This window comes from Tenrec ecaudatus, chromosome 11, assembly GCF_050624435.1.
Source record: "Tenrec ecaudatus isolate mTenEca1 chromosome 11, mTenEca1.hap1, whole genome shotgun sequence".
Lineage (NCBI taxonomy): Eukaryota > Metazoa > Chordata > Mammalia > Afrosoricida > Tenrecidae > Tenrec > Tenrec ecaudatus.
Window position 1 is genome coordinate 42975058 of NC_134540.1, and position 72089 is coordinate 43047146.

Sequence of the window (72089 nt, forward strand, 5' to 3'; positions counted from 1 at the left end):
AGTAATTTTTAATCACTGGCCATGTGAAAGTTCTTTATTTTCCATGGTAAAATATAAGATAATAATTGGGATTCTGACTTTACAAACATGTTGTAAATCACTAAGCATGTAATAAGGGAAGGTTAGACATAAAATGCTACAATATTTCTGTGGGTTTTTTCCTCATGCAAGAATTATCTTTCTTTATATGTTATTGTTTTATTTAGGGAGTGCAATGAAACCCTTTTACAGAAATAGTTGGTCAACTAAGGAAGTTGGTATTAGATATAATGACTATTATATGGTTCAATATTCCTGCACCTGATTATGGTATTAATGAGTCAGAAAACACATCCCATTGGAAGCTTAGTGGTTGGCTAGTGTTTTGCCTGCACTTCAGAAAGTGAGGGGTTAGCATTATTCACACTTTTGCAAAGAAATTCATCACATAACACATCAAGGTGTGGGTAGTTGTGTTGATAGTTGAATATTTTTATTTGAAAGCAATAGAAAAAAATAGGATAGTCTTTGGCGTTTCTCAGTTGGTTTGCTCAATCTTCCATCAGCCAGCTACTGAACAGACTGGAAAAGGAAGTCACTCTATTCCAAGAGATCCCCAAACTCCCACAATAAAATTGAATTTTGTTCCATATATCTTTTACAGAAATGTTCTGGAGAAAGTTTTGTGAATTTATTTGAAACCCCTCATTTTGTGGAATAGGACTTTGGGTACAAATAAATGAGGTTATTTACATAGAGTGGGCTGTTATTTATTAATTCAGTATTAAAATCTAGAACCTTTGTTTTTTGTTGGTTATTTTCTAGGTACATAGTTTATTTTATATTTGTATAATTTTCTTTGCCATTTAAATATTTTCCCATACAATCCATTTTCTCTCGTGTGATTTTCTTAACTGCCTGTTAATCAGAGAGAATTTTTCTGTACTTCTACTACATGCAGGCTGATGTGGTATATTAAAAAAAGCATTCTCAGAATCTCCAAATTTAGTTAATAATTCATAAAGTTTCCCCAGTTGTCCAATTCACCTAGACTGTACAACTCAGACGCTAAACTGAATTCAGAGGAAACATTAAGCTTTTTATTTGTGGAAAGCTTTAACCTTGCCAATAACAATACAAGAAATGTCATTTTTCATCTGGCTACAGTCAGCTTCTTATGGATCTCCAAAGAACTGCTCCAATTCTCTTCGTCATGGAACTGAGAAAATTGAAACTATTCATCAATCCCCAAGAAGGGAGCACTAGACTCTGAGACTTTCAGTGACTTTGCATTGACCTTGTTTCTTTGGTGAGTTTACCTAGGTGAAATAGAGCTGTATAGTAAAAGCTCTGAGGTCACTCAGGTTTTGAGTTCAGTCTTAACTACATTTGAGGAAGCATAAACCTAATAGTGAATTAATGGTCTTTAGTAGCCCAGTCGATTGTGAATAATTGTGTTTGGGGTGGCAAAAAACAACAATGATTCATTTAATTACTTGTAGTTACTAAGCCTATGTCTTTTGCTTTATTTAATGGATTTAATTAAATAAACTTGCAAGCAATACTTTTTTAACAAAATGCACTAATACTAATGGAAATGAATACCTTCTGAAAATGGCTGAGTAGATGCACCTCTGTCTGTGACATTAACATGTATTGCAAAATCCACCCTTCATCATCATCTTTCAGCACAGTGACACACGTAAATAAAGTATCTTAAATTCTACAATCCTATAAGTAGACCTTCTAAGAGATGTGTGTGTTTAGAAAAAAAATTATACTAGATTTTTATGTACCAAATAGTGTAGTTAAATTATCCAAAATGATGAGCATACTAAATAAGTGAGTTCGTTAATTATATTTGTTGAATTGCAATCTCGACTATCAAAGGGAGGTGTTAGTCTTTTCTTGATCAGGTATTGAGCAAATGTTCAAAAGGCTTTCTGCAGGAAAAACGCCTCTCACTATGTAAGCTTTCACTGCGGTTCTTTAAACAGAGTGACTTTCATTAGTACACCATGACAGAAGTGTTTTAATAACCGATTTACGTCATTTTCTCAATGATCTTCAAATGTATGTTTCTCCTTTTGTTGTTTATATTTTACAAAATATACAAATAATCACTCTGAGTAATGCAGTAATTTTAAGTGGTAAGCTTCACATTGTTGCATATTCAGAACTATATTTATTTATTGCATCAAATTTAATCTACTTGCAGCCCAGGTATAAGATTGTTAAGAGAAAACAAAAGGCACGCATCAGGGGCTCCTCCAGATTAAACCCTGAATTCCCTTGACCTTCCTCAGGGGTGTGAGTAACTGTGTTATCAGACAGAGCGCATTGTAAAGATAATTATGGCAGACACAGTTAGCTTAAAATGTAATATATTATTTGGTCCATTTAAAATTTGTTTCAATTCATTTTGAAAACAGGAGGGATTGGAGGGGAAATATCTTTGGATGAAGCCCCCCTCTGACCATAGTCTAGCATGTGAATAGCCTTGTCATCAAGCACAGTGCATTAGGAAGTGGGTTATGGCAGATTTAATTAGGTTAAAATTTAACATCTTTTTATTTGATCCGTTTTGACCCATTTTTAAAGTGTTCCAGTTTTTGTTATTTTCTACTTTCCTTCCATTGAGGTTTTTCTCTATTTTATTTTGTTAATGTTGCTAGCTTTTATTTATTTCTTTTGGGGGTAGGATTTTCTATTTATGAAATCTAGAAGAGGTAAATCTGTAAAGACAATAACTGATTTCTTGGGGTTGTGGCAGGGAGAATGGGGGGAAATGAGGAGCTAATAACAATCAATACAAGGAAGAACAGGCTCTAAAATGGATGGTAATCATGATTACACAGCTCTTCTGCATATGATTGAACTATTGAATTGTATAATACATGGATTGCATGTCAGTAAACATTTTTAAATGATGCATGGTTTCTGGTGTAGATATCATAAACAATTTTTCATGAAAGATTACCACTGAGAAGGGATTTTTAAGGTTCTACTTATTTGTTCTGAATTAAAAACAAATAAACAAACAAACAGACAAAAAAGTAGTGGCAATCAGTGACCACAAGTTCTGAATAAGCTTCTCCACAAGAAATAAAATTTTCATATGGGTTAGCTTCACTAGTTCATACAAAACCTAATCAGCACATTGGCTCCATGAATGAGTGGAAGTGACATTTATTTTTAATTTTTATATTTTTCATTTGGCTGTAAAATTCCTCATTTTAACAATGTATAATTTTCAAGTATTCATATAGTCTCGATATTTATTTGAAGATGGCTTAAATGTTAATGAACCATCACAAAATGAGTCCAATCTCCTAATTAGAAGAGTTAACGCATAATAGACTCGAACTCTGCTATAGTGTGAAAGCCACTGAAATGAAATACACACAAACATGACTGAAATGAAATGCTCCCTAAGATGCAATAAGCCATTTCCTATAAAGAGCTTTTGGTATTACTCTGGTTAAGAATTCAGCTTCTAATTAACAAAAACAAAGACCACTGGAATTCACCAGACCACTCTGGGGACAAATGATGTGGCAGTTGGTTTCGAGCAAAGTAGACTGAACCCTGTAGGGCAGCTGGAACCCACTCAGCAGTTCCACTGGCAGTATCACAGCCTAGAAAACCAGAAGGAAAAACAGTTCTAGGAAGTCATATTGGGTTTCACTGAGTCGGAACCACCCCACAAAATAACTCTCCCAAACAGTCTCTCAGGGAAAGCTTGGCACCTTTATTCTACTTCGTAACAAGTTCATCCCTTTTATTCATTTTAGAAATCATTTTACTGGGGGTGTTAACAGCTCTTATAACTATCCGTCCATCCATTGTATCCAGCGCAATTGTACATATGTTGCCATCATCATTTTCAAAACATTTTCTTTCTACTTGAGCCCTTGGTATCATCTCCTCTTTTTTCCCTCCCTCCCCTCCCCTCCCACACTCAGGAACCTTGACAAATTTCAAATGATTATTATTTTCATATCTCACACTGTTGTCTCCCTTCACTCACGTTTCTGTTGTTCATGGCCAGGGGTGGGTGGGGGGAGGGTTGCCACCCCTTTTAAATGGTTAGAGCTTGGAAGTAAACGAGCTGAATCTAAAGAAGCGCCTCCATGCAACTAGATAGGAATTGGCAAGTTAGTTAAGATAATTCCATAGCAGAGAAAGGGTATTAGATTTTGTGTTTTTTTTCTTTTCCAATACACTATAATATGTTCAATGCACAACAGATAGTTTAAAATAAATGGACTATTTCTCCACCTTATCAGAGTTAGGGAAATATTTTAAGAAAGGGAATGGATTGTAAACAGCATCAACAGCAGGCAGAGGTCTGCTGCAGACAGGAAAGGGCTGGGCTTGCTGGGAGAGCAGAGGGAGCGGCTCACACCACAGGCCACACACACTGTGCATCATAACATCATAAAGAGCCTGGGTCAGGCTGTGAAAGGTTTTGAATGATGGGCCAAAGAGTTTAGTTTTTATTTTTCTGGCAATGGAATAGGAGCTAATGGAGGATTTTAAGCTCTGGAGTGACAAGGATCGGCCTGAGTTATAAAAGGTAAGTGTGGCAGGATGGTGACTGGAAATGAGTGAGAAGCAGGAGGATGAGCTAGACTGTGGAGGGCAGTGTCACAAGGACTCCAGGAAATGGACGAGCAGAACACATTTGACACAAAGTGCTAAATTGAGTACGGGAAATTCAAATCTCCCACATCAATTATTTACTAAAATTCTGAGTGTAAATGATAAGGCTTAAGTTTTAAATTCTTGTCGCATTTTTAGTAGTTGATTCATTTTTTTATTTCTCTTAGCCTAAGCATAAAAACAGATTTTAGCAAATGGTTAATATTATGTTTAGTTTAAATGTTATGCACATGTATCTATTATATATCTGTATATATATTTAAGACTAGGTGCAACTATGAGTAAAGTGTAGAAGCTTAAGAAGTTTAAAAGAATTGACTTGTCTCCATTTTTTCATTATCTGTAATATAATGGGTTTCTTAATTAAGAAATAAAACTTTTAAATTATGCACTTTCATCCTTATATATTTCCTGCTGTCTATATGTCTGTTTTTTTAGACAGGTAGCTAGGTATACAGATAATGAGTTATCCAAATATCTGTATCTCTATCCATCAATCAATCTATTGTTTCTTTTTTACCTTTTCATGTTTTAGGAGGTACTATCAGGTTTACTTGAAAAACTAAAGACAAGTTGTTTGAAAAATGAAAAACTTTAAAATTGAAATAGAGATATTTCAATAAAGAGTTGTTGCTGAGGTTACAAAGAGTTAACTGAAAAAATACAATTACATAGCTATATTATGCACAGAATTTTCAAAGCTATATATTTTGCTTCATAAATTAATGTTTAGAAGAGAGTATAGATGCAGTTTTCAAACCATTATTAAAGGTAGTTTTGCTATTAAAATTACTTTTATTAATAAGTTAATAAGGAATTAAAGAGTGATATTAATTGTTATTATATGTATTTATTTAAATGCAATATTATAGTGTAGGAAGAGCACAAACTTGGATGAAAGTTCATTTTGAATTAGTACAAGAAATAAGACATGTAAATTGGATCATCAAATATCTATGTGTGTGTGTGAACGTGTGTTTAGTGTTTACTAAGTGATAAATATTATAATGGATGAGAGTATAAAGCAATGGGTAGAACACAGTTGATTCCTTCAACAATCTTTCTCTCTAGTTAATAAGAATTCTGTATAAGAATATGATTTGCAATATGTTTTGCACTAATATAGCAAACCCACTGTCACCATATTGGTGACATAAGCTACATATTGCAGTGGTCTTCAACCTTCTTAATGCTGCAGCCCTTTAATAAAGTTCCTCATGTTGTTACCCCACAACAATACAATTATTTTCTTTGCTGCTTCATAACTGTAATGTTGCTACTATTATGAACCAGATGACCCCTGTGAAAGGGTCATTAGAACCCAATGGGGTCACAGCCCACAGGTTGGGAACCACTGCTCTATAGGGTCAACAGCTGCAACCATTGTTCTATAAAGGAGTCAACAGCTTCCTCTTCTCTGGAGCATCAAGCAGTGGGATTGAACGGCTGAAATTCCTATCAGCAGCACAACACCTTGACCAAGTGCCACCAGTGGCCATTATTAGTTTAGCTAATTGTTGAAATACTGACATATTTTCACAGATTTTTACTTAATAGCTACTTTTGTTTAAGTTCTCTGTGTGTCGCATTGGCATTCCTGTTAACCATCAACTCTGGAAAGGGCAGCACTGCTTGGATCAGCGTAGGAAAAAAATGAGTCATGACTTTAGTTCTGAAAACCATCTTCTTCATAGTTTGAAAGGATCATTCTCACTTGGTCTTTATCACCTCACCTTAGAGTCAAAGCTTATCTGAATCCAGGTTTGTTTTCATTAAGTTGTGGAAGCTATCTGCCAGTTGGTCCTGTGGCTCCTTATAACCTCTCGCATAACAGTAGGAAGCATTGTCTATTACTACATTATTCCCTCTATTAAATGGGGATCAGACACTTGTAATCTACAATTTTCTCATTGGCTAATTTTCTAAATTCTTTGCTTGATTTTTCTTCCTAATCCATCTTTGTCTAAAAGCTCTGCTGTAACCCATTTGACATCATCTCAAGGCAATAAGTAAGCCTCCTTAACAAAGAGGGGTGTTTTCACCAAGAATGGAACTCACGTCTCCCCAATAAGAGAGAAAAATTCTATCTTTGAACAAACGATGCCTTACTCATCTTTTGCAGTCTTTCTTCGACACTTGGTAGAGTGAACAGTACTCAACCTTTTAAAAAATAGATCCCCATGGTTTCAAAGATAATGTATCTGTTGATTTTGTTTTACATTGGTGATTAGTTTTTAGTTTTTTATAGTATATTTATCAAAACTTTATATTCTTCAGATTTTGTCCTAGGATGCAGTTTATTTATTTTCTCATTTGTAGAAAACTGAGAAAAATGTGTTAGGCATCAATCATCTGAAAGATTCTTAATGTGATATATTCCCCACAATAATTCTCTTATTATCCTTGTTTTATAGAAGAAATTAAACAGTGCATGGTTTCAATATAAGCTTTCTTGCTCAAATGCATATGTAATATTCTTTTACTTATCTTCCTTATTCTCAAAGCTGTCCACAGTTGTCCACCCAGTTGAATCTTTTTGCAGAGTCAATAAAACACAAGTAAACATCTTCTTTGTGTTCCCTGCTTCCACTGAAGGTCCATCTGACATCAGCAGTGATATACTTTATTTCATGTCTTCATGAAACATCAGTTTCCAGTCAATGTACTTTAAAAATATTTTAAAATAATCTTCAGTAAAATTTACGTGCATGTGACATTGATGACACTGTTTCATAATTGGAGTATTCAGTTGGGTCACCTTTCTTTGGAATGTGTATAAATATGGATCTCTTCCTCTCAGGTGGCCAGCCAGTTGTCTTCCAAGTTTCTTGACATTGGTGCTTGAGTGCTTTCAGGGCTTCATCAGCATGTTGAAATATTTCAATTATCATTCTGTCCATTTCTGGAGGTCATTAATGCCAAGGATATCAAACTTTATGCTTTTCATTTCATTTTTGAAAATTGCCAATTTTCCTCGATTCATACCTTATACATTACATTTTCTGGTTAATAATAGATATTTGGAACTGCTTCTTCTCATGTTGAGCCATGCCCCAGTAGCAAATGAAGATCCCAAAGTGTTCCTCCATCCAGTGTCATTGTGCTCAACCCTAACTTCCAAGAAGCGGCTCCCTCATTTATCATTTGAGCTGCTTTATAAGCTCAGAGACTAATCTTCGGAATCATAGCTGAACATATTCAGCTATTAGTCATGATTTTTCCAGTATCTTCAAATGTTCCAGAGCTATTCATAGGGCATTTAGTAGCTAATTCCTCAGAAGTATCCTGTTTATTCCTTCTTTGTAGTCTGCTTTTAAACTGGAAGTTCTGCTGAAACCTGTTCACCTTGGGTCACCTTGCTGGAATTTCAAATACCAGTAGCATAGCTTCCAGAATCACAGCAACAATCAAGCAACCACAGTATGACAGACAAACAGACAAAGGGAGCACACGTATAGAGTGCTTCATATGTATCAGGATTTTTAAATATCCAAATAAATAAATATTTAATCCTTAAAAATATTCTGAAGTGGATTCAATTTTTAGCTATGAATTGCAGATAAAGAATTATATAATTGTCCAAGACAACACAATGTGTGGCAGAAATGATACTGAATCTAAGTTTTCTTGTTCCAGAGTACATATATTTATAATTATCCATCATGGCCAGAGAAGAGCTATAGCACATATCCAATAGATAGTTTAAATTCAGTATTATAAAAGCTCATGGAAACAGAAGTAGAGAGAAAAACAAAACAAAATATTGTATTGGATCAATGTGCTGCACAAGGCCTCTTTAGCATATTGACAAGCAAGGAGGTTACTTTGAGGACGAATGTGCATCTGACTCAGCCATGGTGTTTTCAATGACCTGAAGAACATCTGAAAGTTAGACACTGAGTAAGGAAGTCAGATGAAGAATCCATTTATTTGAATGATGGTCCTGGAGAATAATATTGAAGTATCCATGGATTGCTAAGAAGACAAGCCAATTTGTATTGGAAGAAGTACAGCCAGACTGCTCCTTGGAGGCAAGAATGGCAAGACTTTTACCTTACACACTTTGGGCAGGTTGTCTGAGAGACCAGTATCTGGAGAAAAAACTGCTGTGTAGTAGAGGGGCACTGAAGAAGAGATGGTCTTCAAGGAGATGGGTTGGCACAGTGGCTGCTACAGTGGGCTCGGGCTTGGGGACAATTTTGAGGATGTAGCAGGAGCAGGCAGTGTTTCATTTGATGTGTATAAGTCACAATGGGGGAGAACTGACTGGCTGGCACCGAACAGCAATAATAACAAAACTAACAGCAAAACATTTTGCTTTGAACCCATGCTCATCTGTTCCCATAGAACTTCTTCTCTTTCTTACGTCTCTGTATCAGGAACAATAACACAAGACACAACCAAAAACCCAGACTCCATCTACTTAAATCTCAAATAGACACTTAAATCAGTAACGACCACATTGTTCTGTAAAATTGTTCCTAGCTTTCGTTTTATTGGCACAGGCATGCTCTGCGACCCGAGACATTTCCCTCCATCCTCCTTTCCTTCTTTCTTCACTTAGCTCAAATTCATGCTGTAGGTATCACAGGTATGTAGGCATCTACATTATACCTTTGACTTCCTTGTTCTAAATATATATTATATTTTATAAAAATATATTTAAATTCTAAATATATATCATATTATATATTTAGAAAGAGGGAGTAGAAACAAAGGGACAAGGACTTAGCACAAAAATAAAACTCCGGTGATACTTTTCACATGCTACTTTAGCCATCTCAACATTGATTTATTGAATTGAAGTTGTGATATAAAACAGAAAAGAAGAGAATTAGCAGGCCACTGTTATTAGTCAGAAAGGCTAGAAATATTTTCCTGAACTCGCTGGGAAAACCAAAAAGTACAGTTTCTCTTTTTTTGTTTTACATTTAAAAAGTGTTTTTTCTATATCAATATTTTCTTTTTGTATGATGGTAGTTTATTTAATCCTTAAACACACAGCAATTTGAGTCACATGACTTCAATTTTTATAAACTGAATAAACACAGTAGCCATAATTTCAAAATATCTTCAGCTATGTATAAAGTTTAACCTTCTTCCTCATTTTTATTTATTTTATTATCTTACTAAACATTTCCATCCTTCAATTGAAATAATTGAAAATAACATTAGCAAAAATTTTGGAATTTATAAAATCTAATTTGGGCATATTCAAAAGTCAAAGCCTCCTGCCCTTGGTTAATAGTGGAGTGAAATTTATTAATGTGACTTTTCTACCCAAGTTTCTGTAACTCTTACCAAGTGATTCATGGGACCCTGTGTGACACTAAGAGAGGAGATGAGATTGGTCCATTTTCATTACCGGTCCTTTGGTTATGAGGTTAGGCATCTTTGAGGCAGCAGAGGGAGAACCTTAGAAGCGTACATTCAAGATTTTCGCCTATGGTGGTAGAGGCTGTTCTAACAAGGCTGCATCGGAGACTGTGGCACTGTCACTCAGAGAAACAGCCCTGAGACTATGGGATAACCCCCTTTTATCTGGCCTGAGATGACAGAATTGTAGAACCAAGTGATTTGGAGGCTTATTTCCTGCCTCATGGAATATAAGGCCAAGAGACCATATGGCTGAGAGATGAAATCCTGGAGAGACTTGGCTACCATGTGATTGAGATGCTGGTTGAGAAGGTCAATGAAGGTATCCTTACTGTTTGCTTGTCCTGAGTGTGGACAGGTCAATCAATACCCTAAACCCTAAAAAAAAACCTTACTTATGAGTATTGCCTTGAGTTCTTTGTGGCCATTACAAGGAATGATCGAACCTAGCCTAGATGGAGAGTGGTGTGGGGGGAATCGGTAAACAAGGATGCACCATGTAGACTTGCCGGACTCCTACCTTGTGGCAATAGAGAAGCCAAGGGAAGTCACCCGCTGTTGTTTATTGCATTGGTGAGACAAGTCCACTGACCCAGTGCAAACAGGACCCAGAATAAAATAAAATAAAATAAATAAAATAATAAAATATGGTTGATCTCATCAAAGGAATATGCACTTAAGTAAAAAGGATGATATTTTAGAAAATGATTCTAAGCTATAGTCACCACTTCCATTTGGAATTACTGCATCAAAATAGCAGCATTCATTAAGATATCACAGGTGAGAATAGGTTGAGATTTTTAGATTTTGTCTTATCCATATGTTACCTAAAACTAATGCTCATTTTTGTATTGCAGAATTTTATATTTAAATTAAAAGAAAATCCAATGTAATCAAAAGTAAAACTTCTGTCAATTAAATATAAATTTGATCTAATTCTCAGCCCTACTAGGTCACCTCATGGGCAATGGAAGAAAGTATTGCAAAGCCCTGGACATCCCTATGATCAGTTGAAGCTAGGAATATTTTGAAGCATGTAGGATTCATTGATTGATTTAGAGAAGTAAGTCATGTGACTGTCCTTGCAATATATAAATATAGATAGAGAGACATTTTGGACAGGAAATAAAGTTCAAACATAAATTTTAATACATCATCAAATAAGTTCATCGATGACCAGAATATAGATATCATTGACATTGAACTTCTATCCTAAGTTTTTATCAAAATGGGAAGACTGATATGATTAAATCAAATGTATTTTAAATCATTATACTTTAATGTCCAGATGACTTATGTATAATATTAAATACATAATTCTGGATATTATTTTATTCTTCCCTATAAAGGCTCTTAGCTATGGTTGGCTTAAAGACCTTATTTTTTATTAATATCACCAGTTTTTCCTGTTCCTCTATTTCATGGATTCCACTTGTAACTGTTCTGATGTGTCCTGGGGTTCTTGGTCTTGCAAACCAAAGAAAGACCCCCTAACCACAAGAGAGCAGGCAGAGAGCACAGTTTATTTGGAAAAGAAAGAAAAGAAAGGTACCTGACCCAGCATGTAGGGACTAAAGGCAGTTGCTGCTGAATGAACTGTGTCTAAAAAGGTTTTATCAGGTGTGGAGTACATGGCCAGTCTCCATCTCCACATTATGAATGGACCAATCCCAGGACTGGTCTATTTCTCAAGTCCAATCATAAATTTGGCCATGCTCTCCCCTCAGCTGGGTCTCATCTGCACATGGACTAGGAAGTACAGGAGTACAAGTTTGTAAAAAGAATCTTGGATTTGATGACCTTGGAGTTTAGAATTGGCCTAGGCGTCTCATGACTGCCGGTAAGATGATCCTACCTAGGTTGCTGCGATCACCCTCAGATCTCCTGCCTCTCCTAGTGCTTCCCGCCAAGAGGTCTCTGTTTCACTCTGTTTTCGGTATTTTCATCTCCTATCTCTCAAGCTGATTTTCATTGAACATTTTTACTATAACCACGACTATTTTGGGTGTGTCATCGGAGCTTTAGGAATTAATATTATTCATAAAAATGTTTCCTTGATGAATTTTATTTTTTTAAATCCCGACAACTATCAATTGTGTTACTCAATAAAACTTTGCTTCCCACTAATGGAAAAATAGTTTGGAAAAAAATAAGTAAAAGGAACATGGCTTCAAGTAATTTGTTACTGGGGAAAATATCTTATTTATGCAAATGTTTAAATTCCCTTGTGTCTTGTGGTTGCAAGCTGCCCTCAAATCTGACAGGGTAAAACTGATCTATTAGGCTTTATTGGCTATAAATTTTATGAGAATAGATCACCATGTCTATCTCCTTTGGACTGTCTGGGTGGATTAAAACACCAATCTTTCATTTTGTAGCTAAACAAATTTTGTTTATTAGCTAACTGATTTTTGTTTAGCTTTACTAAATGTTATATAAATAATTGTTTACAATAATAAAAACATGTGTATAATAAATAAGCTATTTATACATTTTATGGTCTAGCATTTCAACTGCACATCCATATTCATGGAACAGCAGTGAGGAAATCAACAAAAATTATCGCACTAGTCAAAACTGCTGCGTACGACTTTTTAAAAGTGTTGATCAGTAAGGATGTCCCTTTGAGGGCCTGCCTACTCCTTATCTGACAATTAAAAGGATGACCAAAGAGGAACGGATATATTTCAATTAGGGTGTTGTCAGAGAATTTTGAATAGGTCATGGACAACCAGATAAATATACAAATCTGACTTACGTATAATATTGAATGAAGAATCATGGTGACTCTAAAGATTGTATAGAATGCTGTACTTCTTAGAAGCTAGGACATCGAGACTTTGTCACGCATGCTTTTATACATCATCAGAAGAGACCAGTTCCTGAAGAAGGACATCCTGCTTGGCTGAAGTAGAAGGTCCGTGACAAGGAGGATGAGCCTTGGTGAGATGAACGACTGCAACAGTGGGCTCAAGCATAGGAAGGATTGTGAGGGGGCGTGACCAGACAGTGTCTTCTTCTGTGTGTACAGGGTCACTCTAGGTCTGAAATGGCTCAAAGACACCTAACAAAGATAGCACAGAAAAATTAATGGTAACAGAGCCCTGGTGGTGTTGGATTGCCTGCTTTATAGGAAAAGGGTGAGATTTTCTACTCTCATGAAGAGTTACAATCTTGTCAATCCACAGAGGCAGTTCTACCCTATCAAATGAAAATTATTACTCAAGTTGAAATTTAACAATATTTATCAATTCATTGGGTGGAAAAATAGAGTTTCCTTTTAAACAAACAAAATATCTTCTCTCTCTCTGTGTCTCTCTCTCTCTCTCTCTCTCTCTCTCTCTCTCTCTCTCTCTCTCTCTCTCTCTCTCTCTCTCTCTCTCTCTCTCTCTCTGTGTGTGTCTTCCCCTTCATTGTGTGCTGGATATCTATAAGATCTGTGAGGTCCTGTTCTACTTTTCAGGGGGCACTGACACCACTTTTTATTGATCCCTGTTTCATAGGCATGGCTTCTACTAGGTTTAAAAAGTAGACTAGGGGTTGACAACTCCGAGCCTTGTTTAGTAACAAAGGGCTATCAATTATCCTTAAGAATGGTAAGCAAGGAGTGAGAGAAAGAATGATACCAAAAACCATGGAAAGGCAGGGAGAAAGGAAGTGTGGGGTCTGATTTCATGATGCCACTTTATACACCTGGACTCAATGAAAGGGAGTAATAGTGGGCTTTGTAAAGTTTCATTTGTGTTTCTGCCTGCTTTTCTGAGATTTCACCACATCCTTATAATAAAGTATCTTGCATTCATTAAGCTAGGGTTAGTGTTTTTTATTTAATATCCAAAGTTTTTGTCACATCAAATAAAAAAATCCTGATGAAGAACAATTAAGCCAGATTAGTTATAATTAATCACATTTCATATTTCCACTTTTGAATATATCTGACAGCCAGTTAAAAATGTTTCACTGGTTAACATTTTGTTATTAAAAATAGCATAAAGAAAAAAGCAAACAACTCATTAAAATGTACTCAAGCCTTAACAAAAAATATCTCTTCTTTATTAAAGGTGAAGCTATTTTCCTTCACATATATGAATATTGAAATATTTTGGATGACATTTGAATCCTTTGGCTAAGTAAAAATTACTGACCAAATGAAACTTGCAATGTCTTTCAGGATACTTGAATATCATTATCTTTAACCTAGTGACAAACAGTAGCTTAACTTCTGTACTGTTACGATTGCTGTTCGGTGCTGTCAGCTCCATTCCAACTCATAAGAACTCTGTGTACTGCACCGTGAAACACTGCTCTATCCTGCACCAGCTTGACGATCCTTCCTACATTTGAGCTCATTTTTGTAGATATTGTGCCAATCTATCTTCTTGAAAATCCTTCTCTTTAATGTTGTTTCCAGGTGCCATTGAGTCGGTTACTACCCATGGACACCTTAGGCACAACTGAACAAAACAATGCCCTGTCCTGCATCTTCTTTCCCATTGTTCCTATGCCTAAGCCCATTGTTGCAGACACAGCATCAGTCTCTCACCTTGTGGACCTTCCTCTTTGTCTCTGCCTTACCACTTTAATGAGCATGGAGCATGGTGGCCTTCAGCAACTGGCCGCTCCTGACAGTACGTCCAAAGTACGTCAGATGAAGTCTTGTTATTGATCCTTGCTTTTGAGGAGCAATCTGGCTGCACTTCTTCCAAGACAGACCGGTCTGTCCTATTAGCAGTCCTTGTCAATTACAATATTCTTCTCTGAGCCACAATTCAAATGAATTGATTATTTATGATCTTCCTCATTCAATGTCTAACTCTCACATGCATGTGAGGCATTTGAAAATAGGAAGGCTTTTGTCAGGCCCATTTTGGTCCTCAAAGTAACTTCCTTGTTTTCAATACTCTAAAAGGTCTTCTGTAGCAGATTTACATCCGGGAACAAGTCTTTTGCTCTCTTGAGTGCTGCTTCCATAATCATTTGCTCTGGATCCCATCTTTCCTCTCTTTAATGTGTTACGGATGGATCTAGTTTGTGTGGATTTTGATCTTCTACATTGATTCATAATCCATAATTAAGGCTTCAATCCTTGATCTTCATCAGGAAGTACTTCAGATACTCCTCACTTTTAGTAAGCAAGGCTGTGTCATCTTCAAGCCACAGCTTATTAATGAATCTTCCTCCAATCCTGATGCCACACAGGTTTTGTTTTGTTTTTTGTCTTATTTGGATTATGTTTGGTTTTTTTTAATTAAAAGAACATTTTATCGGGGGCTCTTACAACCCTTATTACAACCCATGCATCAATTGTATCAGGCATGTTTGTACATGTGCTGCCATTCTTCTTTTCTAGACATTTACTTTCGATTGAGCCCCTGCTATCAGCTCCTCTTTTGTTCCCCTCCCTCTCCCTACCCTTGTGAGCCCTTGATACTTTATACATTATTATTATTTTCATATCTCATATCGACTGCTGTCTCCATTCTCCCATGGTTTCTGTTGTTCTTCCCCCTGAAGGAGTATGTGTGTGTGTGTGTGTGTGTGTTTATGTGTCGATCACTGTGATCAATTCCCTCTCCTCCCCATATCTCCCTGACTTACCCCTACCCTTCTGATTTTGCTATTCCCATTCTTGTTCTTGGATTCCAGGCCACATTGCTGATGTAAGCCAATCTATGTGGTAATGTATTCAGCATCCAGTTTGAACAAGTACAATAAGGGGATGCAACTAAATACATTAGCCAAATACAGGGATTCAGAAATTGATGGAAACCAATAGAAATGTTTTAGCAAGCTGGTGAAACATTGAAAATATTCATCTATGCCATGAAATTTGTAAGACAGCCACTTAGCCAACTCCGTGCCCATTCCAAAGAAAGCCAAAACCACGGATTTCTCAAACAATAGAACAGTATCACTGGTACCAAATACAAATAAAACTTTGCTAAAGATCATCCAATAATTATCACAGCAGTACATTGCCAGGGAACTGTCAGAAGTTCAGGCTGGATTCCAAAGAGGACTTTATGTTAGGCTGGGTTGACTAGAAAAGCAAATCCAGTGACCTTCGTATATGTATAAGAGAGAGCTTTATATCAAGAGTTAATTATGTATCAATAAAACATCCCAGCCCAGTACAACTCAAGTCCATAAGTCCAGTACTAAACCATAAGTCCCTCTTCAGACTCATTTAGTCACAAGTAATGATGCAAGAATATCACAAGCTGGTGTGTGCAAAGTCTTGTGGATCCAATGGCGGTGGATACATCTCCAGGGCTCTGATAGGTCTCAGAATGCCTCACCAGCAGCAAGGTGAAGACAGAGAGTGGGGGAGTTTCTTTATGAGAAGACGACACCCAAAAGGAGGCAGCATCAGACTATAATCTGATTGACAGGTTCAATACCCCCTCACTTTTATTTATCTTCATGTTGACATGAATTTATGTAACTGCCACATATATGGAACAAGGGGTATCAGTGTTGATGCAGCTGGATCTTGGATCAAAGCAGAGAATCTCAGGAAATGTTTACTTGCATTTATGGACTATGCAAAGGCATTGCACTGTGAGTCACAATAAACTATGGATAACCTTGAGAAGAATGAGAATTTCAGAACACTCCATTGTGTTTATGAGGAAGTTGTTCATAGATCACGATGTAGCTGTGGAACAGAACAAGGGAATGCTACAAGGTTTACAATCAGAAAAATTATGAGTCAGGTTAATGGCCATATTTATAGTTAAAATGAAAGGCCATTGGCATATTGTTACTTAGTAATAAAAACACACAAAAACAAAAGGAGCAAAAAACAGTTTAGTTGTTACATAAATGTAGATTTTATGAACTACATGAGTTTACCTTTTTGTTTATTTAATTTTATCTTGTGATTGAAGCATGCCATTGCCAGCAATGTTGTACGTTTCCTATGACATTAACCTAATAAAGGCTTCTTAATATTTGACTAAACTTCATATTGTCTTTCACAACAGACATAAGCAACTGGTGTCAATATAACTTCTATGTGTGCTTTACAAAACATTGTAGTTTCATTAGTTTAGTTTCTTTTATTGGTTTGCCTTAGATGATCCCTTTTCTTTATTTCTAGAAAATGAATTACTTCATTCACATCTCTTGACAAATGCATTCTTTGCATTTTGCTTTATCTAAAATTTACACCAAACAAAACTTCTTGTTTTTCTTTTCCTTTTCTTTTTTTGTTGGCCAAGTAAATACATAAACACTAATTGTGACACTTAATTAGTAAACTTTTTGAAGATGAACCAGCCTTACTGCTTAATGTTATCTATTGCACACAGATAATTGTCCTCAAGGATAAGGCAGTGGTCGCCAATCTGTTTCATGTACACTCAGGCAAATAACGCCAGCCTTCAGTAGACTTTCAGCAGCATCTGGAGTTTAATATAGCATAGATGTCAGATTGTTGGCCTTCCAAAGGACATGCTGAGATTTTTGATTCACTCCTCTAGTTCTTGTCTATTAATAAATTCCCTGACAGCATCCTGCTGCGAAGCAAATTTCAGTGACAACTTTCAGATAGGTGTTGCCAGCAAAGATTTTGAGTGCATGTAGCTTTCATCTTGTCCAATTTAAGGCACAACCTTTGTCTTCTTTTTACTATTACCCCACAACACTGCTGGCCGGGAAGAATAACCCATAATGTTTGATATAGCTCCTTGGATATGATTACACACAAGTAAAACTACATCTGTAGCCTTTAGTGATTTACAAAGATTCTCTTAAAGCTTTACCATGATGTTGAGGAGACAATATTTTGGGGCAGTTAAGATGCATATCAAACACTGTTTGCTAATTCTTTGTGATATTTTGTTATGTGATAACATAACAAACAGACATTTATTTCTTTTGTTCTTTGTTACCAGTAATCTAGGAAGAATATTACTAAACTTGTCTCATGTGACTTTATTTCCACAGAATCAAAATATTGGAAACTTGAGGAGAAAAAAAATCAAGACATTTTACTTTTGTTTATTATTTTTCACTTTGATTTGATAAAATCACATTAGATTTTTAAAAAATCATTTTATTGTGAGTCTTACAGCTCTAATAAAAATCCATGCATCCCTTGTGCCAAGCACATGTGTACACACATTGCCGTTATCCTTTTCGAAACCTTTTCTTTCTTCTTGAGCCCTTGGTATCAGCCTTCATCTATTCCTCCTTCCCGCATCCTCCCACCTTTATAAACCCTTGATAAATTATACATTATTATTATTTTTCATATCTTACACAATCTGCTGCCTCCCTTTACCCATGTTTCTGCTGTTTGCTACTCTGGGTGGGATGTCGGGGGGTGGAGTTATATTGCGATCATGTCCTCCTTCTCCCTGCCCTCATGGTGTTGCTATTCCCATTACTATTCTGAGAGGTTTGTCTGTCCTGGATTCCATGGGTCAAGAGTTCTTCTCTGTACCCGTGTACATGCTTTAATCCAGATGGATTTGTAAGGTAGAACTGGGGTCATGATATTTGGGCAGAGTGAGCATTAAAGAACGAGAGGAAAGTTGTATGTTTTATCCATGCTATACTGCACCCTGGATGGCTCATCCCTTCTTGTGACCGTGCTGTAAGAGGGTGTCCAATGTCTGCAGATGGGCTTTGGGTCTTCAATGCCCCCACCCTACCCCCACATTGCCCCCCTTGTTCACATTGATATGATTTTTTGTTTTGGGTCTTCTGATGTCTGATACCTGATCCTGTCAACCCTTTATAATCACACAGGCTGGTGTACTTCTTCCATGTGGGCTTTGCTGCTTCCCAGCTAGATGTCTGCTTGTTTATCTTCAAATTTTTAAGACCCCAGACACTGTATCTATTGAAAGCTAGGCACCATCAGCTTTTCTAACCACATTTGTTTATGCATTTTGTCTTCAGCAATTGTGTCGGGAAGCTGAGCATCTTGAAATTCCAGGTCATTAGAACAAAAATGTTCTTGTGTTGAGGGAGTACTTGAGTAGAGGCCCAAAATTTGCTTGCTACCTTAATACTTAATATATAAATATTTGTAGGGATTGTGATAAGAAATGTAACAGCCCTCAATTAAAGTATTATATATATATGTATATATGTACAGATCCATGTCCCTATCATTATATATAAATATATTTACATATGTGAATGCCTATATTTATACCTCTATAAATGTTCTTTGCCTCCTAGTTCTTTCCTCTATTTCCTTTTACTTTCTTCTTGTCTCACTATTGTGTTCAATCTTTATTCAGTTTTTGGTAATTTCTCTTGGCTACATTGCACTTGATCAAATGCCACCAGGCATTCTATTTTTTCTTTGCCATCGATTAGATCAGTTGTTCTTCCCTTGTCTCTGTTACATTAAATCTTTTAATGAACATTTACAAATTAAATTAGGCTTCCAATTTCTACATGTTATTTGGCTACTTTACTTTTTTTTCCTTCAAAATATGCATGTTTTCTAATTGCATTCTTGTTTCCCTGTTTCCAGGACTCTAATTTATCTGTGCACGGGCATATTCTCAATATTACTTTATAGTGAATGTAAACTCTTTGGTCTCATACAGAAGGCTTTGTAGCTTTGAGTTTATTATTTTTTAATGACCATTGAAAAAAGCATAGAATTTAATAATAAAGAATTAAATTAAGGAAGGAATATAGAAGAACAATATGAAAAAAGAAAATTAAGGAATATATGAATTTGATTGACTAATGAATTTTTACCTTTCAGTTTTTTGTTCTTTATATGAATATTATAAATGTTCATAATAACACAACTAGATTATGACTTCTGAAATAGCTCCCCGTATATACAGAGGGATGACAAAACTGGCCAATTTCCTCTTTAGCATCTTCTATCTCTTATTTGTAGAGAAAAACCAGGGATTCTACTCTGGTAAAGTGTTACAGTCTTGGAAACCCACAGGGACAGTTCTACCCTATCCTGTAGGGTTTCTATGGGCTGTAATCCACTTGATTGCTGTCAAATCACTTTATTTGCTTACTCCTACCCAATCATTTAGGAGGTGCAAAGATTATGGTTAGAAGACCCATACTAAGTATTTTCGCTTCATTGCAACCAGTGAAAGAAATAGTTCAATTATGAGTCACTGCATGGAAATTTGAAGGGTCCTCTCTGAATTTGTCATAGGAAAAAAAGGGGATGGTCTGTGGGGACATCTGTAAATTTCATCTAAGTTATATGGAGAATTTACATTATTTGAAATAAGTTACATTTCCCCGAACACAAAAGAGGGAGAGAATTTCTTAATCATGTAAGTTGTACTTTCCCTGGTGGTGCTAATATACCATATATACTTGAGTATAAGCCAAGTTTTTCAGCACATTTTTAAAGCAGTTTTGGGGTAAAATTAGGTGCCTTAGCAGATATTCGGGTTGGCTTCTACTCGAGTTTATACGGTACTCAATATCTGCTGATCAAAATGTTGTGGGTTTGAACCACTCAGCGGAAGCAGAAGCGCAGCAGAACACGTGGTGCTCTGATACCGAAAGAACAGTCACAGGACAGACATCCTCTGAAACCCAGTTCTACTGACACTCACAGGGTTGCCATGGATACCAGTTTCTAGAAAGCATTCTTAAAAATCATCACAATTAGCTGGATTGTGAAAGCAGACAATTTCAAAGCTTACTTTATTTTTTAAATGTTACCATGGAGCCAACTATATAGTATTAGCACTAAGAGGGGTGACTGGAACAATTTGTCGATTCCCCTTCTTACCTAGTCTTAGATTGAAAGCTACTGAGCTGTCTTCCTGCTCAAAAGCAGGGGGGCCTGTCTGGTCTCCTTTGACCACACAGGGAAAAAGAGACTCCAACTTCACAGACAGGCAGACTGCGCTGAGGCTAAGTCAGATAAATGTCCATACTCCATCTTTCTTTCTTATTGTATTATTTTTGCTTTAATTTTAACAGTTTTTCTATCATTTTATTCAGGCTCATACAACTCTTATCACAATTCATACATATATCAATTGAGTAAAGCACCCTTATACATTCGTTGCCCTCATCATTCTCAAATTTCGCCTTCCGCTTGGGTTCCTGGAATCAGCTCATTTTCCTTTCTCCCCTCCACTGCCCTCCCTGCTCACCCCCTCCCTCATGAACCCTTAATAATTTATAAATTATTGTTTTATCTTATCTTACACTGCCTGGTGTCTCCCTTCAACCACTTTCCTGTTGCCCATCTCCCAGGGAAGAGATTATATGTAGATTCCTGAGATCGGTTCCCCCTTTCTAGCCCCCCCTTCCCTCCCGGTGTTGCCACTCTCACCGCTGGTTCTGAGGGGTTTATCTGTCCTAGATTGCCTGTGTTTCCAGATCCCAACTGTACCGTTGTGCATCCCCTGGTCTAACCAGGTTTGCAAGGTAGAATTGGGATCATGATAGTTCGGGGCGGTGGTGGGCGGGGGGAGAATCATTTCAGAACTAGAGGAAGGTTGTGAGTTTCATTATTGCTACACTGAACCCTGAGTGACTCATCTCTTCCCCACTACCCCTCTGCATGGGATATCTAGTCATCTACAGATGGGCTTTGGGTCCCCATCATGCGCTCCCCTCATTCACGATGATAAGATTTTATTTCCCCTGCCTTTGTTGCTTAAAACCTGGTCCCCTCAGCCCTTCATGATCACACATCTTGGTGTGCTGCTTCAATGTGAGCTGGTTGCTTCTGGGCTAGATGTCCACTTGTTTACTTTCAAGTCTTTTAAGTCCCCAGACGCTATGTCTCTCAAGAGCCAGGTGCCATCAACCTCTTCACCACACTTACTTATGCACACATTTGTCTTCAGCATTTATGTGGGGAAGGTGATCACACAATAATGTTTTTTGTTCTTTGGTGTCTGCTAGCTGATCCCTTCAACACCTCGAGGTCACTTAGGCTTGTGTGTGTCTTCTCTGTGGGCGTTGTTGCTTCCAAGTTAGATGGCCACTTGTTTGCCTTCAAGCCTTTAAGACACCATCAGCTTTCTTCACCATGTTTGCTTATGCACACGTCTGCCTTCAGTGATCAAATTGGGAAGGTGGGTATCATGAAATGACCGTTTAGCTGAGCAAGGTGCTATTGTATTGAGGGAGGGAGTGCGAGGAGGCCCAATGCCCACCTGCTACCCTACTACTGTACCTATAAATATATACATATAGGTCTATTTACCCGATAATCAGAAATACATTTACATATGTACATGTCAATATTTAGGCTTCTATTTATGCCCTTTGCCTCCTACTCCTTTCCTCCTGTCCCATTACCATGTTCAGCCTTCATTCTGGTTTCAGTAATTCCTCTCAGTTACCTTGTCCTTGTTGACTCCCTACCAGTCCTCCCATCCCCTCCCTCCACTGGTTTTGAACCACTCCTTGTTCCCTTGTCCCTGGGTTGGCCAACACCTCCTCCCTACCTCCCACACTCCCCTACATCCCACACTCTCATGTCCCTCCAGCACCGTTGGTTCTGTTATTTTCTTCTCACATTGTTTCTTCAGCCTATCTTATCTAGGTGGACCTGCAGATATAGTAATATGTGCATAAAATGCAGATGGCTTTGACAGCACCAAAGTGACACATAAGAACATGGGGTCGACAGCAGCAACTCTGACATGCTAATAAACAAAAAAGCCACTGACATACAAAATTTAGAAGAAGAGAAAAAAAAGAAAAAACAAAAAGACAGAAAGAAAACACCTGTTAGTAGTTTGAGGTCTGTTTGTTGACCTTTAGAAGTGTTTTCCTGATGGGTCTGATGGGGCACCAAGTCCTGGCCCCAACATCCATCCTTTATACTCCCTCGGGACCTCCTTGCTCTGCTTCCCCAGCTGCTCCATTGCACGCCCCCAGTGCTTTGCTTCAGTGTGGTGGGGTCAGCTTAGTTGCACATCCCCCCACTGTGTCTCAGGTGCTGTCCCATGTAGGGCCATGGGTCAGTGTAGGATGTTGCATCTCACCCGGGGGCCGGCTCTATGATCCTCTCTGTACATTGGGCCCTTTGAGCAGGGCTATCATCCTCTGATCTTGGTAGGCCCAGGTGTGCTCCACTCCGTTCTTCCTCCTTCCTTTGCTTCAGTTTCCTTCTGGGTGTGATGTGGTAGGTCAGTTCCTTTCCACACAAGACAATCTATTTTCATTTTCTGTGGTACTCCCTTCGATGGTGGGGGTCAGGCTACTTCTGTTTGGGGCCGGCGTATGTTCCAGTCTCTTTGTGGATTCCTCCGCGCTTTATGTTGCCCTCCTGGTTTGGCATGTCATGGTGGCTTTCGTTTACTTGTTTCAGTTCTGTGAGGACACAACCAATAACTCCCCTGGGTGGATTAGTGCCCTGTTCCATGCCATCCACTCAGATTTCCCCACCCTGCTTCTCCCTCCACCTGCCCCACTTCCCCTTCTTTATGTTGGACTCTCGTCTACCTCCCTGGGTGTGGCCTGCCCTCCGTCCAACCTTATATGCTTCCCCCCGTTTATTGTGAGAGAGATGGTTATTCTTCTATTCCTGGCATGCTGATTGTACTTCCCCAGAGTACTCATGTCATACCTGTTCTTTTGAGTTTGGCTTACTCACTTAACATGATTCCTTCCAGCTTTCCCCACGAAACAATGTGTTTCATGTGATTGTCCGTGTATTTCCGTGCTGCATAGTACTCCATTGTGTGTATGTGGCAAAGTTTACTAGTCCACTCATCTATCGATGGAAACTTAGGCTGTTTCAAGTCTTTGCGATTGTGAATTGTGCCGCGATAAAAACTGGAGCACAGATGACTGATCGTTTTTTATTTGCTGCTTCCACTGGGTATATGCCCAGTAGAGGGATGGCTGGGTCATAAGGTAGATCAATTTCCATTTTCTTTAAGTATCGCCAGATTGCTTTCCACAGTGGCTGTACAAATCTACACGACCACCAGCAGTGGAGGAGGGTTCCTACTTCACCACAGCCCCTCCAACACTTGCTGCTTTCTGATTTGCTGATTTGGGTTAGCCTCAGGGGTGTTAGGTGATATCTCATGGTTGTTTTGATTTGCATTTCTCTTATGACTAATGACCTGGAATCTCATATGCTTATTGGCTGTATGGGTCTCCTCCCAAGTGAAAGTTCTATTCATTTCTTTTGCCCATCTCCTTAGGGGGTTAACTGCTTTCCTCTTTTTGCAGGTCGTGATGGTGTTGTGGATTTTAGTAATGAGCCCTTTGTCCAATATGTCATTACTAAAAATCCTCTCCCAGTCTGTGGGTTGTCTTGTCACCCTCTTGCTGAAGTCTTTCGAGGTACACAGGTAATTTATTCCTATTAAATCCCATTTGTCGATTTCCAGTTCACCTGTGTGTGTACCCTTCCTTATTTCAGTCAGACTATGAGTTCCCTGGGCCAATGCTCTGAGGTTAGTCCCAATTCCCTTCTTGATGGTCCTGATGGTTTGGGCTTTAACTTCTAGGTCTGTGATCCACCTTGAGTGTATTCTTGTGCATGGGGTGAGGAAAATGTATTTTTTTCTTCTTTCTATATGTGGACAGCCATTGTTTCTAGAACCACTTCTTAAAAAGGTCATCTGCTTCACACTTGATGGTTTTGGTACCCTTGTTGAAGATCAGTTGTCTATATGCTGATGATTTTACTCCGGCGCTTTCTATTCTTTTTCAGTGGTCTGAGTGTCTGTCTTTGTGCCAGTACCACACTGTTTTGACCACTGTAGCTGTGTAATAGGCATTAAAATTGGGTAAGGCGAGTGCTCCAATGTGTCCTTCTTCTTGAGGCATTCTCTGCTAATTCTGGGTTTCTTCTCTCTCCATATGAAATTGGTGGTCAGTTTTTCCATTTCATTGGAGAAGGTGAATGGTGTTTGAATTGGTATAGCATTGAACTTGTAAAGTGCTTTAGGTAGGACTCTCATCTTTACTATGTTGAGTCTTCCAATGGATGAGCAGAGCATGTTCTTCCATTTGTGAAGGTCACTTTTGGTTTCCTGTAGTAGGGTTTATCATTTTTCTTATATAGGTCTTTAGTAATTTTTGTTAAATATATTCCTAGGTATTTCAGTTTGATCTTAGCTAATGTGAAGGGTGCTTCCTTCTTAATCCCCTCATCCATGGTCCTGCCCGATGTGTATAGAAAACCTTCTGACTTCTGTTTATTGATCTAGTATCCTGCAACTCTTCCATATTCCTCTATCGCTGTAAGTACTTCAGCTGTGGAGCTTTTGGGGTTTTCAATGTACAGGATCATGTCGTCTGAAACACCTCCTTTTCTCACATTTGGATCCCTTTGATGTCCTTCCGCTCTCTTATGTTGTTAGCCAGAACCTCCAAAACAATATTGAATAGAAGTGGGAATAGGGGGCACGCTTGTCTTGTACACTTTTTCAGTGGGATTGTTCTTGTCTTTTCTCCATTGACTATGATGTTGGTGGTTGGTCTTTCATAGATAGCTTGCGTAAGCTTGAGGAACTTATCTTCCAGTTCTATCTCCATGAGTGTCTGGATTAGGAATGGGTGCTGGACATTGTCAAAGCTTTTTCTGCATCTGTGGATATTATCATATGGTTTTATCCTTTTCTTCTCGATGTGATGTATAATATTGATAAATTTTCAGATGTTAAACCATCTTTCTTTTACCCTGCTCTTACACCAGCCATCTTTCCCCTTGCATGCTTGATCATTCATGGCAATGGGCACAGAGCTCATTAACAACACTCAAAAATAGGGGTGTATCAGAAAATGTAAGAGGTTGTCAAATCCAGCATCAGAAAACATCAAGGATACAGTAGGAGGGTTAAGGCAATACCTTTCCTCAGCCACCAATCAAGGATCCTTAGCCTCTGAGCCACATGGTCCCTTAGCCTTTGCCTTCATAGGCAAAGGAAGCCCACCTGTCGCTCTGCTTCACACTTGCCTTGTCTTGGTGTTTCCTGCTCCTCTGCTGTGTCTAATGGTGTCCTTGCATTAGCCACTGGTTTGGGCCTCCACCATGTTAGACAGCAATGTCAAATGTGCTCTCTTGGTGCCTTTTTTTCCTTTAATGGTCCCCCAAATACTCTATGCTTTGGCAAAGCTCTTTTACACCTAGGAGAATGGCAGCTAAAACTGACCAGTCCCTCTATTTGTGTTTCACGTGTCCTTTGTGCATGGTTTTCACCAATTCTTTCATAGGAATTACAAACACAGGGATCAAATAGCCATATCAAGAAATTTCACTTCACTGCAGTTTCCTTCACCAAGAGCTATGGGCCGGAAAATTTGCTAGGGGTTGTAAACATTTTTGTTTCTAATTTGCCCCAGATGTATAATCAAATCATAGATGTTAAGCATAATTCATCTGATGTAGAAAGTCACTCGTGTTGACGGATTTTCTTTTCTTCCAATCAGATGCCAAGTCTCTTCCAACACATCAAGAGAGAGACAATTGAAATCCAGTCATGGTCTTTTAAAAATCAATGTTAAAAATGGATAGAATTGGCATTTTCTTATAAAAAACTGTTTGTCTTTGTTTCCTATTTATATATCTATGCAAAATAATAAATGATGGGAAAATGGGTATGAGCCTCCTTTGGCTATTATTCCAGAAATAGACCTGCTTAGTTCTACATTTCTTGAGAAATCCTGGTTTGCTTTTGGGTTTTCTTTATATTTAAAATAAAACTACAATATACTTCTCACTTTGAGAAGTAGCTTCTTTATAAGTAAACCTGAAAGAAGTGTGTCTTTTTAAATGTACCTCAAGGTATTTCATCTGCAAGCCTTTAATTTCCCTACAGAGCAAGATGCTTTATAAATGTTCCCATTATAAGAAAGTAATTTGTATCCTGAAATGATGTGCACTTTCACTATTCCACATTAAAATCCTCTCCTTCTTGGTCAAAGTCCATATTCTCCATAATAAGTAGTAAGTGACTTTGTAAGTGAGCAAAGAACTTTCTTTCAAAATCACTAGGTAGATAGATATAGTATTAAGTAAATTACTCTATATTACAAAATAGTAACTGTATTTAAATCTTTGTTATTAGCAGTTTGAGCTTAAGTGCTATATATAGAGAGAAACATGACATGTTTTGTTCTGTAGGACTATCTAATTAAATTCACTGATATCTTTATCTTTAATAGTAGTCTTTAGGTGGTTTTGATGGCAACACTTGCGACTACTAATTGAAAAGCTAGAGATCTCAGTGGACCTAGAGGAGTGTAGGAAAAATCTACTCCTGAAGAGTCAGCAATGGGAAACCCTACGGAGCACAGTTCCAGCCTGACACCAGGGGTATCCAGGAGTAGGAAGTGACCCCATAGAAACTTAAAAAAAAATCCAATTACACAAGAAATAAAATAAAGCAAACCTCCAGAGAATCTGAACCAAATCTAATACCTGCCACTTACACTTATTTACTGTGTTGTTAGGTACTGTCCTGTCCATTCCAAAACATAGCAAAACACTGCCCAGTCCTGTGCCATCCTCATAGACAGCTTTAAATTTCTCTCCTTGGGGCACACACTTTGTAAATCCATCTGATTTACCAAGTGTGTTAGTCTGGGTAGACTAGAGAAATAAATCCATGGACACACATATGTGCATAGGAAAGAGATTTACATACAAGAGCAACTGGACATTGAGAAAACATCCCAACCCAGTCCAGATCAAGTCCATAAGTCTGATATTAGCTCATATTTCTAATATCAATCTATAAAGTCCTCTTCAGACTTACAAAACACTGAATGTAGAAGACCACAGGCCAGTGGGTAGAAAGTCTTTGTACCCAGTATCATTGGAAACATCTCAGCACTGGCAGGGGTCTCTCTGTGGCTTCTCCAACCTCTCAAGGTCTGGTTGTATCCATGTGGCTTGTCTTCTGCAATGTCTCCCAGAGAGTAGCAGAGAGAGAGAAAAAGTGTCTTCTGTCCAGATTTCCCAGAATTCTCAGAAGGCCATCGCCACACAGAAGTCTCACTGGCTATCTCCAGATTGACAGCCTAGAGTCCACCCCTACACGCTTAATCCTTAAACTGATACCAGAGCAGGTGACTGCCACAGCAAGCATGCTATCCTTTTCTAGGGACACTCACTCATTCACTCATTCACTGCCATGAGTCAATGCTGGCTCTGGGTCACCCAGTGGGTTGGGAGACTACAGGTTTGGTTTAATATAGTAGAGAGCCCAGTATTTTTCCTACAAGTTGCTGGTGGTTTTTAACTGCAGCCCAATGCCTAACCACTGCATTACAGGGCTCCATGTTTTCCAGGGAGAAATCTCTCTTAATAGTATGTCCAAAATATGTGAGAACAAATCTCATTCTTGTTTCTAAGGCGCATTCTGGCCGTACTTTTCCCAAGACACATTTGATTGTTGTTTAGGTAGTCCATAGCACGATAATTCAAATTCTCCCATTCTTCAGTATTCTTTATTCACCATCCCACTTCAACAACCACAGGGCAGTGGGACCACACAGAAGGAAATGAGAGAGAAAATGAAACAGTCTAACCAATGTTTTGGTCGTGATTCCTAAACCAGTGTTGGTTTTGGTGTGCACATGGCTGTTGGCATGGAATAGGGAGGGTGTGCATAGAGGCAGGTGAGTGTTCTGAGCATGGCTTGGGGGACGATACGATGAAAAAGTGGAGAGCATGCTGTTTAGAGGGTCACCCACACCAAGTCGTGAGGACTTCTGCACCAGGATGCCGGGGGTCGGCTATTCACAGTGTCCCTAGGGGCAAGAGAGGTAAGAGGTACAGAGGAGTGCGTTCAGCCGGACCAGGGTAGGAGGGCCTCTGCAGTGGAGGTAAGTGGCTGCCCACTAGTGCCTTCTTGCAAGGGAAGATGCAATGCCCTGAAGCAGCTTAGGCCACTGCTTAGTGGGGAAGAACAGGGTGACTGCACCACTTCCTCCCTTTGCCCGCTTAGTTACCACACGCTACAACTTTAAGATGCTTCACTGTACTTAGTTTTGTGTTGTTCTTCTGGCTTCCAGAGCACAGAATTTCATTCTTGTTGGGATTTTTCTGGTAGTTTTTGAGAAGATCTTTCTGTGATTGATACTGTATATACTTGAGTATCAGCTGACCCATATATAAGCCAAGGCACCTAATTTTACCACAAAAATCTGGGAAACTTATTGACTCAAGTATAAGCCTAGGGTGGGAAATACAGCACCTACTGGTAGATGTCAAAATAAAAATAGATACCCATTAAATTACATTAATCGAGGCATCAGTGGGTTAAATATTTTGAAATATTTATTTCAAAGAAAAACAGTAAACTCACTTGTAAGTGGAAAATAGTGTCAATAAAAATAATATTCTATCAAAAATAAATATACACAGCGTGGTACTGCATGCTCTGCATTACTACGTATGCTGTCTGACCACATGTACATAACATAGCTTGTAGAGTTTGATGCATAATGCAGGCTGATGATATTCCAGAATGTGATGAGGTGACTGCATACAGCAGCCTGTGCTAGGGCTCATCATATACACTCCGCGTTGTGAATGCACTGTGTTACTGCGTGCACTGCATTACTGCAGACTCAGCATTGCCGCATATGTATGGGAAATGCCAACGAAACGCGCTCCGTATCACAGAGCATACACAATGCAGCGTGTACAGTATGAGCCCTAACATAGGCTGCTGTATGCAAACCTAGTCAACACTGGGTCCACATAGGGGTTACTAAGAAAATAAAAAATAAAATTTAGCAGACAAAGTACTGTAAATAAATGTACAGTATATCCAAGACCAGAGATATACCACTACTTGTATTTAGCAATGCTTGGGTGGAGCAAGGGGGCATGACCAAGCACGAGTAAGACTAAATGCTACGTCATTGGTCACGGCCCTGGAGAAGTGCGAGAGAAGAGGAGCAGTCACATCAGACATTCATCTGACAAGGATGCGGTGCGCCCCAGGCACCAACACACAGAAGCGGGCAGGTTCTTGCCTAGTACCGCACAGACAACACAGTGGCTGTCAGCGAGCAGGGGAAAAGGAGAGTGGTGATATCACCAGTCTTCGCACCACCCACAGAGGCTGCAGGTGCCCTCAGATGAGTGGGAGAGAACAGAGAACACACGCACTGCACCGGAGAGCAGGAAAGTGGGACCCTCACTCGAGTATAAGCCGGAGAAGGGCTTTTTCAGCATAAACATGGGATGAAAACCTCAGCATATACAGGAGTATATACAGTACCTGGTGGCCATATTCCCAGAAACGCCCATTTGATTTCTTGACTGCTGTTTCCTTGAGCATTGATTGTGTATTCAAGCAAAATTGAAATCCTTGACGACTTCAATCTTTTCACTCATGATGTTACCTACTGGTCCAGGATTTTGGTTTGTGAAGATTTGGGTTTTGTTTGCAATGAGTATAATTATTTCATCTTTCCTTCTTTCTTCCCCTTTTCTCTCTTTATCCCTTATCAAGTTAATGTGTATTCTATCTATCTCCAAAATTCAGGAAGAAAATAATAAAATTAAGTTTAATATAGGTAGCACTTTGATAACTTTTAGGTAAAATAGCTACATAAATGGTTATAAACTTTGTTTTATGAAGAAAATATGTTTTTCTGAAAACAAAAGTACTAAGGTCTTTGACTAGGATTAGTATTGCTCTGTTTCATATGTTTACTCCCTTTATTTTGGTTGTACACCCTTGGACAGATACAATTTACTGCTATGCAATTTAGATAGATAGATAGATAGATAGATAGATAGATAGATAGATAGATACAAGGAAAACATTTCCTCCCCAGTTTCTTCATTATTTTTCAAATCTAATGTCCCACATGAGTCCTAACAGTCATATGCATGATCTTCATTACGAGCTGGAGTGTATGTGGTGGAGAGAGTCATTCAAATGTAAAGATATGCGTATGTTAGAGAAGCGCTGGTGGTGCTGAACTGCGAACCCCCAGACACTGTGCAGCAGAAAGATAAAGCTACCTGCTTCCATCAGAAAATGGCAGCCTTGGATTCTCATCATTTCCACGGCGCTGATTTTGATTTTTGTTTTGGTGTGTATATTATGTGACATGTCTATGATATATCTAAAATATACAGACACAAAAGGGTTTGTATATTTTCATGGCAACTAACATTCATGGCAACATGGGTTTAAATAATGAAACATATTTTTCTTGGGCATTTCGAAACCCCATGTGCATGATTTTTATGGTAACATTTTAAATTGGAATAAGATAAATCACAATTTCATCTGTGTCTACATTACTAGTTTAGGATAAATATTGATACACACATTGTAAAAATACAGTTGTAAAAATCCATTTATTAAAATTGAGAAATTAAGAATCTATTGTCTGAGGATATCTAATGCCCCTTCCTTCTTCTTTAAGCTGTATTTTAAATTGTGCCTTTGTTACTTTCTAAAGTTAGATAATATTTTACAGTTTTAGGAACTTAAAAGCTTACGATAATCATATAATTTATTCAGCACATGAGCATAAGAAATTCATTAATTCCTTTGATTATATACTTCTCTAAAGTATTTTCTGTAATTATTATTTATTATATCAGAGAGTTATGAAAAGTTACAAAGGGAAAAGTAGCAAGAATATTTTTGCCCTCTTGTGTAAATACACCAAATCCAAAGATTATCATTAGAATATGAGAATGAAATGAATATGAGACATTAGATAATAATTCAAATAAAATAAAATTAAATGCCTGGGATGAAGTTGCTGCACTGGTTTGTGGGAGAATACACAGTGTCATGGCGGGTCTTCCATGTGCTTTCAGGTCCCAAGCTGGGGAGATCTGCCTTCTGAAAGAGGACAGCCTTGGAATGCCTCACTCCCACTTCCACGCTGTCCTAGGAGGCCACCAGGAGTGAGAATGGTCTCTGTGCTGAAAGTTGACTGCATGGTGTGGTTGAGGTGATGTTCTTTGCTGCAGAATTGGCTCAACATCACTGTGACATTAGGTACAGCAGAACAAAAAAACGTTGCCTGGTTCTGTACCATTCAGGATTCCCACCTTGAGGACATTTTCCCAGCTATTTTTGTAGTGCTTCCCAAACTATAGTTCTTTTTGCCCAGTACCATATCAGATAATGTGGCATTGTGATCCACAAAATCTTTATGAGTTAATTTTTTGAAAATATACCAGAAGGTCTTTCTTTCTGGTCTGCCTTTGTTATGTGATCCAGTGGTTTTTCTTTTCTTCTCTTTCTTCACTTTAAGAAACAATCATCTAGAAATGTGTGCTATACTTTTTTAGAGGGGTTATATTTTTGTTTCAGCCTCTTTTCCCATTCACTGAAGTTCAAAGAAGTATCTGTAAAGATGTTGACATCATTCAAACTGCACCACACACTTATATGCCCAAGAAATTTTTTATCAGTTTGGCAAATATCTGCATGAATCACATTTATTTCATGATCGTTGGGTGTATAATGGAATTATGCACAGTATTTTATCTTATGCTAACTGTAGCTAAAAATATGTAAAGGCAATAACTGGATTGTTAACAGTAAATACAACGGCAGCTGGAATATATATATGAAAGCAGGCAACATCTGCTTAGGAAAAGTTGATCTTTAATTTTATTACTTTTTAAGGGGGAGCTAAAATATCTGTTTGGCACATGGCATTTTCGAAGAAACATATATTGATTTTAGGAATTATTATGTCACAATCAGTATAGATGGAAAATTAAAATATTGATATAATTGAATTGATGACCAACACTTTGAAAAATGCTTTGTCCTGCTTCTCAGGTTAGCACAGTGATAGTAATCCAGGTCATAGAACTCTGTTGGAAGTATTCTAAGCACTCCTCCCGAAAGTCATTACAGACTGACCTGCTGCTTCATATAATTTCTGTGATAAGCTACTGAAAATTTAATTGACTTTAGCTCTAAAATATTTCTTCATAAACTAGTACAACAGATGAATAAATCTCTTTGATTCACTTATTTATAGCAACTTAAGGATGCTCATTAACACATTTCCTTTGCAGATATTTGTATTAAGTAGGAATGTGCAGTGAAATATTGCAAGCATCTTTAAGAAGCTATCTTCCCTACCATAAAATCATGTTTGCGGATGAAAAATTTGATTAAGTGAATTAAGTATCCACTTAGTTTGCTGCCTGAAATAGCAAGTGCTATCTTTCTCTCTTATTGAGATATAATAGAGCCTGTTACTGAAAATCATATTTTATTGAATCATATTTTTCTAATATCTTAATAAATACTATCTACTTAGTATTCTTTATATAGAGCTTTTTAATAATCCTTTTAATTTGAGAGTAAACTTCATGTCCATATTTTGTTACAATTTCATTCACTCTGTCCCCTGCTATAAATTTCCTTTTTCATTGAAAGTGGCTGTTTTACAGGAGTCTTGATTTATAAGAAAGTTAAAAAAGCTCTGAGATTGCCCCAAATTTTCATAGAACTTACACTCTATTTCTACTCAGTCAATTGGTTATACTCAATTGAATTTTTGCTAGTAACTTGAATGTAGATATTTCAAAGACTCAGTTTATCCATGAATATTATTAACATCTTTCTTTCCAATATATCTTTATCCTAAATTCCACATTAGTGTTAACAGAACTATAATGTATTCATCCAGCCCTTGCCGTTCTTCCCTGTAATTATTTATCTTTGTAGATTAGTTATTCGATTACCTGTAAAGTAACACAGGTTTTTTTCCTTTCAGTGATGACCCTGTGTTAGTCTGGGTAGACTAGAGAAACAAATCCATGGATACACATGTGTATAAGAAACAGATATATATACAAGAGTAATTGAACACTGAGAGAACATCCCAGTCCAGTCCAGATCAAATCCATAAGACCGATATTAGCCCATATGTTCAATACCAATGTATAAAGTTCTCGAAATATATGCAATGATGCCAAAGGTAGAAGATCACAGGCCAGAGGGTAGAAAGTCTTTGGGTCCAGGGGTGCTGTAAGCATCTCAGTGCTGGCAGGGGTTTCTCTGTGGCTTCTCCAGCTTCAGTGGTCTGGTTGCTTCTGTGTCTTGTCCGACTCAGGGCACTAGGACAGTTCCATGTGTTTTGTCAGCTACAATGTCTCCCAGGGAGTGGAGTAGATAGAGAAGTGTCTCCCGCCGCCAAGGAGAAAGTACCAGATTTCCCAGAATTCTCAGGAGGTCATGCCCACACAGAGGCCTCATTGGTTATGATCTGTTTGACAAGCTAGACTCCAACCTGCATTCTTAATCCTCAAATTGACAAATGATTATATATCTATGACAACCCTTACTTTCCAACTAATGTCTGTTGTAGTCTCCCACAGCTTTTCCCATCTGCAATCACAACAAATGCTGAATGATACAATAATAAGGATAAGTAATATGCATAGATATGAGTGATAGGACAAGTTATAGGATATATATGAGTAATATGCATAGATATGAGTGAATGATACAATAATAAGGATAAGTAATATGCATAGATATGAGTGATAGGACAAGGCAAATGCTTAAAGATGTTATCAGAAGCAGTGTGTTCTGTTAAACTAATACATAGTTTTTATTTTTCATTTTGAGGCCCTGGTGACATCATGGTGAAGTGCTCACAGCTATCCACAAGTGTGGCTTTTCAATCCTACCAATTATTTGTAGAAAAAAAAGGCTAATGATTTGTTCTTATAAATATTCTAGCCTAGTAAACCCTGCGTTGGCAGTTCTACTCTGTTTCATAGAGTTGTTATAACTCAGAATTTCTTAGCAATAAACAAAAACAATGACTTTGTTTTCAAATCTCTAATCCTATCTTTTAGTTCATCATCTTGGGCCAGACTCTCATTTCTACTGCTACATTCATTCCCATTAATGGATTGGGTACATGTGTAAATCTCTCTATTGCTCTTCTATTATGTGTTCTGTTAGCTTTTGTAGTAAGATATTCCAAATCACCTTAACTTTAATTGCAAGAATAGGAGATCCTTTCAATATACATTTATACTTTATTTCTAAATATCAAAATAATTAAGAGGACATGTGTAGTATAATGGTCTTTATTTCTCTATACCATAGGCTTAGCTACCATCATGTATTCTAATGAAATATAATTAATTTAATATGATTATTTGGAAACTATTTCCTTCCCTGATGAAGATTAGTTGTCATTTTTAAACTTGTATTTCTTGTGGCACATGTACCTAGCTCAAAATTTAACAGATCATCTTTTTGACTCCTTTTTAACTCATTTTAATGTTATTCTAGTTTTTAAATATTTCCTGCTTCTCTTAGCTTGAGATTTTTTTCTACTTTATTATTGTTGTTAGCTTTTGTGTTTTTATTTTTTTGTTTTTGTATGACTTTTGGTATTTGAAATCCACCATGGATGAATCTATAGAGACAGAAACTGGATTTATGGTTTCTTTGGGGTGTGATTGGGGAGGTGGGAGGAAATGGAGAGCTAATAAAAAGGAGTTTAAGAAGGAAGAAAATGTTCAAAAATTGATGGTGGTAATGATTGTCTAATTCTTCTTCATATGATTGAAGTTTTGAATTGTAAGATATATGGATATATATCTCAAAAAGATTTCTCTAAATGCGGACCCAATTGCAGTGATTGATGTATAAAACTCCCCACCCACAACCCCCACTGCCAGGAAGAACCATTGAAACATGGGTGAAGGGAGACACCAGACGGTGTAAGATATTAAAATAATAGTAATTTATAATTTATTAATGGTTTATGAAGGTGGGATGGTGGGGAAGGAAGGGAAACAAGAGGTTCTGATATCAAGGGCTCAAGTAGAAAGAAAATGCTGATGGCAACATATATACACATGTGTTTGGTACAATTCATGTATGGATTGTTATGACAGTTATAAGAGCCCCCAGTAAGATGATCTATCACACACACAAACGCAAATTCTCTAAAGAAACTTCGCATTCCTCAAACTATTAAATAATTTTATACTGTCTAATAAATAATCCATATATTAAATAAACAATGAAAATCAGAACATCATATGATATTATATGACTATACATGGAATATAATTAAATTGAATGAGAAATTTTTCTCTGATATTTGTACTGAAGCTTGAAATGGAATGATTTGACAATCTAACAGTGAAAATAAAATTTCAAACCAAGAAACAAAATGATAGTTATATAAACTGTTTTCATTTTCTTGTTACCTAGAACCAAAAGAGTTGAAATTTTAAAAAATTATAATAAGTCTGAAGATGGTTTGTAGCTTTTATCTCCACCTTTCCTATGATATTTGAAATAAATATGAAATAGTATTAAATATTAAAGTAGTCTTGTTAAAGATTTATATTAATGTATAATGCGGCTTATTTAGAGGGAAAAGGTGATATTAATATTGCAGAAAATGTTTCTGTTTTCATACTCTTTGACTACATTATACAATGTAGGCAATGTTATATAATTATGCATATTATATTCCAATATTTTTAAAAATTAGAATAATTTTAGCAGGAAAATTTCACATGTGACAATCCATTACTTGTAAGATGGAGTATTTCTTTTTGCTTAATTTTCATTCTACTGACCAATGCCCAATTATATACTTCCAGAAATAATATTTTATTTATTGTTGGCCTACAATTCCAACTTAGTATCACATAAATAAAGAAAAACAGTGATCCATGTAGCAAGTTTTGCATGTTTAAACATATAATGGTTAGAATTTTCTCTTCAAGTCTTTATTAATATTGTGCATATTCTTATTCCTTTTATTCAGTTAACTCCTAATTATGAAAAATAACATGACCATCGTTTTAGAAACTACTAATAGTTAATGAAATATGTTGGGTAAGGTATTACTATTAATAAGACGATATGGAATCCAGGACAGATGATCCCTCGGGACCAGTGGTGAGAAGAGATACTGGGAGGGTGGAGCGAAAGTGGGGTAAAAAGGAGGAACCGATTACAAGGATCGTTATATAACCTCCTCCCTAGGAGATGGACAACAGAAAAGTGTGTGAAGGGAGACGTTGGACAGTGTAAGATATTACAAAGAATAATAATCTATAAATTACCAAGGGTTCATGGGGCGGGGAGCAGGGAAAAAAGGCATGAAATGAGGATCTGATATCAAGGGCTGAAGTAGACAGCAAATATTTTGAGAACGATGTGATGATGACAACAAATGTACCTATGTTCTTGACACAATGGATGGATGTATGGATTGTGATAAGAATTGTATGAGCCCCTAATAAAATTATTCAAAAAAATAAATAATTGTTTGAGGTGCACACTCAAAAATATTATGAACCTGCATCTCACTAAGCCTGGCCCAATTTAATTCTGAATGATATGGATAGAAATTACCAAGCAACCAATAGCATTTAGACAATGAAATGTTCATTTTTTAATCTTTTAATACCTCATGTCAAAACATATAAATATTATATGATTTCATTAATGTTGTTTGGGTTAAGATTCAACTTTGCTTATAAATAATAAGTAAATGAAGATTGAGATAAGATAAATTCACTGTAAAATATACACTATAAAGCTCTGATACCAGATGTATATTTTTAAAATATTTATTGTAAAAAAGGTTGGCAATTATCAGATTTGAATCTTAAATTTCTTAAATATGTATAAATTTATATAAGCTTTCAGTGTTAAGGCTTTTAAAATTTTTCCTGAAGTTTAAAATTAAAATTCACTGAAGATAGATGATTAAATCATGATTGTGACAAGAGATCTACTTTAAGTCTAGAACTTACCCCAGAATGTCAATAAATAATCCTGAGTGCTGGATAGCAGGTGCATAATAGCAGACAGCACAATCACTCAGAGACATATTTTAAACCAAAGAAACGAGAGATTTTTGACAGTAAATTTTTTCTTAACACTCTGTAAAAAAATGGAATTAAAAAGATTGTTTCCAGGCATGCCAATTTAATTTTTTACAAACATTTTCAATGTAACGCCAATATTATGACATACTTAGTGTAGCTAAGTAAGTGATTCATGGCAAAAAGTGGGTTGTTTCATGAATTATGCTAGACTGATGCTTTATTCTTAAAAGTCCATCATTAGTAACATGCCAAAAATATTACTCTAAAGCTTAATTTATTGTACTAACTCCAAGATAAATATCCATTAAGAACAGGCAAAGCTATTTTAAAATATAGAGACAATGCCAACCCAAGTGTCTTGTAATTTTTAACAGTTTACATTTAGAATATATATTAATCAAAATATGGATATTATAAGTTACACAGTAGATGAATCAACGCTATGAACACCAAATGTCTAAAGGATTGGAATCTAGAAATAAAAAGAAAGCTCAGGACATTTCAAAGATAACATTGAAAGACTGGAATTAACGCCAGTGGAAACACAGAAATAATTTATGACACATTGTGCATTTAAATTAGGAAAACATTAATAAGTTGTGAAAACAATTCAGAGGCCTTAATTTTATCACATAAATGCCAACTCTGTGCGCTTCTTGGTTTGGGAAAATGAGGGTAAGCTGTTTTTGTAGTGGATGATGGATTGGCTTTGAAATGTTGGTGGAAAAAATCCATAGTCTATTGATACCAATTTTCTACAAATTACTCGAAGAACCTTTGTATCTGTTAAACTACTGAGTAATGAGTAGCTAACAATTTAAATGGACTTATTTGAGGCCCAAAATCACAAAAAATGCATCATGTTTTTCTACATTTTAGTTAATTTTTTTCGCCATCATTTGAAAAACCAAGGGATGCATTTCGGGCCACATTCTGAGTGAGCTAAATGATGATCTTATTCTTAATTATGTTGCATTTTACTCAGTAAATTGTCCCTGCTAATGTCTTCTAGAAAAGGTGAGTATGCATGTATGAACAGGTTATTGATACTATTAGAGTCTTAAATAAGGAAGACATTTTGTTTTATTGAAAGGTACAAATAGTCTCTCTCTTCTTTAAGAAATTATTTAAGAGAATTACTAGTGTGCTTACATTTGCAAATAAATCAGTATTTCAAATTGATGCTTATTATGTATAATTGAATTTCATTTTAACCTCAGAAAGTAATAAAAACTGTTTTAGTCTGACTCAATACATATTTTATTCCAGAATATGATAAAATTGTGTCAAGTTGAATAAAAAGTCAAACAAATGGAACAACCCATAAACTCATAGTCTCATTATATGCAGAGAAGAGCTGGACCAAGCTGATGGCGTAAGCAGAGCACACCTCAAATGCCCAGAAAGATTGCAGAAGGAAACACAAAGCCGAGTGTCAGAAAGCCAATGATCAGACTGCTAATGGTTAGAGGAGAGAGGGAAGCAAAACAACTGGAGCATGGTAAAACACCGATTGAAGCAGAACGGAGATTTGTAGAGAATGTTACCCCAAACTGCTCATTGTGGGACTATTCTGGGGAAGCATCAACCTTCCCAGAGTATAATGAGGTTCAAAGTTTGCACACACAAAAGCCTGAGAATGCAAGCCTAAGGATGGACTTCGTGGTGCTATGTAGGATGTAGGTGAAATGTGGGACATGCAGTGAGACCTGGACTGTTTCAACATCCGGGAACTAGTGAAGGTGCAGTCCACAAAGGAGCCTGAAAACGCAAGCCGGGAAAAGGTGCTGTCACAGCACAGATCTTGAAAAACATGGGAATTTGAGGGGCTCCAAATATTTTCAAAACAGGAAGCTTGGTTAGTTTCAAAGAGGTTAGCCTCCAATGAGGACTTCTTCAAAACACATTGCAATGAAACACCCGAAAATCGAAGGACTGAACTAGCATGAGAAAACATCAAATAATACATAAGTGATCCTCAATTAAATTAAGTTACTGTGTTTCCACAGAAACTATGGAGACCAGAAAGCAGTGATTGATATATATATATATATATGATGGGTCTTCAACTAGCTTATGGACAATGGAGTTAAAATATAATTATTCTAGAATTTTTAAAACATACATATATTTGCCAAAGACAAAGCAACGAAAACAATCAACCAAGAATTCTTCAACTGACAAGATTGTTCCTCAAGAACTAGGGAAAAACCAAGTTCTGAGGATACTTTAATACTTGTCTTATGTTTCAAGACCACTGTGCATCGGACCTCCTGGATCCAGGTGGCAGTTTTACTACCAGCGGAGCAGCAGCAGCACCAGGAGCCAGAGCATGGAGAAACGTGATGAATTTACCAACCATGGAGCACCTTAGGCTGAGTGCTCTTGTTCAGGCGGATGGCTTGCAGATCTGCGCCCTGCCATTGAATTCAGGAAGTTGCATCTTGCTGACTCCTGCAAGTAGAGCTTGGTTTCCTGGAGTGTGATGCCTCAGGGTTCCCATTGGGTTTATGGAATTGAGTTGGATCAGGCTGGGCTGCCTTCTTGATATATAATAACTTCTTGGTAATAAAACCCTTTCTTATACAAAGATTAGTGTCCCTGGCTTTGTTTCTCCAAACCACCCACCCTAACACAGACAATAAATGATTTCTTAGGGGTATAGCAGGAGAGGTGGGGGCTGGGCGAGTGGGAATCTAATAATCATAGCTACAAGAAAGAAAAAAAAAGTTCAAAATCTATTGTGGTGATGATTGTACAACTCTTTTGAATATGATTGAACTATTGGAGTGTATGATATGTGATTTACATATCAATAAAACTGTTAAATAAATAATACATAAAAAGCTGGGAGGGGGGCGGAATGAACTACATCCTTTACCATAAGACCACAACTGAATGGTTTCCTGCTAACAGATTGAACATTTTTATCAGTCTATAGAAGAATTATTAATAAAAAGAGGAAAATATGAATTTAAATTCTCAACAAGGTCCACATGTTCTGGAACTATTGAAATTGATAAGCCCTCTAATGATTTGCCTCAGATAATCTTGAAATTTTAACCTTTAAGCCAAAACTATCTCTTGATGTCTCCTATGATTCAAATGTAGGTTATATTCATTAAGAAATCATAACTGCTTTTAGCATTGTGAATTTTAAAATTATTACATGAAAACAAATTGACAATGGCAACTTGAAAGATTGAATGAGTCGGGCTGTGATTTTTAGATAATGGTGTTGGAGAAATTTGAGAAAAGGTAACTAGAATCTCAACACAATTTGAAAAATGCGATCATCTATCAGTGGTTGTGTAGATTTGTGTCAAAATATTCTTTGAAAGAACAGGAAACTAGACCCAGGGATAAATAAATAAAATAATAAAGATCAAAGCAGTAGAGCAGGGGTGTCAAACTGGGAGTCCGCGGGCCGCAGGCAGCATCACAGGCCACAAAAATGGTAATTATTTTTGTGGCCTGTGATGCTCTAAGATAAAATGAAAATAGAAAAAAATGTTATGAAGAAAATAGCCCTAGGGGAGGGAATGCCATACACACAAATGCCTAATTAACCCTTTAACTACTGAAGACAGACGAGTCTACACGGGGCCCAGTGCCTTTCCTGGGGGGGCTGTGGACATGCATAAACTCTCTGACTCAGTTCCGTCGACGTTTGGACGCAATACATCTGCCACTGTCCGTGTCATCTACTCTAAACAGATCCCCAGAGTGAAAAGGCTAAAAGGAGCACTCTGGGCTGTGCTGTTATGACTCACACCTAGTGGCAGCGCTGGTTCTCATTTTTAGTGGGAAGCCATAAGGATGGTGCATCACGTTTGTCAGCTGTCCAACATTTTGTAATTTTGTATTAGTTACTTTGTTATATTTTCGGGTCACAACATAAGAGGTAAGCGAAAACTAGTAGGAGGAAGTGCTGGCAAGTTTTGCGTAAAAAAAGATCATTTTAGTTTTATAAATACATTCACTCAAATAAATGTTAAATAAAAGCAATTTATAGTGTTTTAATGATCCTATCCATATTCCTGAATCCTCACTTCAAAATATAAATTTAACAAAATTTGTAAATGTGATGTGGCCCGCGAGAATCTTGCCTCTTGCGCCAAATGGCCTGCGTTTTAATTGAGTTTGACGCCCCTGCAGTGGAGCGACTCAATAAAAATGTTTTTCTGTAAAAATATCAATAAAATTCACAAACGTTTAGATCAACTCACAAAAGAAAAAGTAAGAGAAATAAACTAAAATAATGAAGTGGGATTCATGACAACAGATCCAACAGAAATAAAAATGATCAAACTACAATGAAAAGTTGCACACCGACAGCTTGTCACACGGCTGAAATTGACAAATTATTCGTGTTATATACTTACTGAAACTAGTACAAAAAGAGGTTGTATATACAAGTGAACGTAAAAATGTTTGTTGAAAAATGGAATTAAATGATAAGGGATATTTTCAAGAGTTTTATGAAATGATATTTTCCCCATAAACCCATAGCACAAAAAGGGATTAAGTCAAGAATCAAAATTCTCCCATTAGGAAAGAAAGAAATTTCAATAAGTCCAGATCTAACCAAAATTATGGAATTCAACATAAATATTACTCAAAAGCCTTCTGAAACACAGAAATTCTCTCTAACACATTCCACAAAGCAATTATTGCCTTGATACACAAGCCAGACAAAGATTTATAAAATTCCAGACTTACATACCTCACGAATGTAAATGCAAAATATTCTCAACAAATTACTCACTACCAGAATCCAACAACCTATTAATTTAAGTTGACATTATAATTATGTGTCATTTATGCCCAGAATGAAAATAAGTTTTTTATATTAGAAAATCTATTAATGCAATATACCACATTAATAGAAAGGAAAAACATATAATCAATTTAATAGATGGAAGAAAACTATTTCATAGAACATAGCATTTATTTTTGCAAAAACTCTGAAAAAGAAATAGAAGGGAAGTTAATATAATTATGAATATGTACACATGCCAACAGCTAACTCTGTAACCAATGAAAAAAGGAGAGGTTTCCATGTAGACAAATTGGGCAGTCCCTCAAAGAAGGGCCACAGGGAAGGGATGGGGATGCAATGTAGCTCTGATGAAACCCATAAATGGCCTCCAGTTCTTTAATATCGCCTCCCCTGACTAATATGGTCTTAGTGTCACCTCATTAATCTCGTGAGAACTGCATGTGTTTATTTGTGTAACTGAGCAATCTCAGTTTGATGCATGAAATCCAAGATAGATCAAACCTTAAGAAACAGTCATTGGAGTAACGACGCCCTGATGGTATGAAGAGAGGCTGGTGGCGGGGCAATCAATCACAACGGTGACTGCACAGCCCCACTAGAGGGAACGAATAACAGAATTGTAGGTGAATGGACATATTGGATGGTGTGAGATACGATATACATATAAAGCTCTAACTATATATGCATGTGTGTGTATATATATATATATATATATATATATATATATATATATATATATATAGAGAGAGAGAGAGAGAGAGAGAGAGAGAGAGAGAGAGAGAGAGAGAAAGAGAGAGAGAGTTATAAAGTTATACATACGTTCCCTTGGGGGCAGTGTGGGTGAGGAAGGGGATAAAGGACAGCTGACATGAAAGAGTTCAAGAAGAAAGAAAATGTTTTGAAAATGATGGTAGCAACAACTGCACAATTATGCTTGATCCAATTGAATTATGGATTGTTACAATTTCTGTAAAGAACTCCAATTTTTTTTAATGCCCGAGATAGTCAATATCCCGCTGAAGTTCTATCTAGTGCAATTGCTCACTCTTATCATTGTCATAGTGTAATCACTCACTCATATCATCATCCAGGCAATTCTGACTCATAATGACCCTATAGGGCAGGGTATTACTAATTGCTCCTTTGGGTTTCCATGATTATTACTCTTTATGGGAGTAGAAAGCCCAGTGGTTTTGAACTACTGACCTTGCAGTTGGTAGCCCAACACATAATCAATGATGCCAGTAGAGCAATAAAGTAACAAATAGAAATGATGGTGCCTGGCTACCAAAAGATATAGCTTCTGAAGTGTTAAAGGCCTGAAGATAAACAAGTGGCCATCTAGCTGAGAAACAACAAAACCCACATGAATGAAGCACACCAGCCTACCACGACATGATTACTGAAGAAAAAGTGGGTACATAAGCAAATGTGGTGAAGACAAAGTAGATGCATAAGCAAATGTGGTGAAGAAAGAAGTGGTGCCCAGATGTCAAAAGATATAGAATCTGGGGTCCTTTACGCTGGAAGATAAACAAGGAGCCATCTAACTGAGAAAAAAAAAACCCATATGGAAGAAGCAAAGCAGCCTGTGAGATCACAAGGCGTTGAAAAAAAAAACAGCATTATGGATGAGGAGGCGTGTGGAGTGGGGACCCAGGGCCCATCTGTGGGAAATTGGACATCCCTTTGCAGAAGGGTTGTGGGGAGGAGATGAGCCAGTCAGGGTGCAGCATAACAGTGATGAAACGTACAATTTTACTCTAGTTCTTGAATGCTTCCCCCCCTGTGCCCTCCCCCGCCCACTATCATGATCCCAGTTCTACCTTACAAATCCTGCTGGACCTGAGGATGTTCACTGGCACAGATAGGAACCGGAAACACAGGGAATCTAGGACAGATGAACCCCTCAGGACCACTGATAAGTGTGGAGATGGAGAAACGGGTGAAACAGATTACAAGGATCTACATATAACTTCCTCCCTGGGGGACAGACAGCAGAGAAGTGGGTGAAGGGAGATGTCGGATGGTGTAAGATATGACAAATTCATGGGGGAGGGGGATTGTGGGTAGGAGGGGAAAAATAAGGAGCTGATACTAAGGGCTCAAATAGAAAGCAAATGTTTTGGGAATGATGAGGGCAACAAATGTACAAATGTCCTTGACACAATGGATGGATGTGTGGATTGTGATAAGAGTTGTATGAGCCCCCAATAAAATGATTTTCAAAAATATTAATAATTTAGAATTATTAAGGATTCATTAGGGAGGTGGGGGCAGGGAGGGAGGGAGAAAAATAAGAAGCTGATACCTAGGGCTCAAGTATAAAGAAAATGTTTTGAGAATGATGATGACAACAAATGTATAAATGTGCTTGACACAATTGATGTAAGTATGGATTGTGATAAGTGTTTTTAAATAAAAAAATGAAATATATCCAAAAATGAAAAAATGCACAAAATTATATTTATTCACAAGAAAAACTCACTCACTGTCATCTAGTGAATTCTGACTTATAGCAACCTTATAGGACAGGGTAGAACTGCCCCTATGGCTTCCCAAAACTCTATCTCTTTATGTGAGTAGAAAATCATGTCTCTGTTCCACAGAGTGGCTGACAACTTTGACCTTCCATCCTTGGAATTAGGCACCCAATATGTAACCAGGGATCCTATCCCCAGTAAAGCAGTGGTACTGAGGTGAAGACTTCAAGCAAAGTTGCAACATCCAATGTCAACACGCAAAAAGAAGGTGAGTTTCTATACAAACAAGGAGACACCTGCAAAAAAAAAACAGCAAATAAAAGAGTTCTATTTACAATAGTGCATAAAATAATAACTTATCTAGAAGGAAGTTTAAGCAGGTGTGTAATAGTTATGCAGTAAACCCAATAAACCATTGTTTGAAAACTCTAAAACAGATCAAAATGAATGGGAAAATTTCTTATGTTTATGGATTAGAAGACAATATTATGATACTGTCTACGTATATTCATATATGTGTGTGTGTTGGACTCAATGTTAATCTCATAGCATAATCTTTTACTAAAAGAGGGAGGAAATGCAAAACAAATACTGATCCTTAATTTATATGGAATCGTAAGAAATCTGATAATGCCAGAGTTATTTTGAAGAACAAAGTTGAAAGCCTCTTAATTCCTGATTTCAAAACAACTATAATAATGAAAACTGCTTAGTCCTGATTTTATGACAGGTATGCAGAATTGAAAACTGAGAAATGGAACTCTATTCCTCAGTTAAATGATTTTCAATAAAGATGCAATGTCATTTTAAAGAAACCAACACATGGTCCTCCCTGGCCAACTGGATTCATACATGTAGTAAACTAAGTAAAATACACACAATCCGCACAAATATTTTAAAAATAGATCAAATGGCCAAATATTAAGTACAAAAATTGTTGGAATAATATCTAGATGTGAACTTATGTGACCTAATTTGATTCCATAATCAATATGCTAATACAACAATAAATTCACAAGCAACAAGAATGATAATTGGTATATCAAATAAATTGAAATTTATGTTCATCAAATGATTTTATAGAAAGAGATAACTTACAGGCTTGTGAATAAACAATATTTGGGAAGCATGTATCTGACAAGGGTCAAATATCCATGTATCTGACATAAGTCTGCTATAAAAAGAAAAAGAAAATGGGAAATAATCTAATTACAAATGGACAAAGTACATTGAGACGTTCACCAAAGATGATTTTCAAGTGTCTAACAAACACATGAATATGTGCTCAGTGTTAGTAGTCACAAAAATACAATGAGATACAATACAATGAGATACAATACAATGAGATACAATACAATGAGATACTCCCATACCCATGTTGGAATGACGCTGATCAAACACAGAGTACTTAATGATACACTTGGCAAAGATACCGGGAGTTGGAAATCTTTGTCCTTTGCTGGCAAGAATTTAAAGTGGCACAAACCATTGTGGAAAACAGAGTGGCAAACTTCAAAAATTGAAAACCTAAGGAAGTAAAAGCATTGACACAAAGACAATAGGCAAAGAAAAAAATACCAGCAACTATACACATATATTATATATATACAGTTATATATAAAACCTAAGACTAAATTAATAGGTTATTAAAATGTAGGGCAGAAAATAATTTCTGGAGCATGCTAAAATATGGATGGACCTTATCAAATATGCTGAGTAAAATATATAGGCCACAAAAATTCAAAGTATGGCCTTACTTCAATGAAATGTTAAGGATAGGTAAAAACGAAGTGACCGATGTTTATGAGTGGTTAACAGACATGGGAGCAAGGAGCCGAAGAAGCACAGTGGTTAAGCAGCCAGCAAATAACAAAAATAAGTCTAATTTGTAAGTATCGCTCTGGGAGAAAGATGTGGCAGTCAGCTTCCATAATAATTTATAAATTATCAAGGATTTGTAAGGGAGGGAGATTGGGGGAGGGAGGAGAAAATGAGGAGCTGATACCAAAGGCTCAAGTAGAAAGCAAATCCTCAAGTTGAGGATGATGATGGCAACAAATGGACAAATGTTTTTGACACAATGGATGGATGTATGGATTGTGATAAGAGTTGTACGAGACCCTGATAAAATGATTTATTTGTTAAATTACAACTTTGGAAACTACTGGATAGTTTTACTCTGTCTTACAGAGTTGCTGTGAGTCAGGTTCTCCCTGCAGGAATAGAGTGGGCTGCAGGTGCAGAAGGCTGGAGAGGAAACGTTTGTCTCTGATGCAGAGAACATGCTTACAGACATTTTTCTTTTTTTGCCAACTCTACCCTTTCCCTTCCAGGTATTTATGTAAGCTCATTGTGCTAACATCAGCAATATGTAAAAAAAAAGTAAAACCTAAAATTACCTCATTTGTAGTAGGCAAAACCCCCCAAAACGTATGTACATGATTTGCATAACATAGGGCAATTTTCCAAGTTATCAGAAAATTGGCATGGCTTGATGATAACTGATACAAATCTTAACCGATATAACTAATGTTTTTTATTTGTACACGAGAATGAGAATGAAATGATAATGCTGTAGCAAAATTATGCATTTGCCAATGCTATTAAAGATTTAGGGGTGTGGTTTCATGAAACTATCTATCCAATGGACATAACACTGTTCTTAGAAATATTGTTCTACATAAGCAGCAGCCAACATGCAATAGCTAGTCTCTTAGTTTCTTAAAGCAGCAGCAGAAGATGGCAATGCAGGAATCTGCTAACCCTATGTACTAATAATTTATACTAATAACATGTACTAAAAATATGTACTCTACATCTAACTGTCTTCTTGACACTAGAATTAGAAAGGGTCCATCAATCATTAGAGAAAATTTTGATGGAGGACTCAATGAATAAATGCTGATGAAACGAGAAAAAATGGGAAATAAAGCCTCAATATTCTTTTAAAATCCAGATTTACTGGACTCATTGAGGCTGAAAGAACTGCTGAATCTGTTTCCCTGAAAATATTTTTGAACCAATTCCTAAAACTATCCCCTGAAGTCATCGTCACACTAGACAGTATTTTAGATGAATTAATAAAGAAAGAATGTCCCCCTTGAGAAATGGTGTCTTTTAAAGAATGCTCTATCCATAGCATATCAAACTGACAGCAGTAATTCTAAAGCTCAGAGGAATATATTTTTTGGGCTGGCGGGGGGTGGTGGAGGGGGCTGGTGAATAAATAAGTCAATAGTGATGAATAAATGTGGGACGAGGTAAAAAGGTGACATGATGTGAAAAATGTAATTGGTGCCACTAAGCTGTACGTACACCGATGAATGAATGAGAGTATGATGTTCTGTGCATATTTTCACCAAAAGTAAAATAAATCTCAAATACAGTTATTTTTAATTCCTTCAAAATGGAAAGCAAGCAACCTAAAATTCATACCTTTAAGTTGTAAATTAGATCTTCTCTCATTTTTAATAATAAATTTGAAATTTCTAAGGAATCCTAAAATGTTCTAATACTCAATTGTGACAGAAAAATGAAATGCAAAGGAATAAACAATTGTCCCCCAAAATTGACTTAGAAAATCAAGAAAGAAAGTCAATTCCTTTCTTGTAGAATTTCAAAGCTTGAACTGTCATATTGTATCATGTTAAAAATGTCCCCCAAATAGTAGGTGCTAGATAAAAATGTCCCTAAATAGTAGGTGCTAAATAAATGCTAGCTGTATTTAATTTGTTGATTTGCTTTTTCAAGAATCTTAAAAACAATTTGATACATAGATTGAGAGTTCAATGATTTCGGTAGATACAGCTGAAAAGGTCAGCAAGCCTCACGTTTGAGGGGCTCTCATAATAGAGTTAGAGTCACTCGTGACTCAGTGAAGTGCAGCTGTTACAACCCCGCGGCGCCGTGACCATATGTAAAAACGAAACCTTGGAGACTCTGGAGCCAGTTCAACTCTAACCTATATGATCCGTATGATTGAAAATCGACACAGAGACAGTGAGTATTGATTGTTTGTAGTAATGACATAAACAGTACTCTGGGTAGTGCAGGATTTGCAATCAAGCGATACAAGTTATGGGTTCTAACGGGGCCAGAAGTACCATGAAAGAATGGTAGGGCAGCATGCATCTGTAAAGATGACCGCCAAGAAAAGCTTATGCACACGTCTACCCTGTAACTGCTGAGGTCGCCATGAGCTGGAACATACTAAACCAGCACATTGTTTGATGTAGATCACCTTTGTCTGATAAACAAAGGAGATGCACAAACTATGGCCGGAGAAATTAAAAGATTACTGCGTGATTCCACATGGGAAGTCTGGCTTGATTGGCATATAAGTGATTGTACGTATGACAGCGTGAAAACTAAGGATAATGAACAGAGCCTCACAAATCTGAAGCATCTTATTTAGCTCCAGATTTTATTTTCCCTCATATGCAGCAGACCAGCTTTGTCTGTTGAATTTCATGATTTTATGTGATTATAAGCCGTGTGGTATGATCAACTGGATAATTCTCTCTTTCTCTATCTTGTTTTTTTTCCTGACAGTTCACAGAAATAGCAATAAACTTATCTGATGCCTGCTGCTTTCTACATGTCATTTGGAAATGAATTACTGTTATACTTTCTGACTAAATTGAACTCTATTCTTTTAAACATGAATTTGAATAGTCTGGAACACGAGCGTTTTCTGTTGTGTTGCAGAGTATTATTAAATGCACTGCGATACACTGTGGAAGAGGACCATACAAATCCCATAGTTACTGTGAAATCTGTGATTTGTCTCCATGGACACTGAGCCAAGCTGACACTCGGTTTCACCGCCAACATTGACACTGAGGACTGAGGACCTACAGGGCTTTTATTTAAAATAAAGTGAGTTTAAATTAAGCAAACACTGTGAACATTTATAAAGAAGTAACTTGTGACATTTACTTTATAGAAACATATGGGAGGGAAAGGTTACTAAAGTTTTATGAATTTCTCAAAGCAGTAACAATGAATAGTTTCTACACTTTTAGTGTTTGTAGGATGATAATTTTAATGCCTGCAATAAAGAGTGAATTATAATGTGATGCAATTATAATGTAATATATGATGAGGGATCACATATTCATTAATCTGAATAACATTAAAAGTCTGTATAACAAGAGACCCTTAAACATTTTCCATGAGCCTTCCATGTATCTTGGTCTTACAACTCTTCCTGTATACGAATATTCCCCTCGTCTCTAAGATATTTTAAATCCTATTCTATTGGCTGCTTTTACCTTTAGAAGTACCAAAGGTCCATGCAGCTTACTTCCATTCATCTCAAGAAGTTCATGCTGCTGCCACCAAATTCAAATGAAGAGACAATAGAAACCCGAGCCGTGTGACTGGATTGTGAGAGTACACTGAACTGGAAACGCTATTCCAAAATCTGATTCGTTATGATGATGTGAACCTGCTTAACACTTACCGCTCATGAAGGAACCTTGGAATTCTGGGTGCTCTAGCAAAGTGTGGGGAAGAGATGAGATGATGCCCAATTATCGGAAAGAACAACATCTGGGATCTTCTAAGTTGGTCTTAAAACAAACAGTCTTCTAAATGAGATGTCACCTAAGTGTACGTGAAAGATCCACAGCATATGAGCCTGTGTGATACAAGGAATGTAAATGATAAAATCAAAGCCAGAGAAGGGAATTATACTACAGCTTTAATCCTGAGCACCCAGTTTGTGGATGGCTATGGAGTACAATGAAAGCTCAGTGTGTTTGCAGAGTCCAATGTGGGTGAAGCCTCCAATGGATCCCTTCTCATCATTGACCAAGGGTATGAAGAGTCTTGCTCTATGGACCCCTTCTCATCATTGACCAAGGGTATGAATAGTCTTGTTCTCAGGGTGCACACGATAGTGGATTAATGAAGATATGTATGTAAACACCTTATCTTTTCTTTTCCCTTTGGACCCATTTAACATTTTGATTTTCTTCTTTCTTTTGGATTTAATTTTTTTAATTACTTTAAAATTTTTAAATTATTTTAATTTTTTAATTACTTAAAAAAATTTTAATTACTTTAAATTTTTTATGTATTTCAATGAAAAACAGAATCAGTAAGCCTGTAGAGATAGTAACTAAATTAATACTTTCTTAGGCTTATGGCAAGAGAGGTTAGGGAGAGGGACTGGAGAGCTAATAAAGTATGTCCAACAATGAAGAAAATGCTCTCAAACTAAGTGATGATTTTACACCTCTTTTAAATATATTTCAACCAGCAGTTCTCAACCTGTGGGTCACAACCCCTTTGGGTGTTGAACGACCCTTTCACAAGTGTCGTCCGATTCATAAAAGTAGCAAAATTACAGTGATGAAGTAGCAATGAACATAATTTTACGGTGGGAGGGCCACCACAACCCGAGGACCTATAATAAAGGGTCATGGCATCGGGAAAGTTGAGAACCACTGCTCTAAACCATTGAGTTGTATGGTATGTGGGTTATATGCCAAATAAGATGTTAACATTTTAAAAACATCCCTGTGATAAAATTTTGTATTTGAGGCTACCCAGACCTACCTTGGAATAAAGACCCAGAAATCTAGATCTAAAAGATCACCCACTGGAAAACATATGAAGAATAATTCTAATCTGACACTCATGAGTTGACTATGAAACAAAATTTTCTTGATGGCAGCTGGATTTTTAATTGATTTTAACTTAGCAATAACTCTCCAACCCACCCTCCCACCCCAGCCCCCAAAATTAAAAAAAATAAAAGATTAAATATTTCTGTTAATTGGAAAAGCCTTTAATAACCTAAAATACACCCCCGTCCCCAAAGTGCTATTGTAAGATATTTAACCCCTAGAGTCTATTCAAGAAGTGGGACAGTATGTTTACAAAGTGAATTAATGTTAGACGCCTTAGGGGAATTCTCTGTGTTCTGGGAAAAAAGACATTGCTACTTGAGTTAGCCTGGGTAGACTAGAGAACGAAATCCATGGACACACATATGTGTATAAGAAAGATGTGTCCTTTCTGTTGTCGGCCTGAGAGCATGTTGTCGAAATGGGCAAGTTCATGAAACCCGGGAAGGTGGTGCTGGTCCTGGCGGGACGCTATTCGGGATGCAAAGCCGTCATCGTGAAGAACATTGTGGCACCTCGGACCACCCTACTGCCACGCCCTGGTGGCTGGAATCAACCGATATCCCTGCAAAGTGACAGCCGCCATGGGCAAGAAGAAAATTGCCAAGAGGTCGAAGATCAAGTCTTGTGTGAAGGTGTATAACTATAATCACCTGATGCCCACGGGGTACTCCGTAGATATGCCCTTGGACAAAACTATCGTCAACAAGGATGTCATCAGAGACCCTGCTCTTAAACGCAAGGCCCGTCGGGAGGCCAAGGTCAAATTTGAGGAGAGGTACAAGACAGGCAAAAACAAGTGGTTCTTCCAGAAGCTGAGATTCTAGGTTTTGAGTCAAAATCATTGAAAACACCCCCAAAATAAAAAAAGATGTATATACAAGAGCATTGAACAGTAAGAGAACATCCCAGCCCAGTCCAGATCAAGCCCATCAGTCCGACAATAGCCCCTATGTCCAATACCAATCTATAAAGTCCTCTTCAGACTCATGAAACACATGCAATGATGCCGAATGTAGAAGATCACAGGCCAGTGGGTAGGTAGAAAGTCATTGGAAACATCTCAGCGCTGGCAAGAATCTCAGCATCAGGGTGGGTCCACGTGTCTTGTCAGCTGCTATGTCTCCCAGGGTATGAGCAGAGATGCAGGGGTCCTCAAACTTTTAAAACAGGGGCCAGTTCACTATCCCTCAGGCTGTTGGAGGGCTGGACTATAGTTAAAAAAAAAACAACTATGAACAAATTCCTATGCACACTGGATGAATCGGCTGCTAAGCAGGATAGGCAGCGGCAGCAAAAACACCCGGAGGGCAAGATAAATGTCCTCAGCAGGCCACCTGTGGCCCATAGGCCATAGTTTGAGGGCCCCTGGCAGAGAGTCTCCTACATCCAAGGAGGAAATACAGATTTCCCAGAATTCTCAGGAGAAGGCCATGCCCACATAGAAGCCTCATTGGGTATGATCTGATGGACAAGCTAGACTCCACCCCTCCACTCTTAATCCTCTATTTGACAAACGATTATGTATCTACCACACTATTTAATGTGTGAAAATATCTAGTTTTTCACTCACCTAATTATTCAGTTTGCTGTGAAGATAGGCTTAGTTATATTTAAAATACATGAAGTTTTATTCTTTCCATGGCTTAGTGACCTTATTTTCCTATGAACTACAGACAAGTGCTTTTTTACTGTCAAATTACATAACATAATCATTACCCCACTTCTAAGGAAATATATGCATGTTACTATAACATGTTTAATCTCAAAAAAGATAGAATGATTTATAAAAAACCCTCTGTGATACCAGTATATAATACATTTATTTTAAAAATCTCAATCGGATGGAACAGGACAATTAACATTACTTTAAAACTAACTCTAATGAAATAAATAGGGTTTATAAAGCCTATCACTTTTTAACATATTTACACTTTTGTATCCATTCCTGCTCTATAGTTTGTATTGGTTGATTACTTCTTTATTATTAACATATGCTAATGATTTCAAATCATATTAAATCCCTCCATAAATATCAGGTAATCTTTTTCGCTAGGTCATTTTACTAGACTGATGTTCTCCCTGTGGATTGAGGTTCCAGGAATTGTTTTTGTTCCTCCCAAATACACCACAGATTTTTTGGTGGTTCATAAACACTGAGATCACACTCAAACCCTTTAATGTGTAAAGAAACCTTTTGGAGTCTGCTTTCTTTTAAATAGAAACAACAATAATTATTGGTGTTCATGTCAGGGTTTCAGTCAAGACTGGAAACAGACGTAATCAAATGTGACAATAGAAAATGAAAATCTGCTGTCTTGCTATTTTCAGCTTTAGTAGCTAAGGGACGTATTGGAAAATTGTGGGTTGTAGAAATAGAGGACACATTTAGAGAAAAATTTCCAGCTAAATCACCAGAAATCATCTGTTGCTTTGTTTAAAGCTTATTTCAAAATCCAACAGCCCTGCAGCAGAAACTTGGTGTTTCTCTTTTTCATTTGACATAAAAATAGTTGCTAATGTTTAGCAAGATGAGCATTAATCAGTAGTGTAATGTTTATATTATTCAAATTAAAAAATCTAAAGATAACATTAATAGAATTTTTTAAAAGCAAATTTTAAACAAATTTCCCTGCTTAATTTCTTTATTGATGGTTTATACATGTCTTGTGGATATCTTGTAATGTCCATTGTGAAGCTGCAGGGATTCTTCAGAAAACATAAAGTCATTGAACAATGTCTGTGTTCCATTTATCTTCTAAGGAGTCTTGCTGGTGCAGTGGGTAAACTAATGGCTGTTTACCAAAAAATCAGCAGTTCAAGCCCCACCCGTAGGCTTTACAGGAGAAAAGACCTGGAAATCTGCTGGCTTGAAGATGAAGGCCTTGGGTACTCCGCGATGCAGAGCATATAGACTATATAGACGATGCCCTATATAGTCCCTAAGGGTCATCATATGCAACACTGCTCTTGCGGCAAGTAAGGCTAAGTCATAGGATATTAATTTCTCCCTTTGTGCTATTTCTTTCAGTTATTAATATATAATTATATAAATTTTTTCTTTGGAGTTAAATACTAACAATAAGTCTAAGATCAAGAGTAATAAACTAATTTTAAGGGTAAATATGTGTAACTAAACATGAAATTCCAACCGTTTCTTTGTGAACACTTCATTATTGATGCTTGTGATGCTGCACAACCATCACAAAGTCAATATCTAAATGTTTTCATCACCTCAAAAGAAATTCGCTACTCCTTAAGCAAGAATTGTTCATTTCTCCTTCTAACTTGTCCCTGTTAACCACTAAAAACCTCTGTTTTCCAAGTATTTTGCTGTACTATTTATGTATAAAATGTATCATACAATAGATGTCCTTTTTGTGAGTGACTTAATTTACTCAGCATAATGTTTTAAACAATCATCCATCCCATGGTATCTATCAGTATTTAATTATTTTTATGGTTAAATAATGTCCCATTGTATGAATATTCCACATTTTATTTATCCATGCATTTGTTAATGAAAACTCAGATGGAACTTTTGATTATTACGTTCTTTTACAGATATTGGATATATAGCTGAATGGGGGATGTCTGAGTAATGTGTCACATTACTTTGGGAAACATCTATGCTGTCTCCCATAGCAGTCATACCATTTATAATTTCCTAAAAATTTTAAATGTATATCAAAGGATCTTCTGATCAATATAATCATGATTTTACATTAAGGTTAACATCTTAAAACTTAAAATATCAGGTTTTAAAATGGCACCACTTTTGACTACTATCTAAAGTCAGATATTAATGCTTCCCCCCCCCCTTTGAATTGACTTTAAACACAATCAGAATTATTTTAGGATTTCTTTATTTCTGTTTAAAAATCCATGTTAATTTTCTGGTTTTGTCTCTTTTTCATTTGATCATTCAGTGTACTCTACAAAATTAAATATATATTAATCTCTAACTATTAAAACAAATTCTTTAACATAGTTTCTTCCTAATATTTTTTGTTTAAGCTTCTAGAGCATTCTAATTTATTATTTTGAAATCTAGTCATGATTCTTTGTCTCTCTTATCAAGCTTTATGCTTCTTAAAAATTCTTAGTTTCTTTTTTGTTTTATGTATGCTTATCTAATGTATGTTCATTTTACATATATGTATATGTATGTGATTCTGTGAAAAATGCTAACACATATTGTCAAAAAATTATGGAAATCTCCATCTGCTCAATGGAGTAAAGATGAGAATTTCTACTCCTCTAAACAGATGTAGTTCCATAGTGGAGACCCACTGGGGCAGTTCTACGCTGGTCTGCAGATGCACAATGAATTGTAATACAACTTGATGTATTGGTTGTTTCTTGAGACGCTCTCCTCAATGAAACTTGTGCTCTTTGATTCATGCTTTGTCCACAATGGCCCTTTGAGCATTCTTGGCGGACTCAACTCCTACTCCTTTTCAATTTTATTTGAGTTTGAGTGACAAAAGAAATCAGAAGGAACAAAATTGGTGCTGTAGAGTGGATGGGCAAGAATTTCCAACAACATTATTGTAAGACAGTTCATTTTAATTTTCAAGTGTTTGGAAGTGCATTGTGGTGATGGAAAATAAAATAAATTGTGTGTGATGGGGGGACAATTTACTATCCCTTTCTCACCGACAGTGGGACTCTACTCCCGTAAACTGCTAAGGTCTCCCAAACCCCAGGGCAGTTCTTCCTTGTCCTATAGGGTTGCTATGATATGGCATTGACTCAATGGCCGAGAGTGCATTTCTCACCAGTATGTTTCCATTAAAAACAACAACAACAAAAAAAGATTTTCTAATAATCCCCCATTGGTGTCTTCTGTCCTTTGAGAAAATTTGATACAACTTTGAGCCAAATGATAACAAAATATAGCCATAACCATCAGAGCTGATCTCACCTTGAATATTAACTGTCCCATCAGTATCCTTGGGAACCATCGTTTTAACGGGATCTTTTTAATAAGGCATCCTAACAGAACTGTGATGAGCACAGGCATATTTGTGTGTAGCTATGCAATTACCACAGAGAGACGTCTGAACACGATTTGTTTTAAATAAATCTGTCTATGTATGGGCTAGAAGCCTAGTGGAATATTTTCTTAACTTGTGTATGTAGGATAGTGTGCTTAAAAAATGGAAAATTCATGTACTTTGTGTGTGCGTGTATCTATATCCATAGTTTCCAAGAGCGAGAAAAAGTCTTGAAACCCATCATATGAAAAATTTGGAGAGTTAATATTTTAGAAGCAGACATCAAGATTTTAAGTCTGGGCTTCCAAAAGTTCATGGGGAAAAAATGAAATTTAAAGACAGATTTCTCCACAAAGTTTTTGAAGTTCCCCTGTGTTCATATACTTAGGAAAAAAAGTGAATTAACATTAGATACATAAAATATTCCAAAATTACCTTAGCAATGATCATTTATGTAAAAATGTTTATTAAATATTCTCATTATTGCCTAGGAGAAAGGAAATGTGAATTGTTTGTGGAGGCAAGGGGAAAAGCAAGCAAATAAGCAATAAATAACATTGTAGTACAATGATACAAATCTCTCTCATTGTGATCCAAATAACAAAATGCATATAATTAATGTGCATTAATTTGCATTGAATAAAATCTTCCCTTTGTTTTAAAATTAAGATGGGAAGGTTTCTGGGAAAACTGAAAGAAATTTCTAAGGAAAACAAATATATATATGTATTAAAATATAGTACCTTACTTGGTTATTGAGATTTTTTTTAAGCCCCTTGATTTACAGAAAAGTTGTTTATCACCAAATGAAGGTGGGATTTTGGCTAGTGACTCTCTTGGGAGCCAAGGAGAAGTTTGAAGGGCAGTGTTGGGGCCAGTGCTGTTGTGCCCAAATTCTTCCTGGAGAAGCCAGTGGTTCTATCTCCTTCTACTTCCCTCCTGCCCCACTCACCAGAGCAGCACCTAGGGCCTGGCTGAACCAGCCTGCCCAGGAGCCCATCAGCAAAGTGCATGACACCAACCCCAACAGGCTGGTGAAGGCGCTGCGTGGAAAGCCAAGATGCAAAGGGAGTGTGTAGCCTGAGTCCGGACTCCACCCTGCTTATGTCTAGCAGTTGGGGTGTGAGCACAGCTGGCTCTGAGGCCTTGGCTCATTCACACTATTGTTTGGTAAACCCCTCGGGGAGAGAGCATCCCTCTTATCCCTCAGACCACTAACCTTGTCCCAACCACGGGGACACAGGGCGACGTGGCCCTGGTTTACCCTCGAGGATCTCACGGGCAAGGGTGTGGACAAGGTATGACCTGACTAGCTCCAAAACAAGCCTAGACACCAGGGACCATGAGAGGGAGCAGAGAAAGCTCATTGCGACCATTTCCCCCTTCCGCCCCTGCTCCCCACTACCTTCCCCCTACCCCCAAGAGGACAGACAACAGAAAAGTGGGTGAAGAGAGACAACGATCAGTGTGAGATATGAAATAATAAATTATACTTCATCTAGGGTTCACAAGAGTGGGAGCGTGGGGGAATGAGGGAAAAAAGAGGAGCCAATACCAAGGGCGCTAGTAAAACGTAAATGTTTAGAAAAAAATGATGGCAACATATGTACACATATGCTTGATGCAATTGATGTATGGATTGTTATAAGAGCTGTAAGAGCCCCCAATAAAATGCTCTTAAAAAAAAGATTTACAACCTCAGAAACACTGAAGGTTGCAGGAGTTGGGATTTTTGGATGGGAATTAGTGTCCGCTCGGGAAGCCATTCAGTGTTGCTATATCTGTTGTAGCAGCATGACATAACTAAGGCACAGTGTGTTCAGGTGTTTGCTTTTGTGATTCTTACTATTACGATGTCTGCTTTTCCTGACATAAGAAAATACTGTCTTTTTAAGGCTTTCTTGTAGACATTCTCATGTTGCTAGTTCACCAGTATTTTCACACGTACCTGCAAGTACAACCAACCACAAGTTCGAAAGTTAAAGTCGTCCTAGGCGATCTTCCTTCCATCTTTAGTGAACACAGGAGAGCCCCACTGAAAAACTTACCCAACGCCAACACTCCAACCGCATCCCTCTGTCAGCCAACTCAGAGTGCCTAACTGTGCTCATATTCTGTCTTGTATCTTACTTATTTTAGGCTTGGGTAATAGTTCCTCTAAAAAGCACCCCAACCTTGGTAGATAGTGCATAAGAGACGCAAAAAGAAAACTAGCAAAGAGTGTAGTAGTTATATAATTGTCAATTTGAGCGGATTATTAATGAAGGGGTAGAGTATAGTCTGTCAATTGGATCATATCCAGTGAGGCATCTGTGTGGGCATGGCCTTCGCCTGAGAATTCTGGGAAATCTGGTATTTCCTTCTAGGAGGTGGGAGACACTCAGCTCACACCCTGTGAGACAGCAGCTGACAAGACACATGAACCTACCCTGATGCAGCCCTGAATGCTGGAGAAGCCACAGAGAGACACCTGTCAGCGCTGATGTTTCCAATGATACTGGATTCAAACACTCTCACTGACCTGTGATCTTCTACACTCAGCGTCACTGCATGTGTTTGTGAGTCTGAAGAGGACTTTATAGATTGGTAGAGGACATATGGGCTAATATCAGAATTATGGACTTGATCTGGACTAGGCTGGGATGTTCTCTCAATGTTTAATTGCTCTTGCATATAAATTTTTCTTATATACATATGTGTGTCCATGGATTTGTTTCTTTAGTCCACCCAGACTCACAAAGAGAGATTAACTTCTTAATCTGTGAAAATCCAGTTATTTCCATAGAGGAAGGAGATGGAGAAAAAAAGTGTCTTTGATGAAGTAATTCTTCAATCATTAGGTGCTCAATGGTCACTGTTGGTATTGCTGGGAATATTGGGTGTTCACCTTGTTTGCAGAGAGTCTTGTACTTTTCCTGTACTTCTTCTCCCTCTTCTTCCAACTTAATATTTCTATCAAATTCTCTTTTCCCAATGCCTTTTGCTTTTCTTTGTTTGGATCGTTCTCATTTTGTTTTGACTTTATTCATTATTACTGCTGCTGTTTTTGTTGCTAGCTGTCATCCAGCTGACTGTAGACCATGGCCACTGCACATGTGCAGAGTAGACATGCTCCTTAGGCTGTGAGTCCCTGGGAGCAGACCGCTCCCTTGAGCCCCCTCAGCACCTCTGGATGAGTTGGAGCTGCCAAGTTTGAGGCTGCTGGTTGGACCCTTAACGGAGGCTGCCACCAAGGGACACTTAAAAGCAGCGGTTCTCAACCTGTCCCAGGGCTCGCCCAATTCATAGCAGTAGCAAAATTATAGTTATGAAGCAGCAACAAAACTAATTTTATGGTTGGGGGTGGTCACCACAACATGAGGGAATGTATTAAAGGGTCATGGCATTAGGAAGATGGAGAACCACAGCTTTATAGGATCATAATTAAACCAACATATAGTTAATTGGCAGTCCAAATTGCTTGTATTTTTGTATTTTCAAAATATATCTGAATTTATAACAATTTTACTGGAACCACCCCTTCCCCAAGTTAATTTTTCTTAATCCATTCTGCTGATAAGAAAAAAATATATATTCTGTTTATTTAAAAGAAAAACACATTTATTTCTTGATGTATCTACATTTTAAAAATAATAGAATGGTCGAAAAACTATTCTGGCCGCATTCAAGAATAAGCTTATAAATAATTAATTACTTAATTATTATTAAACAAACGGGATTGCCTTTCCTTTTGAATGCTTCAGGAGAGCTGATTCAGTGTGATAATCCCATGATGTTTTAATACTTTAACATGTAAATATAAATACAATTTATTTTAGAACTATTTTATTGTTGCTCAGTGAGAGAAAGATTAGGCTGTGTGTGCCTATAAAGATTTAATATCTCAAAAATATGAAGGCTGTTGTACTCTGCACATAGGGTTGACTCCATAGAGTTTGTTTTTGGTTTCACATCTGCACATCTAATACTAGTTTTATGATAATATAAGAGGAATATATAATAACGGCAGTAGAACCAGAAGCTCTGGGGTTTAGTGCATACTTCATTATTTGATTTGTGCTAGCTGATTTAGCATTGCAAGTATAGTTTTCTGATAATAATATATGTTGGAAGTAACTACTTGAGTTGACTGGCTAAATTAAATATCTTGCTGTCGTGTGTCAAGCAATAATTTTATGCCACTCTTTACATTTGGTGCTAATTATTGTGAGTCAATTCTGACTCAAAAATACAGTGTAGGATAGAGTTGAACCACTCTTTTGGGTTTCCTAGGAATTCTGTTTAGAGAAGCCTAGGGGGGAGCTGTCCAGTACCCAGAAACCACTCTGCGGAGGAAGGAGGGCTGTCTGCTCTCATAGAGATTTATGGAGCCTCCGAACCCACCATGAACCGCAATCAACACAAGGAGCAGATGACTAGATCTGTTCGCTTATGGAATGGCTGGTGGGTTCGAGCTACTAAACTCTCATGCCACAAGGGTCTCTTGTGATAGTTATGGTGAAGTAGAAATTTGGGGGATTACATGCTTCAATGAAAAAACACGCAGGCATTTACGAAATAAAATAGTGTTTGTTACAAGAGACTGAGAGTAATATGTTTAGCCCTATCCCAAAGAAATAAGGTCTACTGTCTCCTGCCACGTTCAATTTTTATAGTTACGCCAAAAGGAAACAGGGGTTTGGATTCACCTGCTGATAAGAGGGGCTGGTTGTATCTAGTTCTGCTACAACAATCAGTTCTGCTTTGATTTTTTTCATAGTTCGTTCTAATGCTGCTTGAGTTGCTGTGTTTGTTTCATGTTATTTTTTCTGTATTCTAGATCGTTTTGATTTGGGCTTTGATTCCATGTTCATTTCTTTGCTGCCTTTGGCATACTTTATAAGAACATGAGCGTCAACCACTTTGAAGTTAGAATTTGTATTCTACTTTAATTTAAATGAATTTAAGATTTTGGTGATGCATAAAATTGGTTTTAATCAGACAACTCATTTAGTGTTGAAAGATGTAAAGATCAGAAATAATTATCAAAGGGAAATTAAGAATCATAGAGAACTTAAAAATAATAGAATATCATTAAAATATTTAAATCTGTATTTTGTTGATGTTCTGTTTCCTTCGGTGCTTTTAGGTGTCATTACAATAATCCCATACCTAGTAGGTCTGCACTGTACAGTGGCCTGGCATTGTTTTGCACCTCCCCCCCAAGATTGTTTAACTCTATATACAAAATCAATATATGAAATATCCATTTCATCTGATTAGGTATGTATCAGGAATTTATTTTTATAGGGGATTAAGGAAAAGTTTGCATGCCTTATTGCGCTAATTTAAGAAGGTAGATAACAGTCTTGGTATTGCTTATCTCGACACTTTTATTTGATGTAAGTTTCTCCCTCTGTTTTGAAAATCTAATGTATTTACTGAACACAATAACAATTTATTGATCAATTGTTTTATGCTTTGCATGAAACATTATGTTCAAATTTCAAGGAAATTTCCCAAGTTATAATATACATAAGGGAATTTTGCAATTACAACCTGTATCCCCTTCAATACTTATTAGCTATTTTAATTTGACAAAAAATAGACAATGAAAACTGTGGTTTTAATCTTCATTTTTAAATGCTGATGATTTGGGGTTTGTGTTTATTGATGCCAAAGATTTCCTCTGTAAAAAAATAGCCTATGTCTACCTCTATATTAATTTATTACCCATTAAAGCTCATGAGTATTGGTTGCTAATTTGATGGAGTTCCTTGCACATTACATATAGTGGTATATTTTTGCTTTAGACCACTCCAATCTTATCATTTTTCTATTAAGTTTATATAAAGCACATGCAATTTTAATCTAGAATTGTTCCGGGGGTTTTCTGGGAAGCTCACAATTAGCCCATTTAAATTTGTAAAAAGGAGATAAAATGAAGGCAAACTTTAATGCCATGTCTAAAGTAGTGCAGGATACACAAGAACACACCCAAACAAACTGAAAGAATAAAGAGCATGAGACAAGCCATGCATAGCTGACGATTTCAATAAAGTGTTCCTGTAAATCATTAGGGGAAGACGCGGAATTTAGCAGATGGTATCAAGAATTGCAACTCCCCATATGAAGAACAATGAACATAATCAAACATAACATATAAAAGTAAAATGTAAATAGATTGAATATTTAATACTGAAAGTTACACTGTAAAGTTAAAAAAGACAAAATTAACAAAAAGCAAACAAAGCTTCCCTACAGGCATAAAATGAACTTCGTTGATAAAAAATTTATAGTAAAATGCCAAGACATAAAGTGATAACATTAATTAGATTCAAATTACAGATTTATCTTTATGGATGATACTATTTTCATTTTAAAAGTGATTGGGACCCTAAGAAAAAGAACAAAAGTATGATGTATGTGAAATAATATTAAATGCATAATATTTTATGCAGAAATTATCAGCATTCATTGAAAAGCCTCAAGAAAACACCAACTAAATGATTTCATATTATTTAAGCATGCAATTGTTGGGGATGTTAATTGTTTTGGCAAATATCTCCATATCAATTTTAATTAAAAATATACATTTTGGGTAGGAAGGCATCAAGAAGCACTTTCCAATGCAATAAAGGCTATTACTATCACCCAGTGTCAATCACAGGAACCTTCCAGGGCTGAGTAGAACTGCCCCTTTAGGTTTCTAAGTTTATGAATGGTAACAGGAACAGACAGCTTCACCTTTCTTGCTTATAGTGGCAGATAACAAACCAACATGTAACCCAGTACACTGGCTGACCAGGAATATGTAAATACACTCTTTAAGACAAATAATGGAAGTGCATAAAGAGAATTATTGCAATTTATAATCAAGACATTGTCTTAGTCTGGGTTCAGCTTTTATAAATAGAGAATATAGACTATAGAGTGCAGAATATTGATGCAGCATACAGAATGTGGATATATACGTCATTGCTCTGTTGCTGTTAGGTGCCATTGAGCTGGTTCTGATCCATAGTGACCCTATGCACAATAGAACAAACCAATGTTCAGGCCTGCACCAGCCTCATAAGTAGTCCTATGTCTAAGCTCATTGTTGCATCCATGGGACCAATCCATCTTGTCAACTGCCTTTCTCTTTTCAATGGCACCTCCACTTTACCAAGTATGATGTCTTTGTCTAGGGACCGATCTCTCCTGACAACGGGTCCAAAGTATGTAAGATGAAGCCTTACTATTCTTGCCTCTAAGTAGCTCTCTGGCTATACTTCTTCCAAGAGAGATATGTTTGCTCTTTTAGAAGTCCATCCGTTCAATATTCTTCTCCAGCACAACAATACAAATGCATCAATTGTTCTTCAGTCTTCCTTATTCAATATGCAACTTTCACATACATATAAGGCAATTGAAAATACCATGGCTTGGGTCAGGCGCACCATCAACCTTGCTTTTCAATACTCGAAAGAGGTCTTGTGAAGCAGATTTACCTAATGCAACGTGTCTTTTGATCTCTTGACTGCTGCTTCCATGAGCACTAATTGTGGATTTAAGTGAGATAAAATACTTGACAACTTCAAGTTTTCTCCATGTAATTCATAGTGGATTGGGTGTTTAAAACCTAGAATATCTCCATGATGCTATGTCCTCACATGTATAGCCTGCTTCCAATAAAAGTGGACACTATTGAAAAGCATGCTTGCTGGGTCTGGATCCTGCACCTACCTCATTGTCTAACCTCTAATTCTTTTAACTTGAGTCAGCAGCCTGCTGTATTGACAGCTGATCATGGGAGTGGTCAGCAGGCTACCATCTTACCTGCTGAGCTTAGATTTATTTCCTCCTACATTGAAAAGTCCGCAATTTGACTGGCCAATCTTGTGTTCATCAGTCTCTGCAGCTACGTGTTAACAGCAAGAGCCTCCAGCCTGATATCTGATTCATAAACTTAGAACTTCCCATTTCTACAACTGTGTTCATCATTTTCTTAATATAAATCTCTTTATATAGAGATATGTAAGCTTCACTAGTTTTGCAATTCTAGAAAACCAAACCTAAGACAGCATCATAATGGGATTAAAGAGTATCTTATTATGATCGGTTGTCAAATCTCTTTTCACTAATGAACAGTGATGTGGAATATTTTTTTGTTGTTGTTAGCTTATTAGCCATTTGTTTATTTTCTTATTTCACCCATTTTTGAGAGGTTGGTTTTCTGTGTTTTGAAGTTGTAGAACTGTAAATCATACTTTAAATCAGGGGTCCTCTAACTTTTTAAACAGGGAGCCAGTTCACTCTCCCACAGACCCATTGAAGGGCCAGACTATAGTTTAAAAAATATCTATGAACAAATTCCTATGCACATTGCACATATCTTATTTTGAAGTAAAAAACAAAACTGGGCAAAAACACCCGGCAGGCTGGATAAATGTCCTCAGCGGGCTGCATGTGGCCTGCGGGCCATATTTGAGGACACCTGATATTTAATATGATTTCCCAAAGATTTCTCCCAATGTGTAGGTTGTCATTTCAGTTTGTTGCAAAATTTTATGGCAGAAACGTTTTTTATAAAAATTGATGAAATCTAGTGAATTTATTTTTTTCTTTTTGTTGTTCATGATTTTGGTGTCATATAAAGGACATTTTATAAAAACTATAAAATTCTAGTACTTTGATTTACTTGTAAAAATTTTTCTGTTTTGGGTCTTTCATTGAGGTCCTTATTCAATGTTTGAGTTCATTTTTACATATAGTGTGAGATATGGATCATCTTTATTACTTTACATTTGAACTTTAAATTACCTAACAGCACTTATTAAAGATGTAATTCTTTAAGTGAGTACCTAAAGAGCACCTTTGTTGAAGATCAATTGATCATAGTAACATGAACTTGTTTCTATACTTTCAGGTCTATTCCATTAGCCTATATGCTTATCATTATACCAGTTAATTACAGTACATTTTAAAAATGCATTAAAATCTAGAACTGTGAGCTTTTCTTTCATTTCTATTTCAGGATTACTTTGGGGTTTCTTCTATTTGTCTTACAAATGTAAGGTTTGGATTTGCTATTTCTGGACAGAAGGCCTTTTGCATTTTAAAGGGGATTGTGCTGAATTTATCGATTATTTTGAATAGTATTGACATTTGAGCAATATTGTCTTCTAATCAACAAACATGAAATGTCCTATTTATTTAGATATCCTTTGATTTTTCTCGACAATATGTTATAATTTTCATTGTACATGTCTTTAATGTCAGTAGTTAGAACTAATTCCTAGACATTTGGTTCTTTCAGATGCTGTTGAAACTGTTTTCTGAATTTTGTTTTTGAAATACCCATTGCTGATATATATAGAAATATATCTGATTTTTGTATGTAAATCCTTTCCTTTGCAATTGTGCTTAGTTTTTTTCTCAACTCTAATTGCCTTCTTGTTCTTCTACTAAGATTTTCGTGTATAAGGATCATGTTACACACTATGCTAACTTTTCCAAGAAACTCTCAGATGTACACAGCCAAAATAGTCTTTTTGTATTTTTACTTTTTTTTTAGTTCTATTAGAGTTTCACCACAGGCCAGATCAAAGATTTAGGTGTCAGGCAGTTTCTAGAAAGACTAGGACAGACAAACAGTTTATTCTGTGCTCCAGCCTGCACAACCTCTATCTTTGTTCACTGCTCTTCCTTGACTCTGTGGAAATGCTGATTCAAGCCAAACTGAAGTTTCAGTCAGTTGGTCAGGCCACTCATTAACACATCCATCAGAAGAAGGGCCCTCAATCTTCTGCCAACAGGAACCGACCCATATATTTAGAGCCAGGACTTGGAACCCTTCTTAAGATCCAGAAGAGAAATGGGTCACTGGAGCTGCAACTGGGGCTCCTTTGCAGCCATCTGGCTCCTTCCCTGGAAGAGAGAGAGCCTGGACTAGGACAAAGAGATTTTCTGCCATTTGTTTGCCTTGACTTTGTTTTAGTTTATGGCTCCTTGATGCCCTCTTTGTCTACATTTTCGAGTTTGACAGAGTTAAGGACTGAATTCTAATTGCTTCTCTTGGTGTGGGGTGGGTCAGAATCTTAGACATAACATTGCTATTTTTTCTGAACTCTATGCTAAGTTCTCTAGTACTCATCAACTTATAAAATGACTTGGCTTGTTAATTGGTAGACGTGATAAAATATGGATTATGTTACTAACAGGCCTATTATTAATCAGAATTGCATAATTAACTTCTTTTAGATATCAAAAATGTTATTGCAATGGTTTACTTCAAGTCTCGTCTTTAAAATTATCATTTTTGTATAACAAATCATTTTATGAGCACACAATCACCCTTATATTCGATAATAATTTTCATATATAAAGACTTAATATCCTGTTCCCTTTTTGTTGGTGTTAGGTGCTGTGGTAGTTACATAATCTGGTGTCAGTTTGGGACTTGAGAGGAATAAGAGTGAAGGGATGGAGTCTAGTGTGTCTATCAGATCATAACCAATGAGGCCAATGAGAGATAGCTTTCTCCTGAGAATTCTGGGAAATCTGGTATTTTCCTCCTTGGAGATAAGAGACACTTCTCTCTCTCATGGTTCACTTGCTGGAATACATTGCAGCTGACAAGACATATGGAACTACACTAGTGCCCTGAGCTGGAAAAGTTACATGGGCCTACCCTGATGCAACCAGATCTCTGAAGCTGGAGAAGCCACATAGAGAAGCCACATAGAGACCCTGCCAGAGCTGTTATGCTTACAACGCCTCTGGATCCAAAGTCTTTCTACCCCCTAGCCTGTGATCTTCCAGCGTTTGGCATCATTGCATGTGTTTCATAAGTCTGAAGAGGATTTTACAGATTGGTGTCAGACCTATGGGCTAATATTGGACTGATGGACTTGGACTGGACTGGGTTGGGATGCTTTCTTTATGTACAATTACCCTTAATATAAACCTCTTTCTTTATTCACATATGAGTTTCCAAGGACTTGGTTTCCAAGGACTTAGTCTACCCAGGACTAACACAGGTGCCACGAGTCAGTGTCTACTCATAGTAACCCCATGTACAACAGCACAGACATTGCCAGGTCCTCGCCAGCCTCGCAATTGTTCTTCTGTTCGAGCCCATTGATGCGGCCACGGTGTCAGCTCATCTTGTCGGAGATTTCCCTCTCTGTTGTTACATGATGTCCTTCTCTAGGAATTGGTCTCTCCTGACATGTCCAAAATACATGAAACAGTCTTGTCATGTTGCCCCAAGGAGTAAGTATCCTGGCTGTAGTATTCCCTTATTGGGTACACAATGCTGGGCACGTTATAGTGATGTCCTAACACAGCCATAGTGTCCGTCCCAGTTCTAAGGAAAAAAGCAGTGGACAACGGACAACACTCACTGCCTCTGAGGATTTAAATAAGTTGCTGAAATGATAAATGAGCTTAATAAGGGTACTATTTATTTATGATTACACAACCAATTACATACAAAATAAGATATTTATATTTTTATTAATTCACAATTTCTGTGGGTCAGGAATCTGGAAATAATTACTTACAGTGTCTCAGACTCTATATAGAATTGCAGTCCTGAGGTCTCAAGTCCAGCTCCTTCGTGTGGCTGTTGGAAATGCTTAAGTTCACATGGGCTCATGGAGAAATTAGTGATTTGTTAAATGAATGTCACCATCTCGCTTTCTTTCCCTAAAACAAGGGCTTTGAGGGATGAAAGTCACTGCGTTTTGTTATGTCATCTTAGAAGCACCATTCCATTCCGTATGCCATACTCTATTTGCAAATCAGTCAGTCCAGTCTACATTTAAGGGGAGAGGATTCTACAAGGGCACAATTATCGAGGCCATTATGTGTGTCCCACTTGAGGCCATTATGTGTGTCCCACTTCAACCAGTAAGTAAAAAAGCAGAATGGATTAAGAAGAAAAAATAATATATAGTATGTAATAATATTATTGGGGGGATAGGAGTTGCAACTCTGGATAGGATGGAAAAACTGCACTCTCAAAGCAGTATTTCAGCACAGGAGTATAATTTGTGAAAATTTGAAAGAAGAAGACCATTCCAGAATGCAGAAAGAGTAAATTAAAAGATGCTGATATATGATAAGTGTGTTGGTCCATAAGGAAGTAACTGAATAAATATGATCACCTTTTGAGAAAGTTGAAACCAGCCCTTTCATTCGTTAGGCAGACACAGAAAAGACCATCCCAACAGTGATATAAAACAATATCTCCAAAGATGTGCTGCAACTCTAAAATGTCATGACAAATATCTGCTTTATTTACTATTGGTTTCTTAATCAAGAGGGTCTTTGTTGACTGAAAATCATACTCTCAGAAATGTTGTTTTGAAATGAGGGCACTTAGAATGAAACATGGCATGTTTATTTGGGCATCTAAGTCATTTTCATTTATCCCAGGTGCAGAGATTCTGAGAATGGTTTCCTGCACACAACATTCTACCTGTACATCATGTACATTAACGTTATATTTCCCTCTGGAGGAAAAAAGCAGGATCCTAGGTCCACTTTCCTGTCCAGACCTCGTGGGTTTATAAAAACTCTGCTTTTGTGTTTCCCTTATTAAAAAAAAACATGCTCTATTTATAGTTCACCTATAATCTACCATATAAAAATGCTATTGTGACTCTCTCTTTTCCATTATTGAAGCCGTCCATGCTTCCTCAAATGCACAGCCTCTCACTGTGACAGTCCATGAGACTCACAGCACTGAGAAACTGCAGGTTATGTCCCTATTGACATTAAATTGATTAGACTAAAAAGTGAATCCTAGATGGGTGACCTTACAGAAACCAACTTTTCTTTCTCACAGTTCAGAATTCAAATGACTAAAAGTCCAAATTCAAGTATGGCCCTTGTTTCCTGGGAGTTCAGTGGAATCAATGACATTCCTTCACATTCCTAGGTGGCTCCTTCCCTTGTGTGACCCTCTAGAGCAGTGCTTCTCAGCTGTCCTCGGGTCGCCACCCTTTCACGCAGTTCCTCATGCTGTGGTGACCCCCAACCAAACCATTATTTTCATTGCTATTTCATCACTGTCATTTTTCTACTGTTATGAATCAGGCAACCCCTGTGAAAGGGTCATTCAACCCCCAAAGGGGTCATGACCCAAATGTTGAGAAATGCTGCTCTATATATATTCTGATATGTTTATACTTCATTAATGATTAGTTTGAGATCCACCCTACACTAGTATGAACGCAATAACATAACAAATGGAAACCATGTATGTTTCAGTTTATCAATCTAGTGATTACCTACTGCACCATGAGGACTCCTTGTTATCACCTGAGGTAGCTACAAATAACTATTGATCTCTTTCATATTAATCTAGTCTTGATATGACATGTGAGGTTATACAGTATGAAAGTAAATATAAAAAGGGGGCTTCAAAAAGTTCTGAAAAAATTCCATTACACTCAGGTCCATTTCCCTCTGAACTTTGGAGCCCTTATATATTCTCAAGGTCTTCACCAACTGGATCAATATGAAATATGATCACTGAATTAAATTGACTTAATAATACTGATTATGAAGTAATGGTCCATTGATAAAATGAGCCCTACGATTTAGGGCCTAATAAATACCATTGTTAGTCATTTGATCTTTTCACTTTTGAGTATTTCTGTGAAAAAATGAAACGTATATAGCAGGAACAGATTTTTTTCATTAGCAGTTAGCAAATACTTTCCATATTAATCCAGAAATGCATTAAATGGTGTAACAATCATTAATTTACAATAAATTAGAGATAGTGTTATTTATTTTTTTAGGTAAAACACATTGAATTTTTGGAATGCCTCTGCTAATTGGAAAAATGCTATCCATCACAAGTCAAATGATACATGAATAAGGAATAGCTTGCTCTGGGATTTATGAAGTAAGCTCATGCTATTGTTATTAATGTTATTTTTAGCCAAATAAAATTCCAAACGATGCCCTTTAGCCTACGACATATAGCTGAATAAGTGACCCTGACATGCTTCTTAGTCCCACTGACCACACATTTTTGCTGCCTCGTTCTGTATCGTTTATAGAAAAATAGCACATATCTAATCCATCACCGAAATAAACTGACTTTCCTACTGAAGCGGGGAAAACACTTGAGCCAGCTAGCATTCGGGGGTTGCACAATAATGACTATGGATATGCAATGAAACAAAATAAGAAAAACAAATAAATTATGCATTTATATCTTTTAAAATTTAATAATGGAAATATGATGCTCTGGGGTGAGTAAAAAAAAAAAAAGCAAATGTCTACAGTTAGACTAGCAAGAATTCCCCATGCATTAAATGGCCTAAGGGTTGTACTTACAATATGTAAATAAGCAAGTCAACCCTGAAGTCCCTTACTACTCAATCATATAATGTTCTCTGTCTTTGCGACACAGAGCCTATTGCCAAACCATCTCCAAGTCTTCAATTATACTTTCTCATTCCCATTTTCTCCATTCTGTTTTATAATGTTTATTAATAATACAAGTTTGCTTTCTTAAACGTATGCATAACATTCATCGACAGTAATAGTCTACAATGTTTGGTCAACATAAAATCTGAAAGGAAGATTTTTTAAGATATTTTAAAACTGTTCGGTGAATTACGAGAAAAACGTAAGGAAACCCTCCTCCATAAAGGTTTCACTCAGCCCACTTTTAAACGTAATCCATAATTTGATCAAATGCTCTTGGGCACTATTAAATAGTAATAATGAACTTCACCTAAAGCCCTCAGTAATTTTGTTCCACATTTCCTTCTCTAATTATCCACTATTCCCTATTTATTATTACCTCATTCTCTGCCTTGAGGCCGTCTAAAAATACTAAGAATGATAAATTAAACAATGCATTTGGCACCAGGTTAACCTGTGGGGAGGGTTATAATTTAATGGGTTGTCTTCTGAATTAATTATTTTTGAATTATTTAATTGCAATTTCTAAACAAAGTTCTTAGAAAATGTGACATTAGAACTTGCACTCCATTTCTACAGAAACGTGATTGTGACAAAACAACACCTACACCAGTCCTATAAATGTCAACTAATACTCAAAGTAGTTTTCTTATACACCTATAAATACTCACAAGTTATATATGTTTTACTAGCTATCACTATGTTCTAAAGAAACTTAACAATATTTTCTTTAGTGTCTCCAGAATAATCATTAGATTGTTAGCTTTGAGAGCAAAGCCATATTTTTCCTTTAAGAAACACTAGTCATTGAGTTTTATATTAAACTATTATCAATCTTTCTAAGGACACACATATATTTATATATATAGTGTCTAGATTAAATACTACTTCATAGGAACATCATGCTGCACTGGATAATTTTTCGTTTAGTTTACCAATCTCCATAAAAAAATCTGTGAAAACCAATTTCTGTTT

General features: G+C 36.9%; 1 pseudogene; it reads left to right on the plus strand.

Annotated features, from left to right (window-relative positions):
• The first annotated feature begins 52120 nt into the window (after window positions 1-52120).
• LOC142461691 (large ribosomal subunit protein eL27-like) lies at window positions 52121-52526 on the plus strand (annotated as a pseudogene).
• Window positions 52527-72089: the final 19563 nt, after the last annotated feature.